The 72089-nt window shown below is 47.0% G+C and overlaps 2 protein-coding genes across 2 annotated transcripts; one reads left to right on the top strand and one right to left on the bottom strand.

The window, feature by feature from the left end:
* The first annotated feature begins 31961 nt into the window (after window positions 1-31961).
* Window positions 31962-33688, top strand: LOC100682489 (acyl transferase 5). The gene is made up of 2 exons (XM_044484604.1): window positions 31962-32479; window positions 32604-33688. The coding sequence occupies exons 1-2, from the start codon at window positions 32054-32056 to the stop codon at window positions 33444-33446; spliced, it is 1269 nt and encodes a 422-aa protein (XP_044340539.1). The 5' UTR covers window positions 31962-32053; the 3' UTR covers window positions 33447-33688.
* A 2269-nt stretch (window positions 33689-35957) lies between these two features.
* Window positions 35958-40891, bottom strand: LOC123061480 (SNF2 domain-containing protein CLASSY 3). The gene is made up of 4 exons (XM_044484603.1): window positions 38772-40891; window positions 38357-38509; window positions 36323-38236; window positions 35958-36235 (listed from the first exon to the last, which is right to left on the bottom strand). Exons 1-3 carry the CDS (start codon window positions 39897-39899, stop codon window positions 36347-36349), a joined length of 3171 nt encoding a protein of 1056 aa, XP_044340538.1. The 5' UTR covers window positions 39900-40891; the 3' UTR covers window positions 35958-36235; window positions 36323-36346.
* Between the last annotated feature and the right edge of the window lie 31198 nt (window positions 40892-72089).

Raw genomic sequence — 72089 nt, 5'->3', positions numbered from 1 at the left:
GAGGGATCAATGTGCAATGGCAAAGGCAACCCTTGTTTCGGTGGCACCGATTGCTTCAACTCGATAGGACCAAAGTGAAGCAATAAGGCAACAAAAAGGTTGGGAAGCCATCTTGGTGGGGCCGATCGCAAAACTCGGTGAGATCGAAATAATTGCAACTGGTTAAGGAAGGTTTGGCAGGCCATCTCGGCGGGACTGATTGCAAAACTCGGTAAGACCGAAATAATTGTGACAAGTTACAGAGAGTTGGGCAAGCCATTCCGATGGGACCGAGAACCATATTGATGGATCTGATTTGTTAGGGTTTGGCTGCGGGAGTGTCCAGATGAACTCGGTGGGTCTGGATGGGGAAGTTTCGGTGGGCCAAGTTGGAGTGTAAGGTTTTGGACAGATTTGGATAGAGAAAGTGGTTGAAGGTTTTGGAGCAATACCAATAAGCACTTGAGCAAATAGATCATTAAACACCACCTCATCCCCTTTTAATAGTATTGGCTTTCCTATGGACTCAATGTGATCTTGGATCACTTAACCAAAAATGTAGAGTCTTGAACTTCTACCAATCCATGTCCTTGGCATTTTGAAGGAGGGTCCACATCCTCTTGTCCTTGCCATGCCAGAGTTGAACTTGTCTGAAATATACTAGGTAGAACTATTAGTCCAACGAAAGATATGTTGACATTAATTACCAAAACCACCAAGGGAGCACTTGTGCTTTTAATCTCCCCCTTTTTGGTAATTGATGAAAACATACATCAAAATTTTAAGTAATGATATGATGAAGAGAATGTTAGAGCTTCGAGGAAGCATGTAACCAGCATAAGCTCCCCCTACATGTGCGCAGTCATGTATTTGATAGAATTTGAAGATATGTGAATGCACAACATGGTAGAATGAGTAATGAGTTACATGTATCTTGGCTATATGCAGCAGAGCAAAGTAAAGATGAAAATGTACCATCATGTTTATGATCCCCTCTTACAAACAATATGTGCAAAAGAAAGATATCATTATGCACATGATTGAGATGCATATACTCACCTTATGGTCCTTGAGCTGGTTCTTGAAGAAATAAGCTTGAGCAAACAAGGTTAGATAACACAAGAGAACTTCGAACGAGAAAGAGGCTTCAAGATCCAAAAGGATACTAGGATGACATGTAATTGATAAGCATCACTGAGTGAGTACTCTATTGAAGACCGAACCTCCCGTGATCAGTGGCATGAATGTTGGAAATATGCCCTAGAGGCAATAATAAAAGCATTATTATTATATTTCCTTGTTCATGATAATTGTCTTTATTCATGCTATAATTGTGTTATCCGGAAATCGTAATACATGTGTGAATAACAGACACCAACATGTCCCTAGTGAGCCTCTAGTTGACTAGCTCGTTGATCAACAGATAGTCATGGTTTCCTGACTATGGACACTGGATGTCATTGATAACGAGATCACATCATTGGGAGAATGATGTGATGGACAAGACCCAATCCTAAACATAGCACAAGATCGTATAGTTCGTTTGCTAGAGTTTTCCAATGTCAAAGTATCTTTTCCTTAGACCATGAGATCGTGTAACTCCCGGATACCGTAGGAGTGCTTTGGGTATGCCAAACGTCACAACATAACTGGGTGACTATAAAGGTAGACTACGGGTATCTCCGAAAGTGTCTGTTGGGTGACATGGATCAAGACTGGGATTTGTCACTCCGTATGACGGAGAGGTATCACTGGGCCCACTCGGTAATGCATCATCAAAATGAGCTCAGAGTGACCAAGTGTCTGGTCACGGGATCATGCATTACGGTACGAGTAAAGTGACTTGCCGGTAACGAGATTGAACGAGGTATTGGGATACCGACGATCGAATCTCGGGCAAGTAACATATCGATAGACAAAGGGAATAGGGTACGGGATTGATTGAATCCTCGACATCGTGGTTCATCCGATGAGATCATCGTGGAGCATGTGGGAGCCAACATGGGTATCCAGATCCCGCTGTTGGTTATTGACCGGAGAGTCGTCTCGGTCATGTCTGCTTGTCTCCCGAACCCGTAGGGTCTACACACTTAAGGTTCGGTGACGCTAGGGTTATGAAGATATGTATATGTGGAAACCCGAATGTTGTTCGGAGTCCCGGATGAGATCCCGGACGTCACGAGGAGTTCCGGAATGGTCCGGAGGTAAATAATTATATATAGGAAGTGCTATTTCGGGCATCGGGACAAGTTTCGGGGTTATCGGTATTGTACCGGGACCACCGGAAGGGTCCCGGGGGTCCACCGGGTGGGGCCACCTGTCCCGGGGGGCCACATGGGCTGTATGGGGTGCGCCTTGGCCTAGATGGGCCAAGGGCACCAGCCCCTATAGGCCCATGCGCCTAGGGTTTCCACCATGGAAGAGTCCATGTGGTGGAAGGCACCCCTAGGTGCCTTGGGGGGGGGAGGGAAACCTCCCCTTGGCCGCCGCCCCCCCTAGTAGATCTCATCTACTAGGGCCGGCGCCCCCCTTGGCACCCCTATATATAGTGGGGGGAGAGGAGGGATTTCAAACCAGCCCCTGGCGCCTCCATCTTTCCCCGTTACGTCTCTCCCTCGTAGTCTCGGCGAAGCCCTGCTGCTGTGACGCCCTGCATCCACCACCACGCCGTCGTGCTGCTGGATCTTCATCAACCTCTCCTTCCCCCTTGCTGGATCAAGAAGGAGGAGACGTCTCCCGTCCCGTACGTGTGTTGAACGCGGAGGTGCCGTCCGTTCGGCGCTGGTCATCGGTGATTTGGATCACGTCGAGTACGACTACATCATCACCGTTCTTTTGAACGCTTCCGTGCGCGATCTACAAAGGTATGTAGATGCATCTAATTACTCGTTGCTAGATGAACTCCTAGATGATCTTGGTGAAACGAGTAGGAAAATTTTTGTTTTCTGCAACGTTCCCCAACAGTGGCATCATGAGCTAGGTCTATGCGTAGTTCTTCTTGCGCGAGTAGAACACAATTTGTTGTGGGCGTAGATTTGTCAACTTTCTTGCCGTTACTAGTCCTTTCTTGCTTCAGCGGTATTGTGGGATGAAGCGGCCCGGACCAACCTTACACGTACGCTTACGTGAGACCGGTTCCACCGACTAACATGCACTAGTTGCATAAGGTGGCTGGCGGGTGTCTGTCTCTCTCACTTTAGTTGGAGCGGAATCGATGAACAGGGTCCTTATGAAGGGTAAATAGAAGTTGACAAATCACGTGGTGGCTTTAACGTAGGTAAGAAAACGTTCTTGCTAGATCCCTAATTCAGCCACGTAAAACTTGCAACAACAATTAGAGGACGTCTAGCTTGTTTTTGCAGCAAGTGGTTTGTGATATGATATGGCCAAAGTTGTGATGAATGATGAATGATCTATATGTGATGTATGAGATGTTCATGCTATTGTAATAGGATTCACGACTTGCATGTCGATGAGTATGACAACCGGCAGGAGCCATAGGAGTTGTCTTTATTCTTTTTATGACCTGCGTGTCATCGAGAAACGCCATGTAAATTACTTTACTTTATTGCTAAACGCGTTAGCCATAGTAGTAGAAGTAATAGTTGGCGAGCAACTTCATGGAGACACGATGATGGAGATCATGATGATGGAGATCATGGTGTCAAGCCGGTGACAAGATGATCATGGAGCCCCAAGATGGAGATCAAAGGAGCTATGTGATATTGGCCATATCATGTCACGTTTATTATTTGATTGCATGTGATGTTTATCATGTTTTGCATCTTGTTTACTTAGAACGCCGGTAGTAAATAAGATGATCCCTCACAATAAATTCAAGAAGTGTTCCCCCTAACTGTGCACCGTTGCGACAGTTCGCTGTTTCAAAACACCACGTGATGATCGGGTGTTTTATTCAGACGTTCACATACAACGGGTGTAAGACAAATTTACACATGCAAACACTTAGGTTAACTTGACGAGCCTAGCATGTACAGACATGGCCTCGGAACACAGAAGACCGAAAGGTCGAGCATGAGTCGTATAGAAGATACGATCAACATGAAGATGTTCACCGACGTTGACTAGTCCGTCTCACGTGATGATCGGACACGGTCTAGTTAAACTCGGATCATGTAATACTTAGATGACTGGAGGGATGTCTAATCTAAGTGGGAGTTCTTTAATAATTTGATTAGTTGAACTTAATTATCATGAACTTAGTCTAAATATTTTACAATATGTCTTGTAGATTAAATGGCCAACGTAGTCCTCAACTTCAACGCGTTCCTAGAGAAAACCAAGCTGAAAGACGATGGCAGCAACTATACGGACTGGGTCTGGAACCTGAGGATCATCCTCATAGCTGCCAAGAAAGATTATGTCCTACAAGCACCGCTTGGTGACGCACCCGTTCTCCCTGCAGAACAAGATGTTATGAACGCTTGGCAGGCACGTTCCGATGACTACTCCCTCGTTCAGTGCGGCATGCTTTACAGCCTAGAGCTGGGGCTCCAAAAGCGTTTTGAGAGACATGGAGCATATGAGATGTTCGAAGAGCTGAAAATGGTTTTCCAAGCTCATGCCCGGGTCGAGAGATATGAAGTCTCTGACAAATTCTTCAGCTGTAAGATGGAGGAAAACAGTTCTGTCAGTGAGCACATACTCACTATGTCTGGGTTGCATAACCGCTTGACTCAGCTGGGAGTTAATCTCCCGGATGATGCGGTCATTGACAGAATCCTCCAGTCGCTTCCACCAAGCTACAAGAGCTTTGTGATGAACTTCAATATGCAGGGGATGGAAAAGACCATTCCTGAAGTATTTGCTATGCTGAAATCAGCAGAGGTAGAAGTCAGGAAGGAACATCAAGTGTTGATGGTCAATAAAACCACTAAGTTCAAGAAAGGCAAGGGTAAAAAGAACTTCAAGAAGGACGGCAAGGAGGTTGCCGCGCCCGGCAAGCAAGCTGCCGGGAAGAAGCCAAAGAATGGACCCAAGCCCGAGACTGAGTGCTTTTATTGCAAGGGAAGCGGTCACTGGAAGCGGAACTGCCCTAAGTACTTAGCGGATAAGAAGGCCGGCAAAACAAAAGGTATATGTGATATACATGTAATTGATGTGTACCTTACTAGTGCCCGTAGTAGCTCCTGTGTATTTGATACCGGTGCAGTTGCTCACATTTGTAACTCAAAGCAGGGGCTGCGGAATAAGCAGAAACTGGCAAAGGACGAGGTGACGATGCGCGTCGGGAATGGTTCCAAGGTCAATGTGGTCGCCGTCGGCACGCTACCTCTGCATCTCCCTTCGGGATTAGTTTTAAACCTTAATAATTGTTATTTAGTGCCAGCTTTGAGCATGAACATTGTATCGGGATCTCGTTTAATTCGAGATGGCTACTCTTTTAAATCTGAGAATAATGGTTGTTCCATTTTTATGAGAGATGTGTTTTATGGTCATGCTCCTATGGTGAATGGTTTATTCTTTATGAATCTCGAACGTGATGCTACACATGTTCATAATGTGAGTACCAAAAGAAGTAAGGTTGATAATGATAGTCCCACAAACCTGTGGCACTGCCGCCTTGGTCACATAGGTGTCAAACGCATGAAGAAGCTCCATGCTGATGGACTTTTAGAGTCTCTTGATTATGAATCATTTGACACATGCGAACCATGCCTTATGGGTAAAATGACCAAGACTCCGTTCTCAGGAACAATGGAGCGAGCAACCGACTTATTGGAAATCATACATACTGATGTGTGCGGTCCAATGAGTGTTGAGGCTCGCGGTGGCTATCGTTATGTTCTCACCCTCACTGATGATTTAAGTAGGTATGGGTATATCTACTTAATGAAACACAAATCTGAAACCTTTGAAAAGTTCAAGGAATTTCAGAGTGAGGTTGAAAATCAACGTGACAGGAAAATCAAGTTTCTACGATCAGATCGTGGAGGAGAATACTTGAGTCACGAGTTTGGCACACACTTAAGAAAATGTGGAATAGTTTCACAACTCACGCCGCCTGGAACACCTCAGCGTAATGGTGTGTCTGAACGTCGTAATCGCACTCTATTAGATATGGTGCGATCTATGATGTCTCTTACTGATTTACCGCTATCCTTTTGGGGCTATGCTTTAGAGACTGCCGCATTCACTTTAAATAGGGCTCCGTCAAAATCCGTTGAGACGACACCGTATGAATTATGGTTTGGGAAGAAACCTAAGCTGTCGTTTCTAAAAGTTTGGGGATGCGATGCTTATGTCAAGAAACTTCAACCTGAAAAGCTCGAACCCAAGTCGGAAAAATGCGTCTTCATAGGATACCCAAAAGAAACTATTGGGTACACCTTCTACCTCAGATCCGAAGGCAAGATCTTTGTTGCCAAGAATGGGTCCTTTCTGGAGAAAGAGTTTCTCTCGAAAGAAGTAAGTGGGAGGAAAGTAGAGCTTGATGAAGTATTACCTCTTGAACCGGAAAATGGCGCAACTCAAGAAAATGTTCCTGAGGTGCCTGCACCGACTAGAGAGGAAGTTAATGACAATGATCAAGATACTTCTGATCAAGCCCCTACTGAAATTCGAAGGTCCACAAGGACACGTTCCGCACCAGAGTGGTACGGCAACCCTGTCTTGGAAATCATGCTGTTAGACAACGGTGAACCTTCGAACTATGAAGAAGCGATGGCGGGCCCGGATTCCGACAAATGGCTAGAAGCCATGAAATCCGAGACAGGATCCATGTATGAAAACAAAGTATGGACTTTGACTGACTTGCCCGTTGAGCGGCGAGCCATAGAAAATAAATGGATCTTTAAGAGGAAGACAGACGCGGATGGTAATGTGACCATCTATAAAGCTCGGCTTGTCGCTAAGGGTTATCGACAAGTTCAAGGGGTTGACTACGATGAGACTTTCTCACCGGTAGCGAAGCTGAAGTCCGTCCGAATCATGTTAGCAATTGCCGCATTCTATGATTATGAAATATGGCAAATGGACGTCAAAACGGCATTCCTTAATGGTTTCCTTAAGGAAGAATTGTATATGATGCAGCCGGAAGGTTTTGTCGATCCTAAGAATACTGACAAAGTGTGCAAGCTCCAACGCTCGATTTATGGGCTGGTGCAAGCATCTCGGAGTTGGAACATTCGCTTTGATGAGATGATCAAAGCGTTTGGGTTTACACAGACTTATGGAGAAGCCTGCATTTACAAGAAAGTGAGTGGGAGCTCTGTAGCATTTCTCATATTATATGTAGATGACATACTTTTGATGGGAAATGATATAGAACTCTTGGACAGCATCAAGGCCTACTTGAATAAAAGTTTTTCAATGAAGGACCTTGGAGAAGCTGCTTATATATTAGGCATCAAAATCTATAGAGATAGATCGAGACGCCTCATAGGTCTTTCACAAAGCACATACCTTGATAAGATATTGAAGAAGTTCAATATGGATCAATCCAAGAAGGGGTTCTTGCCTGTGTTACAAGGTATGAAATTGAGCTCAGCTCAATGTCCGACCACGGCAGAAGATATAGAAGAGATGAGCGTCATCCCCTATGCCTCAGCCATAGGTTCTATTATGTATGCCATGCTGTGTACCAGACCTGATGTTAACCTTGCCGTCAGTTTGGTAGCAAGGTACCAAAGTAATCCCGGCAAGGAACACTGGACAGCGGTCAAGAATGTCCTGAAGTACCTGAAAAGGACTAAGGAAATGTTTCTCGTTTATGGAGGTGATGAAGAGCTCGTCGTAAAGGGTTACGTCGACGCTAGCTTCGACACAGATCTGGATGACTCTAAGTCACAAACCGGATACGTGTATATTTTGAATGGTGGGGCAGTAAGCTGGTGCAGTTGCAAGCAAAGCGTCGTGGCGGGATCTACATGTGAAGCGGAGTACATGGCAGCCTCGGAGGCAGCACATGAAGCAATATGGGTGAAGGAGTTCATCACCGACCTAGGAGTCATACCCAATGCGTCGGGGCCGATCAAGCTCTTCTGTGACAACACTGGAGCTATTGCACTTGCCAAGGAGCCCAGGTTTCACAAGAAGACAAGGCACATCAAGCGTCGCTTCAACTCCATTCGTGAAAATGTTCAAGATGGAGACATAGAGATTTGTAAAGTAGATACGGACCTGAATATAGCAGATCCGTTGACTAAACCTCTCCCTAGAGCAAAACATGATCAACACCAGAATTCCATGGGTGTTCGATTCATCACAATGTAACTAGATTATTGACTCTAGTGCAAGTGGGAGACTGTTGGAAATATGCCCTAGAGGCAATAATAAAAGCATTATTATTATATTTCCTTGTTCATGATAATTGTCTTTATTCATGCTATAATTGTGTTATCCGGAAATCGTAATACGTGTGTGAATAACAGACACCAACATGTCCCTAGTGAGCCTCTAGTTGACTAGCTCGTTGATCAACAGATAGTCATGGTTTCCTGACTATGGACACTGGATGTCATTGATAACGAGATCACATCATTGGGAGAATGATGTGATGGACAAGACCCAATCCTAAACATAGCACAAGATCGTATAGTTCGTTTGCTAGAGTTTTCCAATGTCAAAGTATCTTTTCCTTAGACCATGAGATCGTGTAACTCCCGGATACCGTAGGAGTGCTTTGGGTATGCCAAACATCACAACGTAACTGGGTGACTATAAAGGTAGACTACGGGTATCTCCGAAAGTGTCTGTTGGGTGACATGGATCAAGACTGGGATTTGTCACTCCGTATGATGGAGAGGTATCACTGGGCCCACTCGGTAATGCATCATCAAAATGAGCTCAGAGTGACCAAGTGTCTGGTCACGGGATCATGCATTACGGTACGAGTAAAGTGACTTGCCGGTAACGAGATTGAACGAGGTATTGGGATACCGACGATCGAATCTCGGGCAAGTAACATATCGATAGACAAAGGGAATAGCGTACGGGATTGATTGAATCCTCGACATTGTGGTTCATCCGATGAGATCATCGTGGAGCATGTGGGAGCCAACATGGGTATCCAGATCCCGCTGTTGGTTATTGACCGGAGAGTCATCTCGGTCATGTCTGCTTGTCTCCCGAACCCGTAGGGTCTACACACTTAAGGTTCGGTGACGCTAGGGTTATGAAGATATGTATATGCGGAAACCCGAATGTTGTTCGGAGTCCCGGATGAGATCCCGGACGTCACGAGGAGTTCCGGAATGGTCCGGAGGTAAAGAATTATATATAGGAAGTGCTATTTCGGGCATCGGGACAAGTTTCGGGGTTATCGGTATTGTACCGGGACCACCGGAAGGGTCCCGGGGGTCCACCGGGTGGGGCCACCTGTCCCGGGGGGCCACATGGGCTGTAGGGGGTGCGCCTTGGCCTAGATAGGCCAAGGGCACCAGCCCCTATAGGCCCATGCGCCTAGGGTTTCCACCATGGAAGAGTCCATGTGGTGGAAGGCACCCCTAGGTGCCTTGGGGGGGAGGGAAACCTCCCCTTGGCCGCCGCCCCCCCTAATAGATCTCATCTACTAGGGCCGGCGCCCCCCCTTGGCACCCCTATATATAGTGGGGGGAGAGGAGGGATTTTAAACCAGCCCCTGGCGCCTCCATCTTTCCCCGTTACGTCTCTCCCTCGTAGTCTCGGCGAAGCCTTGCTACTGTGACGCCCTGCATCCACCACCACGCCGTCGTGCTGCTGGATCTTCATCAACCTCTCCTTCCCCCTTGCTGGATCAAGAAGGAGGAGACGTCTCCCGTCCCGTACGTGTGTTGAACGCGGAGGTGCCGTCCGTTCGGCGCTGGTCATCGGTGATTTGGATCACGTCGAGTACGACTACATCATCACCGTTCTTTTGAGCGCTTCCGTGCGCGATCTACAAAGGTATGTAGATGCATCTAATTACTCGTTGCTAGATGAACTCCTAGATGATCTTGGTGAAACGAGTAGGAAATTTTTTGTTTTCTGCAACGTTCCCCAACAATGAAGATCTCACTTAGCATTGACCACAGCTAGTTGGGCGACAGTGTGTTACATTTCTTTAATTCAATATTTTCTACTTGAATAATTTGTTTCATTTGGATGATTTGTTGTATTCGGATGAATTGTTTGTACTAGTTTATAGTTGTTTCCGTCCATACCAAATTAAACTAGCAGGGTAGATAGAAGAAAACTGAAAAAACATCACGAGATATAGTGACTTCATGTTTGCCCACAGGCTCCGCAGCGTTAAGTAAAACTAGATGATGCCCCGCACGTTGTTGCGGGAATGTTCTGCAATATTTTAATGAGGATTTTGTTATATGATACATGAATATTCAAAATAATACTTTTTTAAAGTATATAAGAATTAAATGTAAATAGCATAATAGGGTGGAATTTTACATGCATGCATGTTTGCATGTTAAAGTGGATTTTTAATATGCATAGTTGCATGTTGAGGTGGGCCTTTTCCTATGCATGTTGAATGATGAGGTGACATGCTTGCACGTTGAGAGAAATATATTAGTGGGGCTAGCTATTTAGATATAGAAGATGAAGCATCATTCAAAACCGTTTGGGAGGTTGTAGATATAAATGACGATTACCTTGCTAAAGTTGCCCCAGGGTCATGTGAAATCCTATAAATTCCCTCATCAAAGAAGAAAAAGAACCCAAAACAGTACCAGACCACTCGCACTCAAATCAAAAGAGTCAACCACTCCTGTTTCAGTGCATGGAACACCAACATACACACGCCAGACACAAACATCATGTTCTTAAATTGGTGGCTGGATCAAAGGAGGCGATTCACTGGGAGGACCAAGAGAAGCATAAACTCAATAGTTATTCTCATTGCATGGGCGCTTTGGAAGCAACGCAATGCTCGTGTCTTCAACAACAGGTCAAGACAGAGATCTCCACTGCAGCTTAGAGATGACATTCAAGAGGAGATTGAAGATTGGAGGAAGGCCGGTCTTGTCGGCGTTCTGGGAACGGGGGTCCCCAGACTTGCCTGCCTGCGGCCCGCAGCGTGGCTCCACCAGCGGCCCCGTATGGCCCATCTTCACCAGCAAAACATTCAAGACCCTCGCGAGGGACCAAGCCTCGCGAGGCGGATGACGCAAGACCTCCTCAGGGGCGGCCTCACTAGGGCTGGCTCGCGAGGGGCAGAGAGATCAAGGCAAGGGACACCTCGCGAGGTTCCTGTGACGCAAGCCATGACGACTAGAACCAGGCGGGCGCCAGGCGGGCGCCAGCGCGCGCAGTGTCCTCGTTTCCTATTTGGTGCTAAAGGAGCAAGCGCAGACAAGGAGTCCCGAGGCATCAGGCAAAGGTTTCCATATCGGTGCAACAAGACCAAGACCAGCAGGACGGCAAGATGGAGGTCATCGTGGAGCCCAGGACAACATCACCACCAGAGCCCTTGGTAGGAGAAGACCACTTTTGTCAGGATAGCTTGTACTAGTTGTCTCCCCTTCAAATTTGTCTGTTGTGGGATCCCTTCTCGCTCAATTTTTGGGAAGAGGACCAGGGCATCTATAAGTAGGACTAGCCACCACCATGGGAGGGGGATTCAATATTCAACCACACAAGCACACCAAGCACAAGAACACCTCTCCTCGCGAGGCTGTTCTTCCCTTGTATTGTTCGTTCTCAGCCCAAGAGGCAATCTACCACACCACACTGGAGTAGGGTATTACACCACAACGGTGGCTCGAACCAGTATAAATCTTGTGTGTCATGTTCTTTCGGTTCGTCGAGCTAGGCCATGAGATCATAGAGTGTGTGAGCTAGAGAGGGGGAGAGATCTTCATGCGCACCCCAGTGTTCGAACCTCAAGGGTTTTGCTAGAACCCGAAATCTGACATTTGGCGCGCCGGGTAGGGGTGCGCCGAAGCTTTCCCCTTCGTCGATCCACGCTTCATCGCTTCGCCAAGTTCATGGCCGACGCTCGTCGGGCCCGCGCTGAGCGTCGGGCCGCTCTCGCCACCCGTGTCGCTCAGACCGCCCCTGTCGGCGGACCTCCCCGTCGTTCTCCGTCACCCGCCGCCAACGCCGCCACCGGCCCGCGCGGCAAACAAGCAGCAAGCCTCTTCACTGCACCCCTCTGTGCGGCGAGATGGTCGCACCGCCACCCCGTCGCTGACTCTGGTCGTCTCATCCTCTCACGCTCGCTGCGCCCCCACGGATGCGCAGGCCGAGCTGCTCATGGCATGTGAGTTCCTGCGCTACCGCCCGGTCGACGACCTCTATGAGGACTAGTTGGACCCCATCGCTGAGCTCGTAAGCGCCGCGGGGGCTTCCAGCACCATCCCTCTTGCTACCTCGCCCGCCCCCGGCTGCGGGCGATGTGGCTCACGAAGCGCCTCCACCTCCTCAACACCAAGATGGCGCCCTCGCACCGAGGCGCGCGGCTCAAGGAGCGCCTCAGCCTCCCCCGCGTCAAGACGACGTCCTCACTCCAAGATGTGCGGCCCAGCGGTGTGATCCTCCGCGCTGTGTGCCCGCGCACGAAGAAAGAAGTTGCCAGGAGGTTCCCTGTCCACAAGAAGATGTTCCACCGCTTCTGACACCACCACGTCAGGACCGCTTGCTGCGGCAGGGCCACGTGCCACTTGCCATGGAGGCACAGGGACGCCAAGGTCAAGCCCCGCCTCCACGACGGGCCCCGGTGGCCACGATGGGCTGTCATGCCTTCACTCCTGAGCTGTGTAGCGTCGTCTGGACGGGCAAGTTCAAGCCGGATCTGCCTCCTCGCTACGACGGCACCCCTGACCCTACGGAGTTTCTGCAGCTCTACGAGCTGAGCATCGAAGCGGCCAACGACGACGAAAAGGTCATGGTGAACTGGTTTTCCATGGCTCTCAATGACGACGCCTGCTCATGGCTCCTGAACCTGCCCCCAGGCTTGATTTCCTCCTGGGATGAGATGTGCAGCCACTTCATCGCCAACTTCCATGGCACTCGCGACCGCCCCACGGTCACGGGTGACCTGTGCCGCATCAAGCAACAACCAGGAGAAACCCTGCAGAAGTACATCCAGCACTTCAACAGTGCATGTATCAAGATCCCCAAGGTGACGGATGAGGCCATCATCTCGGCGTTTTCCGACGGCGTCCGCGACGTCAAGATGAAGGAGGAGCTCACCTGTCGATGTCAAAACCGGCGGATCTCGGGTAGGGGGTCCCGAACTGTGCGTCTAAGGTGGATGGTAATAGGAGGCAGGGGACACGATGTTTACCTAGGTTTGGGCCCTCTCAATGGAGGTAATACCCTACGTCCTGCTTGATTGATCTTGATGATATGAGTATTACAAGAGTTGATCTACCACGAGATCGTAGAGGCTAAACCCTAGAAGCTAGCCTATGGTATGACTGTTGTTGTCCTACGGACTAAACCCTCCGGTTTATATAGACACCGGAGGGGGCTAGGGGTTACACAGAGTCGGTTACAAGGGAGGAGATCTACATATCCGTATTGCCAAGCTTGCCTTCCACGTCAAGGAAAGTCCCATCCGGACACGGGGCGAAGTCTTCAATCTTGTATCTTCATAGTCCAACAGTCCGGCCAAAGGATATAGTCCGGCTGTCCGGAGACCCCCTAATCCAGGACTCCCTCATTGCCATCCATGAGAATCTATGCATGACCTTTAAGTTGTTCAACGTAGCAACCAAGTGTGCGAGGGCTGAGGAGGGGCGTCTCTTCCTCCTCGAGCTCCCCACTACGGATCCAGAGAAGAAGAAGGCCAAGGTCAAGGACGTGAAGCGCAAGGGGGTGGCCGTGCTCGCAGCAGAACCGGACACCAAGCGCGGGCGAAATCTTCCCGAGTCGTCAAAGGGCAGCCGTACGTTCTGCGCCTTCCACAACATGCGCACACACAACACCAACGATTGTCAGGAGCTCAGGGTCATTCGAGATGGACGCTTCGGTCGATGCCCCGAGCGCAACGACCAGGGCTACGACCGAGGAGGTGGATGAGGTGGAGGACGTTGGGACAACTATTGGCCCCACCAAGAGTGGCGCGACCAGCCTCGCGAGGATTGTTGGCAGGACCAGCCTCGCGAGAGCGCCTGGAGGTACTAGCCTCGTGAGGATCGTCCTCAAGGCAACCCTGGTCTCCCTCCGCCGCCGCCGCCAAGAAGGAACGATGACCATCAACAGGATGAAGGGGCCGGGGGCTTCCAGGAGCCGCGCGCCATCGCCTGCATCTTTGGTGGCGCTCAGGCCCCAGCCTCCCAGCGCATCTTCAAGCAGTTCTCCCGCGAAGTGAGTGCAGCCCTCCCCAAGCTCGAGGCTACGCACCGGCTCAGGTGGTCCAAGTACGACATGACTTTTAGCTCGGCGGACTGCTACCTCTTGAGCATTGTGTTGGTTTTCCCTTGAAGAGGAAAGGGTGATGCAGCAAAGTAGCATAAGTATTTCCCTCAGTTTTTGAGAACCAAGGTATCAATCCAGTAAGAGGCTACGCGTGAGTCCCTCGCACCTACGCAAAACAAATAAATCCTTGCAACCAACACGATAAGGGGTTGTCAATCCCTACACGGTCACTTACGAGAGTGAGATCTGATAGATATGATAAGATAATTTTTTTGATATTTTTATGATAAAGATGCAAAGTAAAATAAAAGGCAATGAAAATAACTAAGTGTTGGAAGATTAATATGATGGAAGATAGACACGGGGGCCATAGGTTTCACTAGTGGCTTCTCTCAAGAGCATAAGTATTTTACGGTGGGTGAACAAATTACTGTTCAGCAATTGACATAATTGAGCATAGTTATGAGAATATCTAGGTATGATCATGTATATAGGCATCACGTCCGAGACAAGTAGACCGACTCCTGCCTACATCTACTACTATTACTCCACACATCGACCGCTATCCAGCATGCATCTAGAGTATTAAGTTCATAAGAACAGAGTAACGCTTTAAGCAAGATGACATGATGTAGAGGGATAAATTCATGCAATATGATAAAAAAACCATCTTGTTATCCTCGATGGCAACAATACAATACGTGCCTTGCTGCCCCTACTATCACTGGGAAAGGACACCGCAAGATTGAACCCAAAGCTAAGCACTTCTCCCATTGCAAGAAAGATCAATCTAGTAGGCCAAACCAAACTGATAATTCGAAGAGACTTGCAAAGATAACCAATCATACATAAAAGAATTCAGAGAAGATTCAAATATTGTTCATAGATAAACTTGATCATAAACCCACAATTCATCGGTCTCAACAAACACACCGCAAAAGAAAATTACATCGAATAGATCTCCACGAGAGAGGGGGAGAACTTTGTATTGAGATCAAAAAAGAGAGAAGAAGCCATCTAGCTAATAATATGGACCCGAAGGTCTGAAGTAAACTACTCACACATCATCGGAGAGGCTATGGTGTTGATGTAGAATCCCTCCGTGATCGATGCCCCCTTCGGCGGAGCTCTGGAACAGGCTCCCACGATGGGATCTCGTGGATACAGAAAGTTACGGCGATGGAATTAGGGTTTTGGCTCCATTTGTGATCGTTTGGGGTACGTAGGTATATATAGGAGGTAGGAGTACGTCGGTGGAGCAATAGGGGGCCCACGAGGGTGGAGGCGCGTCTGGGGGGTAGGCGCGCCCCCTACCTCATGGCTTCCCTGTTGGTTGCTTGACGTAGGGTCCAAGTCTCCTGGATCATGTTCGTTCCGAAAATCACGTTCCTGAAGGTTTCATTCAGTTTGGACTCTGTTTGATATTCTTTTTCTGAGAAACTCTGAAATAGGCAAAAAACAGCAATTCTGGGTTGGGCCTCCGGTTAATAGGTTAGTCCCAAAAATAATATAAAAGTGAATAATAAATCCCAATAATGTCCAAAACAGAAGATAATATAGCATGGAGCAATCAAAAATTATAGATACGTTGGAGATGTATCACAGACCAGCTCAAATGCGTGGCAACCGCTGGTGTCCTCCTGATGCTTTGTTCACCCATCATCAGCAATGTCCAAGTCACCAAGACCCTCATCGAAGGCGGCGCAGGACTCAGTGTCCTGTCCGTCGAAATGTTCGACAGCCTTCAAGTGTCATACGATCAACTCCAGCCCACCAAGCCTTTCTGAGGAGTGACAGACGGCTCCACCACCCCGATAGGGCAAGTTCGCCTCCTTGTCACCTTCGGTCAGCGCTACAACTACCACACCGAGCTCGCCGACTTCGATGTCGCCCACATCCGCCTGTCGTACAACGCCATCCTCGAGTACCCAGCACTGGCCAAATTCATGGCAGTCACCCACCATGGCTACAATGTCCTCAAGATGCCGGGAAGTGGCAGAATCATCACGGTCCCCTGCGAAGAAAGAGACGCGGTGTGCTCCCTCGAGCGCGCCTTCCAATCTGCATCAACTGAAGACCCTGACAGCGTGGGTGCACAGTACCCTCCTGAGGCCAACCCCAAGAAGAAGAAGAAGAAGCAGCTACTCCACACTAGACCTCAGGGGAGCGGTACCTCCAGCGGCACCACTTCAGGATCCGCACCAGTGCCTGAGGCGCCTCCTTCCCTCGCATAGGGAGCGCGCCCGGCGCCCTCCTCAGGCAGGGCTCGGGGGCTCTCTTCTGGAGGGCCTCGGACCTGGCCAACATCACGAGGGAGGCGCTCGGGCACCACGTGGAGGCGTGCTTCGCGGCACGTTTCCCTCGGGAGGACATCGGACGAGGAGCGCCCGATGCTCAGGAGTTCATCACCAAGGCATCTCAGGAGCTTCAGGAAGCAAGAGCAATATGCGGCGACCGCCACCCACCTAGCGTTGCTCCCCACCCAGGCGAGGGTGGTGAGCTGCACATTTGCATCGACATCCCAGGACTCAACAGGGTCGCATCTCAGTAGCGCTTCTGGCCTTCACGCGCTGGCCGGTGTAAGGGCCCGCCTCACAGCTACGTTCGCATGCCGTTCGGCCTGCCGAGCATGGCCACCGCCTTCTAGCGCAGTCTGCGGAGCATCCTGACAGGTTAGGAGGCCAGGCACCACGCAGTCCTGGCGGAGATGGAGACGGCCTCTGGAGGCCACCTGAGCCCCCAGAGCCTCCCGAGGCTCGGGGTCTCGGCGGCTCGTGAGGAGCAACTTCTTCGCTACATGTCTTCAACTGCCCCAACACTCCTTTGGCACACAAACCAGGTGATATCTTTCCAAGTTCATTCAGCTGGGAGCGCCCCTTGGGCTGCATCATCCCCAGGCCGCGTGGGTCCATCCCCGCGACATGTATCCGCTTACATCTTTTAGTTCACTTTGCTGGGAGAACCCCACGGGCTGCATCAACCCCAGGCCGCTCGGGTCCAACCCAATGGGATGTATCGTTCTCGCATCTGCCTAAGCTAGTTGCTTTTCATGCATAATCTATCTACAGTTATCACCTGCTTGATTTTCACCCACCATGGGATCCGCGCGCCGATCGTCTTTCTTCATGATCCTTCGCATAAGAAGGCTAGGCACGACGTTTGTGCTCAGGCCTATCCCTGTAGCGTCGATAAATCCAACGGCTGAGATTTGTCTGGCGGGCCGGTCCCGTTCACATCACCTCCTGGGGTCGTTGGTGCTTGTCCTTCTCGTGCGATAGCCTCATGAAATCCACTCGGTGCAGGTTGTCTAACCATCTCGCAGGAATGTCGCAGCCATCAAGAACCAAGACCAGGCACAACCTGCCTTGAGGTAGGGCCTCGTGAGTCCCGTGCTGGCTCACGGGTGCCCAGATACACCTCGTCTAGGCCCGTCGTGCAAGCCACGTGTCAGGGCGGGGCTGTACACGCCCCGGGGGCTCTCCGCAGTAGGGAGCCCCCCCCCCCCACGTGCCAGTGGCAGACCAGTGATCACCACGGCGGTTTGCGCCCTCCTCATGCTAACCTGCAAGAACTTACTGAGGACTACAGCAGGCGGTACCACAGACTCTCTCTCTTCTCCCATGCAATTCGCTTGTGCGTTAAAAGGGGGGGCTCCTGAGCATCACGACTCATGAGCTCTTACTGGCTCTCCAGCCCTCACCCCCTGGCCTTGACCACGGCATCGCGACCTGGCATACCAGAGGCCGCTGAGCTCGCTCGAGGGCCGGGACCTGAGGACGTAGAGCACCAGAAAGAGCATGGAGAAGAGGGGGAGGCCCGCACAGGCCTAACCTAACTACCCGACAGCGGCCGACACCCAAGTCTGGTGCAACACGAGAAACCAGCTCCAGAACGCCAAAGATAAGTCCCGTACCCGGACTGACCCAGAGCTACGGCATAAGATTCTCGCCTTGTCACTGCCCTGCTGCGGCAATGTCGCCACCCTTTCCCATCATCAGGTAGCTGCTTGCGCTCTAAAGGGGACCTCTTGACCATCGCACCTCAGGAGCTCTTACTGGACCTCGGGCCGCTCACCTCCTGGCCTTGACCACAGCAGCATGACCTGGCATACCAGCGACGACTGCAGCCTGCCTGGGGACCGAGACCTATCAGCGTAGAGCACCAAGCTGCCGCGGGATTGAAAAGGGGGTGACCGAGCCTCAGCAGGACATGTGCTCGCAAACTTTCACAATAAGGATAATATCAACAAAAGGCATTACAAACGCTTTACACACCCCTGCGGGGTCTGTTTCGATTCCTCGCAGGGAACAAAAGGAAGGGAATTCCTAGGAGATCTATCTACATGTGCCGGACAACGCCGACGCCATCATCAACAGTGGGCCACTGGAGGCCGGCGCCAACCCCATCCGGATCAACGACGGTGGCGATCAGATGTGGAGGCTTTGCTCCGGGCCCGACGAGAGCTCGGGGGCACGTAGCTGTCGTTGCTCGTCTCCGGAGACTCGGCAAGCTCAGCAGAGTCGCTGGACTACCAGGAGTCACCGCTGTCGCTGGAGGAGCTGCGGGCGAGGCTAGTGGCAGGCCCCGCGCCAGCCGCTGCGCCGTCCTGGCGACCCCCTTCAGGGCAGCACTCCAAGCAGCGGCCTTCCTCGTCGAAGACTTTGAAGAACAACGTGGATGCGCCATCATAGTCGAAGTGGATGGCGAGGGCGCCTTCCGCGCGGCAGACTCGGGTGACCTCGCCCCAGCCTCGAGTCATGAAGATCCTCCCGGAGGCGACGACTTCAACCTCCGCTCTAGTCGCCGAGGCGCCGCAGTCGGCATGCTGCAGCCAAAGCTCGAGAGGGCCCCTCGGCGGCATCTCCACGGTGAAGAACTGCGGAAGGCGAATCTAAGTGCTCGGAGGCATCGCCACCCACAGGACGAACTCGCGCGAGGAGTCCGCAGCATGGACCCCCGGGGCGACGGCGTGCGCCTCCGCGCCCCCGGCCCTGGCACGGGCGGCGACACTCGTTGCCCCTCCCTCCAGAACCCTCAACGAGAGTGTACAAGGGCAATGGGTACCCAGGAGGTGGCCTCTCGTACCACGGCTGCGACACTACCGGCCTCACGACCATCTTGCGACGATGGGACCTCCTCTTCTTCGGCGGGAGTAGCTCGGGCTCGCTAAGGGGAGTCTTGCCCTTCTCCACAGCCGAGAACCAGCGAGCAGTGGAGCAAGGAAGGAGAAGAAGTGGGAGAAGCAAGGAAGAGATGGGTGACGGGGGCTCCGCCCCCACTTCCCATTTATAGCCAAGGGGAGGCCAACTGCCGTCCTCCATGATCCAAGGTAATAATGATCTTTTTCTGCATGCAGCAAGGACTCGTCAAGTCGGGCGGTTGCCGAGGCGACGTGGGGAAGCGGAGACGCCCACGTCCAATCAGACGCCACACGCCAACCGTGGCCGTAGGCTGATGGGGCCTGCGGCGCTCCGCGCTGGTCCTTTGGCTTCGCCTCAAAGCCAAACTCGAGCGCGCCTTGGGCCCGGGGGCTACTGGCGGCGTTTTGGGAATGAGGGTCCCCAGACTGGCCTGCCTGCGGCCCGTAGTGTGTGTCACGCCCTCGATGCGGCTATATCTCCTACGTGTCGAAGCACGACTTAGAGGCATAACCGCATTGAAAGCAATGTCGCAAGTAAGGCAATCTTCACAACATCCCATGTAATATAGATAATAAAAGAGGAAGGTAACATAGTTGGCTTACACTCGCCACGTCAAACAAGGTACATAAATAGCATTACATCATCCAATCACTCATGGCCCGACTACGGTGCCAAAATAAAAGATCAACCCAACATGCAACACGGTCCCGATCGCCCCAACTGGGCACCACTACTAATCATCAGGGAAAGACACATAGTAACGGCGTGAGTCTTCGTCGAACTCCCACTTGAGCTCAAGCGCATCATCTGGAACAGAATCATCAAGCCCTGCATCTGGTTTGGAAGTAATCTGTGAGCCACAGGGACTCAGCAATCTCGCACCCTCGCGATCAAGACTATTTAAGCTTAATAGGTAAGGCAAGGTAAATATGTGGAGCTGCAGCAAGCGACTAGCATGTATGGTGGCTATCCTATTCGCAAATGAGAGCGAGAAGAGAAGGCAATGCATGAACAAATAACTAGAGAACAACCTGCGCAAACATTACTCCAACACCGTGTTCACTTCCCGGACTCCGCTGAGAAGAGACCATCACGGTAACACACTCAGTTGATTCATTTTAATTAAGTTAAGGTTCAAGTTATCTACAATCGGACATTAACAAATTCCCATCTGCCCATAACTGCGGGCACGGCTTTCGAAAGTTCAAATCCCTGCAGGGGAGTCCCAACTTAGCCCATGACAAGCTCTCACGGTCAACGAAGGATATACCTTCTAGCGGGAAGACCCGATCAGACTCGGAATCCCGGTTACAAGACATTTCGACAAGGTAAAACTAAACTAGCAACACCGCCCGAATGTGCCGACTAATCCCGATAGGAGCTGCATATATCTCGTTCTCAGGGCACACTCAGATAGGTCAAGCTACGAGTAAAACCAACCCTCAAGTTGCCCCGAGGTGGCCCCGCAGGCTGCCCAGTTCAGACCAACACTCAGAGGAGCACTGGCCCAGGGGGGTTAAATAAGATGACCCTCGGGCTCCGGAAAACCAAGGGAAAAAGAGGCTAGGTGGCGAATGGTAAAACCAAGGTTGGGCATTGCTGGAAGAGTTTTAAAACAAGATGAACTGTCAAGGGGTTCCCATTATTACCCAACCGCGTAAGGAACGCAAAATCCGGGAACATAACACCGATATGACGGAAACTAGGGCGGCAAGAGTGGAACAAGACACTAGGCAAGAGGCCGAGCCTTCCACCCTTTACCAAGTATATAGATGCATTAAGATAACAAGATAATATAGTGATATCCCAACAAGTAAATAATGTTCCAACAAGGAACGATCTCCAATCTTCACCTGCAACTAGCAATGCTATAAGAGGGGCTGAGCAAAGCGGTAACATAGCCAATCAACGGTTTGCTAGGACATGGTGGGTTAGAGGTTTGACATGGCAATTTGGGAGGCATGATAAGCAAGTGGTAGGCATCATAGCATAGGCATAGCAAAAGAGCGAGCATCTAACAAAGCAAAGATAGAAGTGATTTCGAGGGTATGATCATCTTGCCTGCAAAGTTGTCAGAGTTGACTGGATCCTCGAAAGCAAACTCAACGGGCTCCTTGTTAGCGAACTCGTCTCCCGGCTCTACCCAAACAAGATAAACAAGCAAACGGAACACAATCAACCACGTGCAAGCTCAAACAACATGATGCAAACATGATATGCTATGCGGGATGCGATATGTGACGCATATGCAAGAGTTGACAAGTGATGAATGAACCTGGCCTCAACTTGGAAATCCAAATGTGCCACTGGAAAGGTGAGATGATTTCGCATGCACAACTGCCGCCAACTCGAGGTCATGAGTGGGGTAGTTCTTCTCGTTGGGCTTCAACTGCCGAGAGGTATAAGCCACAACTTTCTTCTCTTGCATCAACACTGCACCAAGACCTTGGAGAGAGGCATCGCAGAAGACCTCGAACGGTTTGGATTCATCAGGAGGAGTCAGAACTGGAGTAGTGACCAATTTCTCTTTCAAAGTGTTGAAAGCGATGTCACATTCCGGAGACCAAACGTACTTGACGTGCTTCTGGAGAAGGTTGGAAAGGGGCTTTGCAATCTTTGAAAAGTTCTCAACGAACCTTCGACAGTAGCTTGCGAGACCGAGGAAGCTACGGAGTTGCTTCACGTTCTGAGGTGGTTCCCAATTCACAATTGCAGACACCTTCTCAGGATTCACCGCAATTCCCTTGGCAGAGATGATATGCCCAAGGTAAAGAACCTCATCAAGCCAAAACTCGCACTTTGAGAACTTGGCGTAGAATTGATGTTCCCTGAGCTTATCGAGCACCAAACGCAAGTGCTTGGCATGATCTTCCTTGTTCTTCAAAAAGACCAGAATGTCGTCGAGATAGACCAAAACAAAGTCTTTTGTGTAGGCGTTGAAGATGAAGTTCATCATGCGAGAGAAAGTCGGAGGGGCGTTGACGAGGCCAAAAGACATGACAGTGTATTCATATGAACCATAGCTTGTCCTGAAAGCCGTCTTGGGAATATCTTGCTCACGGATTCGAATCTGATGATAACCCATACGGAGATCAAGCTTGGAGAATACTTGGGCACCTTTGAGTTGTTCGAACAGCTCGTTGATGTTGGGAAGTGGGTACTTGTTCTTGATAGTCTTCTTGTTCAATGGACGGTAGTCAACACAAAGTCGGAGGCGTTGGAATATTATTTCCGGGCACTAGAATGAAACCCCTTCTTACCGCAAGCTTTTAATAATATGGCCGTGATCTGTCATTACGTGCGACTATCTCCACTATAGAAAAAAAAGAGAGGATCAAATTTTCTAGTAAATACTAGAAAAAAAGGGCTTTCTACATAGGGATCGTAAAAACAACGATTTTTCCCTATCAGCTGTAGGAAGGAAGAACACTTCACGAGAATCAAAAAACGAAGAAAGTATGGCCTATACTACTACTCTATGGATAAAGTTTCTCAAATTGACATAGAAAGCACCGTAAAGATCAATTAGTGAGCGACTGGGTCGATACAACTAAAAAAACTGCTTACTTATCCCATGATATGGGGCAAAATTTAGGAATCCGCTTATGTAATAGAGCTGATCCACTAAGGGTCCGTTCCATCCTTCTTCTTCACAAAGAGTACTCCACAACCCCACGGAGAGGAACTAGGTCGGATGAGACCCATTCGCTCTTGAATATCGAGTTGCTTCTTCAGGTCCGAGCTTGTAAGGACGTTTGCACACCGGTTCCGTGCCAGGCTCAAGATCGATGACGAATTCAACTGGCCGGTGCGGAGGCATTCCTGGAAGCTCTTCTGGAAAGACGTCTTGATGTTCGCAAACGACTGGAATTTGCGAGATGGCATCCATTTCACCCTTCTGATTGAGAGAAAACAGACGGATGGTATCATCACGAGCGGCAAAGACAATTACATCCTCAGACGAATGAGTCAATTGAATCTGCCTGGCTGCACAATCAAGTTGAGCCTTGTGCTTAGAAAGCCAATCCATCCCGAGAATAAGATCAATATCTGAGTTACTAAGGACCATTGGGGAAGAAAGGAACTTGTAGTCGCCCAAGGTGATAGTAACATCTGGAACCTCCCGACTTGCACTCAAGCGTTTACCAGGAGAAACGATATCCATTTGTTTGCCCAAATGAGAAGAAATGAATTCATGCTTGGTAAAAATGGCTTTGACATGAAACAATGCGATGCACCAGTGTTAAAAAGAACTCTTGCAGGAATATCGTTAACAGGAAGGTTACCCATGATGACATCTGACGAGTCCTCTGCCTGAGCTGCATTCATCAAATTGACCTTGGCGTGCTTGGGGTTATTCTTGACCACAGCTGTACTTGCCGATCTCACAGGAGGAGGAGGAGGGAGACGCCTCTGATTGAAGCACTTGTTGGCATAGTGACCCTTCTGTTGGTACTTGTTGCACATGACCTCTGAAAGCGGGCGGTGATACGGAGCACTCGATCTTGGAGCTTGAGATGAAGTCTTGTTCTGAAAGCCAGGGTTGGGTGGGTGGGAAGATCCACTGCCACCTTTGCTCTTCTGATACGGCTGACAGAACGGAGGAGGAGGAAGCCAATACTTCTGCTGCTTGGCCACTTGAGTAGAGGAAGAAGGAGTAGCATCTCTGACTCGCTTCTTGGAAGCATCACACTTCAGTTGAGCAGCCTCTTGCTTGAATGCCATGTTGTAGAACTCATCGTACCTCAAGGGCTCAAAGAGAACAAGAGCTAGCTGGATTTTTTCTCTAAGACCACCCCTGAACTGGTATAGCATGCTCTTCTCGTCAGGGACGTCCTGCTTAGCAAAGCGGGCGAGCTTCTGAAACAACTTATTGTAGTCATAGACAGACATAGAGCCTTGCTTTAGGTTGCGGAATTCCTCACGCTTGCTTTCAACCACGCTCTGAGGAATATGATGAGCTTTGAAGTCTTGACGGAATTCATCCCAGGTAATCACACAACCTCCTCTGGAATCCTTGTACTGCTGGAACCATTCTGCAGCTTGGTCTTTGAGTTGGAAGGAAGCGAACTTGACAAAGTCCTCAGGCCTGACGTTACTACACTCGAAATGCTTGCACAAGTCCACGAGCCAATCATCAGCGTCAGTTGCCTCAACACAATTGCTGAAGGTCTTTGGCTGGTTAGCAAGGAACTGGTTGAGTGTAGCAAAGTGATTCTGATTGTTGCCTTGGTTGCCTTGGTTCGCTTGGTTGCACTCTTGAAGAATTTGCATGATGAACTGCGTGTTTGCATTGGTAGAAGCCATCACAGCTTGCCATGCCTCCGGAGGAGGAGGAGGTGGTGGCGGATCCTGATTCTGATTCTGATTGCTGCTCTCAGCGGGAGCCATCCTGAAGAGGGTGACATCCGTTAGCACATTGATAGATAAAATTGAAGCCGAATCAAGCGGGTTGAAATTGCAACATATAGTCTTCACATCCGAACATAAGAATGAATGCATTCTAATTGAAATGGTCACATATGCATAAATTGAGAAGCCACTTAGAATTTAGGTAGAGAAATAAATCAACAAGGTACGGAACAAGAACGAATACTCGGTAAGAAATCCCAATCTCAAACCGAATATCCGTGGAAGAAGAACTAGAGCTACAAGAATTCCCACCTATGAAACTCCCAAACCTTTCCGGTTATGCAATCAGGTGTTGGGGATATAGGGAAGCATAATATATCACCCAAATCTAGCAAATCCTACATCCAGATGTATCCATCCTTCAACACATAACCGAGAAAAACTTCGGAAACCATCTACCTCAACCTTCGAAAAGCATCCGTTATACAAGTTATGGCAATACTCCCGAACTCCCGCCCCAGTACTGGGTGGCGTCGAGGTTATCTCACCAACAACTGCATAAAAGAGATTTTCGATGTCGGCGAACTAAACTCAGGTATTCCAGAACTGCAACGATAAAATTGTGACGACAACACCTCGGAGCTCAACTCCCCGGGACACTGCCACAACCCCTAAATGACAGGAGGCACCAAGAACAATGTTCTCGTCACAAATCGATCGGAACGATTCCAAGATACCCGCGTGATCCTAATTTTTTTAGTGAAATTTGAGAATAGAAGAGTCAAAACTCTACGTCAAGATGCCTTACCAGAGTGATGAGGGGACTGGGGAGTAAAAAGAATTCCTAAACTCTCCGATATATAATTCCTAGATGACTCAAAACATTTTTTAGACTCAACTCGGCTGCTAGTTCGATCAAGCAATGGGGCTCCTAAGGTCGGGGAAGGCTCTGATACCAACTTGTCACGCCCTCGATGCGGCTATATCTCCTACGTGTCGAAGCACGACTTAGAGGCATAACCGCATTGAAAGCAATGTCGCAAGTAAGGCAATCTTCACAACATCCCATGTAATATAGATAATAAAAGGGGAAGGTAACATAGTTGGCTTACACTCGCCATGTCAAACAAGGTACATAAATAGCATTACATCATCCAATCACTCATGGCCCGACTACGGTGCCAAAATAAAAGATCAACCCAACATGCGACACGGTCCCGATCGCCCCAACTGGGCACCACAACTGATCATCAGGGAAAGACACATAGTAACGGCGTGAGTCTTCGTCGAACTCCCACTTGAGCTCAAGCGCATCATCTGGAACGGAATCATCAGGCCCTGCATCTGGTTTGGAAGTAATCTATGAGCCACAGGGACTCAGCAATCTCGCACCCTCGCGATCAAGACTATTTAAGCTTAATAGGTAAGGCAAGGTAAATATGTGGAGCTGCAGCAAGCGACTAGCATGTATGGTGGCTAACCTATTCGCAAATGAGAGCGAGAAGAGAAGGCAATGCACGAACGAATAACTGGAGAACAACCTGCGCAAACATTACTCCAACACCGTGTTCACTTCCCGGACTCCACCGAGAAGAGACCATCACGGTAACACACTCAGTTGATTCATTTTAATTAAGTTAAGGTTCAAGTTACTACAACCGGACATTAACAAATTCTCATCTGCCCATAACCGCGGGCACGGCTTACGAAAGTTCAAATCCCTGCAGGAGAGTCCCAACTTAGCCCATGACAAGCTCTCACGGTCAACGAAGGATATACCTTCTAGCGGGAAGACCCGATCAGACTCGGAATCCCGGTTACAAGACATTTTGACAAGGTAAAACTAAACTAGCAACACCGCCCGAATGTGCCGACAAATCCCGATAGGAGCTGCACATATCTCGTTCTCAAGGCACACTTAGATAGGTCAAGCTACGAGTAAAACCAACCCTCAAGTTGCCCTGAGGTGGCCCCGCAGGCTGCCCAGTTCGGACCAACACTCAGAGGAGCACTGGCCCGGGGGGGTTAAATAAGATGACCCTCGGGTTCCGGAAAACCAAGGGAAAAAGAGGCTAGGTGGCGAATGGTAAAACCAAGGTTGGGCATTGCTGGAAGAGTTTTAAAACAAGACGAACTGTCAAGGGGTTCCCATTATTACCCAACCGCGTAAGGAACGCAAAATCCGGGAACATAACACCGATATGACAGAAACTAGGGCGGCAAGAGTGGAACAAAACACTAGGCAAGAGGCCGAGCCTTCCACCCTTTACCAAGTATATAGATGCATTAAGATAACAACATAATATAGTGATATCCCAACAAGTAAATAATGTTCCAACAAGGAACGATCTCCAATCTTCACCTGCAACTAGCAACGCTATAAGAGGGGCTGAGCAAAGCGGTAACATAGCCAATCAACGGTTTGCTAGTACATGGTGGGTTAGAGGTTTGACATGGCAATTTGGGAGGCATGATAAGCAAGTGGTAGGCATCATAACATAGGCATAGCAAAAGAGCGAGCATCTAGCAAAGCAAAGATAGAAGTGATTTCGAGGGTATGATCATCTTGCCTGCAAAGTTGTCAGAGTTGACTGGATCCTCGAAAGAAAACTCAACGGGCTCCTCGTTAGCGAACTCGTCTCCTGGCTCTACCCAAACAAGACAAACAAGCAAACGGAACACAATCAACCACGTGCAAGCTCAAACAACATGATGCAAACATGATATGATATGCGGGATGCGATATGTGACGCATATGCAAGATTTGACAAGTGATGAATGAACCTGGCCTCAACATGGAAATCCAAGTGTGCCACTGGAAAGGTGAGATGATTTCGCTTGAAAACGATATAAAGAACAACGGAATCGGAGATACGGTTTGGAAATGGCAAACAAAACAAGAATGGCACCGGTCTGCGATAAACAGCAAGTAGCCATCTAAATGCATCAAGATAATTATGCTACAACACCCAAACATGGCAATAAAATACATGGCAGGGATCCATTCATAATGCTTAACAAAAGATGAACACTGAGCTACGGCCAATTCATCCATTAACAGGTTCAAACAAGCATGGCAAAAGTGCAATGGAAAAAAGATTTCAGACTTAGTGAAATTAACACTTGTCTGGAATTTTAGATCATGTAGCACACTTTGGAGCATGAAAACTAGATGCTACAGGAACTTAACATGGCAAAGTAAAGCATGGCATGAAGCTACTCAAAGATATTAACAAAAGTCCCTTAGTGACCTTGAGCCAAAAGGGATCAGAAAATACAATTGCAAGCATGTGAACATGGCAAAAACATAAACAGATTACGGACTTAGAGAAATTCCAGGACATGACAAAAACAGATTCAACATGGCATCTTTACAAGCTTGATTAACTCACCACAAGGCATGTCATGGCATGGAACAAACTCTAGCATGAAGTAGACATGAAAATGAAGCTAACCATGTGCCAAACCACCTCATAGCATGTTTCAAATAAATCAACCAAAAATGCCAAAACAGCAATATGATGTAAAATGACATGTATGCAAACTTGCTTAAATGCAGAAAATAATGCCACCACTGGATTGGTGGGATTTTTCTATCCCAAAAACATATATAATATGTTGGGGTTGCTGTAGAGAAATCATCACAAGTGCAATAAGTTAGAAACTACCCTAAATGGAATATGATAGAAATGACATTTTCCTTATTTGGAAACATCCAGATATGGACTTGCCCGAAATGGAAAATGAGGACTTTCCATAAATGGAAAACGCGGGGATAAGGGAAAAAAGAAAGAGGAGGGCGCTGAGGGGCTGACTGGTGGGACCCTCCTATCATCCTCACGCATAATATGTTGGGGTTGCTGTAGAGAAATCATCACAAGTGCAATAAGTTAGAAACTGCCCTAAATGGAATATGACAGAAATGACATTTTCCTTATTTGGAAACATTCAGATATGGACTTGCCCGAAATGGAAAATGAGGACTTGCCATAAATGGAAAACGCGGGGATAAGGGAAAAAAGAAAGAGGAGGGCGCTGAGAGGCTGACTGGTGGGACCCTCCTGTCATCCTCACGCATATTGCAAAAAGAAAAAAAAGGGGAATCAAACCGCGCCCGCGGGGGATCAAACCCGGGTCTCCCCGGTGTGGGCATACATGGTCAACCACTGCGCTAAGGAGGGCGGGTGTGTATGGAGTGGGCGCCTGGTTCCTTTTGAACCAGAGCCAGAAGGCTGAGCCTTTGCCATGACAACACAGAGAATCACCGGCGCCGGCAGAGACGAGCTAGACAGCGACGGCTTGCAATGCAGAACCAGGGCGGGCGTGCGGAAAGGGGTATGGATGTGTGTGTGTTCATGCGGACCAACTGCGGGGTGTGCGCGCGAGATCTCTCTCGAGGATGAGCTCGTGCTCGTCTCGGGTATGGCGGCGGCAAGGCTGGGCGAGGCTGCTGCTCCTCATGTTCGAGTGCACGCGTGAAGGATGGGGCGTGAGGCGACTGCATCTAGGCGGGAACCGGAGCGCGGGGACGCACGGGCGTGCTGCAGCAAAAACACAACAAAACTACAAACTTCGTCGGAGCATCGGGAGCACATCAAAGACATGGATCTACCGAGTCTCACGGGGCCCTATATGCCATGGAAAGAAAGGGGTAGACGGGAACGAGCCGTAGACGACGCGATGGAGCTCTGAACTTGGCGGGGCTGCTGTCCGCTAAGCAGAGGAAGAAAATGGCTGAGGGAGTCAATCTGGAAGCCTCGTGATCACGTGCGGCATGGAAGCAGACGTAGGGGAACTTGGCGTTCCTCTCCACGGTGGCAGAGGGGGTCGGAGGCACGACGTAGACGGCTACTCCGAGCTCGAGCTCAAGCTCGGCCGGAGCATGGTGGGCAGGGCGACGTCATGGCGTGGCTAGCCTTACCTGGTGGTGGCGAGGGAAGACGAGGGCCTGGATGGACAGAGGAGAGACCGGGGTAGGGTTTGGACATGCTTTAAAGGGGCTAGGGGCGTCGGACGGCCGTCAAATCAACCGGGGCGTCGACGTGGACATGCTGGATGCGTGCCGTACAGGAGGTTGACGACGTCTCTGTACGCGTGGGCTGACTGGGCCGGAAGAGGTAAGTGGGCTGGCTAGCTAGAGGGAAAAAGGCCCAGGTGGCTGCACTAGGGGGGGGGGGGCTCTCCCCTTTTTCTTAACTCTGTAAATTTAAATTCACAGCTGTAGAAAAGGAAAAGTCAAGGGAGGTTTGAGAGGTATATGGTAGAAACAAAAATATCCCCGAGCTCTTGGAAATATGCTCTATTTAATAAAATTGGTTTGGACTATTTTAGTGGTAGAAAAATGAAGCAAGTTTGAATAAAATTCAAACTTGATGCATTTTTGAACCCAACCAAAACAATTCTAAAAGAGGTGAAAATTGACAGAGGGGTTCTGGACATGTAGCAAGATTTATAGGGAGAAGATGAACATTTGTGGAGGAGGGCAAGATGGCACTTGCAAAAAGAAAGATAAAAGAAGGAGAGGTGGTGATGCATGGAGGTGGTAATGCATGGAACACACATAGAACATGCAACAACATATCATGCATGAATGTCATGGAAAAGCAAGTTGGCATAAGCCCAACACAAACATAGATATGCACATGATGCAAACATATGATGAGGGCAAAGTGCAACAATGGATGACAAAAAAGATATGACAAAGCAAAGACAAGAAAAGCAAAGACAAACCAAACAAACCCAAAAAGAAACCCACAAAGAGGAAAACCACTTAGAATAGATGAAGAACAAGATGGATATATTGCCAAAATGGGAAGTTTTACATCTGGGGTGTTACAGCGTGGCTCCACCAGCGGCCCTGTACGACCCATCTTCACCAGCAAACATTCAAGACCCTCGCGAGGCGGACGACACAAGACCTCCTCAGGGGCGGCCTCACCAGGGCTGGCTCGCGAGGGGCGGAGAGATCAAGGCAAGGGACACCTCGCGAGGTTCCTGTGACGCAAGCCATGACGACTGAAACCAGGCGGGCGCCAGGCGGGCGCAGTATCCTTGTTTCCTCTTTGGTGCTAAAGGGGCAAGTGCAGACGAGGAGTCCCGAGGCATCAGACAAAGGTTTCCATATCAGTGCAACACGACCAAGACCAGCAGGACGACAAGACGGAGGTCATCGTGGAGCCCAGGACGGTGTCACCACCAGAGCCCTTGGCAGGCGAAGACCACTTTTGTCCGGATAGCTTGTACTAGTTGTCTCCCTTTAAATTTGGCCGTTGTGGGATCCCTTCCCGCTCAATATTTGGGAAGAGGACCAGGGCCTCTATAAGTAGAACTAGCCACCATCGTAGGAGGGGGATTCCAATCTTCAACCACACAAGCACACCAAGCACAAGAACACCTCTCCTCGCGAGGCTATTCTTCCCTTGTACTTTTGTCCTCAGCCCAAGAGGCAATCCACCACACCACATTGGAGTAGGGTATTACACCATAATGGTGACCCAAACCAGTATAAATCTTGTGTCACATGTTCTTTGGGTTCGTCGAGTTAGGCCCTGAGACCGTAGAGTGCGCGAGCTAGAGTGGGGGAGAGATCTTCGTGCGCACCCGAGTGTTCGAACCTCAAGGGTTTTGTCGGAACCCGAAATCTGACAGGTCTCGACGGTGTCGGAGCTTTAGATCCTTTTACGAAACAGTAGACTAAGTCTTCTAAGATGTAGGAGTGGTGTGTATCCCTCCGATATTTTATTCATATCTTGTTCGGACTTTTGTACATAAACTTCTGCCTTCTATAAAACAACGTATGCCATTGGCGTACTTAAAAAAAAAGAGTTAACCACTTTCAAACCAGAAGTGAGCTCGTGCCAGCCACCGAGGCAAATACTGACGGCAACAACCTCAGGCCTCTTTTGGTTCATAGGATAGGATTATCATAGGAATAGGAATTTTGTAGGAAATGAGATGGCATGTATCTCAAATCCTATGAGTAGGAATAAGAAACAAGATGTCATTTGGTTGACACCAAAGGAATTTTTTCATTGAGTCTAGGCTCATTTTTATTTTCCTATGAAATATGGAAGATAGGAACCAATCCTATGTAGAAATAGGAATCTATTCCTATGAACAAAAAGGCTTTAAAGGAAAAAATTCTATAAAAATCCTATCCTCTAAAATTCCTATGAAATTCCTCCAAACCAAAGGAGTCCTCACCCTCCTCCATTCATCATTCCTAGTGGGGAAGCGCCAAAGCAAACAACCAGCGCGCTCCCCCACCAACCCACGAGACCATGGCCGCGCCCACCGTCGCCAAGTCGCCGCCGGAGCTCGTCCCTCCGGCGGGGCCCACCCCGGGCGGCGTGCTCCCGCTCTCCTCTATCGACAAGACCGCCGCCGTCCGCGTCTCGGTCGACTTCATCCAGGTCTTCCCCCCGTCCTCCGACCGGGGCGGCGACGACCAGGTGGCCTCGATGCGCCAAGGGTTCGCGAGGGCGCTGGTGCCCTACTATCCGGTAGCCGGTCGCATCGCGGAGCCCTCCCCGGGCGACCTCGTGGTGGACTGTACCGGCGAGGGCGTCTGGTTCGTGGAGGCCACGGCGAGCTGCTCGCTCGCCGACGTCAACGGCCTCGAGCGCCCGCTGCTCATCCCCAAGGCGGAGCTTATCCCCCGCCCTCCCCCCGAGGAGAAGCTCGAGGACCTCATCCTCATGGCGCAGGTTCGCACGCGATTACTTACTTACACCTCATCTCGATCCAATCCAACGAAAGAGAAACAAGACCCAGACGAGCGACGAATCTACTTAGATTCCTAACTCGGGCGCTGCCGTATTGTATTTGTAGGTCACGAAATTCACCTGCGGTGGATTCGCCGTGGGGATCTGCTTCAGCCACCTGGTGTTCGACGGGCAGGGCGCCGCGCAGTTCCTGCAAGCGGCAGGCGAGCTGGCCCGGGGGTTCCCGGCGCCATCAGTGGCTCCCGTGTGGGACCGCGAAACGATCCCGGACCCACCCAAGCTGCCGCGCGGTCCGCCGCCGTCATTCACGGCGTTCAGCTTCGTGACACAGGTGGTCGAGATCTCGCCGGAGAGCATCCTGCGAATCAAGGACGAGTTCAAGGCCGCCACGGGGGAGACCTGCTCCACCTTCGACGCGGTGACGGCCGTGGTCTTCAAGTGCCGTGCGCTGGCGGTGGAGCTCGCCGACGCCGCTGAAGTCCGCCTTGGCTTCGCCGCCAGCACGCGGCACCTCCTTCAGGGCGTGCTGCCGTCAGTGGATGGCTACTATGGCAACTGCGTGTACCCGGTCGGGATCACCCGGAGCAGCAAGACCATCCGGGAGGCACCACTGCCCGAAGTGGTCGGCGTAATGCGAGAGGCCAAGGAGGCGCTTAAGGTGAGGTTCACGGACTGGATGCACGGCGGCGCCAAGGATGACCACTACAACGTGCCGCTGGATTACGGCACCGTGACGGTGTCGGACTGGAGCCGCGTTGGCTTCAACGAGGTGGACTACGGCTTCGGCGAGCCTGGATATGTGTTCACGCTCAACGACGACGTCAACATCGTTGCGTCGGTGATCTACCTCAAGCCCCCGGCGCCCAAGCGCGGGATCCGGCTCATGCTCCGCTGTGTGGAGGAGCCACACGCCGCTGTGTTCGCCGACGAGCTTGCCAAGTACGCTTAGCTGGATGCTGCTTCTTGGTCATGGCCGAGTACATGTTCTCATACCTGTAACACCTTCTCACTGTACTTTTTCTTCACATTGGTGTGTATGCAATGTTTTCATTTGTTTAGGTCACATTCTGATGCTTTGTGCAGGTATAAATCACACTAGTATCTCTGCCATGTGTTGATTTCTTTTCAATGTGGAACAATTGTAAGCTGTCAGCCACAAGAATGAATAAAATTCAGTTTATGGTGGGGCAATTCCATTCATGATTTCATATGCTTACCAAATTATTTTAATTTGGAGCCATACTTTGATGGAAGTTATGGAAGTCAGTAGTTTTTCAGGAGTTTCCTGTTTCTGGTCTCATTGCCTATATGTTGATTGATGATTCATAGGTTTTAACATATGAAAACTCAAATCCAATTCTTTTGTGCGTCGCATTCACAAACACAAATAATCCAGAATTTTTTGAGGCTACCTATATGTTTCACACTGGTCAGTTGAGTAAGATTAAATATTTCTCTGAGGGGAGGAGTGCATGGAGAATCCTAGATCAGATGGTGCTGGAGAAAAATTGCAACAGATTCAAGATGGTCCTGTCCAACCAAATTAATCCACCAATGCGTTATGCGTCGTATGAGATGGACTCACGGCTCATCTGCCCAGCTATCTGTCACTATTCACCATCCAGGTATTCACCTTTATCTTCTTCACCGAAGTATTGACATACTCGTTTATAAAAATATATTGATATGAAAGTTTTCAAGGCTAATCTGTTGATAGCATTATCCTGCCAGAGGACATGTTCAGTTTTTAGAATGTTTGACGATGCAGAACGGCAACTGTTGGAACTGGAGTATATAGTAACAAAACAAATATAGGTAGAAATCTTCATTCAAGATACTTATTACTTTTTGCTGCCCTAACTCTGGCACAGTCCGGTGCCTTTCTACACGCCAAATTACAAAGTTGTTACTTCTTCCTCATTTTTGATCAAAAGGCAGCAGTGCAGCTTGTCAATTGTCCTGATTTAAAGCTGGAATAAGAAGTACTCCCTTCGTCCCAAAATAAGTGACTCAAGTTTGTACTAACTTTGTACTAAAACTAGTACAAATTGAGTCACTTATTTTGGGACGGAGGGAGTATATAGACCAGGTAGCTAGCCGGCAGAGTAAACCAGAGCAAACAGAAAACAACCTGAAAATGTACAGTGATAGAAATAATTGTAGTCTTAAGATTGAGTCAATCTACTAAATCTTATGCAACAAAAAGGCAACATTATCACAGCTTTCATGACTGAATTGACATCCTGGAGAGAGGAAATTGACACTAAAATCTTCCTTTACAGAAAATAATACAGAAAATTAAACAATCTTCCATAATATAGTGATAACAAAAAAACATTTAAATTATTTTTGTACTAGTTTAAGTAATTTGTATAAAGCTTTTATTTTTCCAACTGATTGTTGCATGTTACTCAATAGTTATCATGTCAATTAGTTGAGATCCCATGAAATTGCAGTTCAAACCTGAAGACAGGTGACCACGACAAACTTGCATTCTAGCAGTTGAAGTACTGCCTCCTTTCCGGTTTATAGGGTTCAATTCGAAAATCTCACCAACCAAGGTAGATGGTGAGTGGTGAAACAATTTTTGTAGTTTGCAAAACCACTCAATTAATGCGCTTGTTTTCTTAAAAAAATTATGTTTACCAATGCATTAATTGCAATGCATGCATGCATAAAGTACATGCATTGGTCAATTTTCTCTTAATACTTGCATGCAATGATTTATTGCACCTTGAAATCTGAACATGTGATGGGGAACAACCAAATTGAGACTTATAAAATGAGAAAACTAAAATTTTGAGATAAGCCCTATAAACCGGAAAGGAGGGAGTATATCATAAAAAATCGAAATAAACTCCAATACAATTACAGTTCAAATCTGAAGACGGACCACGACAAACTAACATTCCAGCAGTTGAAGTATATTGTACAAATTCAAAATAAACTCAAGTCAATTTAAATCATGCATATGTTTCTTGCTTTCAGGATAGGATTCTCTTGACTTATGGTGCTAACCTGATAACATAGTTGAATGGAAAAGTCACCTGGCATGTTTGGTAGTTTGGCATGGTAGGGCTCTTAAGCTATGTCATAGTAGTATCTAGTAAAAAGGTAGAACTACCTTGGGACCAAAGCAAGCAATGTGGGACAGTAACTAATACAAACTAGTAAACGCGCACGTGCAACGCACGTTAATATTCAGGCAATATATTAATTGCACGTGTTGCACATTAATATTTAAGCAATATATTAATTGCATGTGTATATTATGTATGCTATTATTTGTATGTTAATTCTATGATTAGTGCAATATTTGGTATGATATTAATTACACGTTAAACACGTTGAACGCTCGACATTGGAGCAGTCTAGGTTGTTAGATTGACTTAGTTTGATGGTCGAGATCAGTTGGATCTGCCTCTTTGGATCTTTTTATATTGGTATAGATAAACTTATATAGTTCACTACCAGGCAAATAATATCGGAAATACCAAGTCTTACAGAAAGCAAGAAAGGAGAGAAAGGGAAAGAAACGAGTTCGACACACTAATGGGAAACCCGCTGTTCCTCGTCAATTAAGAGACAAACTAAGGGACGAAAACCCACTGGTACCCTACAATACACCACCACAAGAGTTCTAGGAGCAGCTATTCCACAGGGGCAGCAAGATGCCAGTTATTATTTGGAGACTCTGAAGATTCCGATATCGATGGAATGTAGAATCATCAGACCTCCCTGTCCACACACAACATAAAAAAATAGGTTAGCACCGTTGCATAAAATGTCAATTAGCACATTCTAATCTCAGAAGCTTCCACTTACAAGACTGAGCTGTAATTTCTGCAGTCAATGGGAAGGGAGAATCTGCACAAACATGTCTTTGAGTTCTTCACGTGCAGCCATTTTTTCCAAAATCCTATCATTGGATATCAGTTCCGGTGACAGATTGCTCCCAGTAGGTTGCGGTTCATTTGAAAACAGTAATTTGGACATGTGATCCTTGGTAGCTTGTCTGTCATATTTGACCTTCTCCTTTGTTCCTTCTGCAATCAGGTTGTATGTGTACACAATCTTCTCCTGGCCGATTCTATAGGCTCGGCCAATCGCCTGCCGTCCAACAGAAGGATTCCAGACGACATCAAGGAGAACCACACGCGATGCACCGACCAGTGTTATTCCTTCACAGCAGGCCTTGGTTGATGCAAGCATCACCTTAGCCTCACTGTTCATGTCGTTGAAGGCTTCCATCAAGGCTTCGCGCTGTTTAACACGCACATTTCCACTCATGAGTAGGATCTCCTTGCCTTCTGTCCAGTCTAGCTCTGTGGTAAGCTGGTCCATGATCAGGGCCAGTGGCTCAAGGTACTGACTGAACACCAGCACTCTTTCTTTCAGTGCTTCGCAGAGACGGATGATCTCGAAAACGAACCATGTCTTCACTCCTTTGCATGGGTTCAGCCGCACGCTCTTCATCTTGTCCACAACAGAGGCTTCTGTGTCTGACAGCTTTGTGCTTGTGACGAGGAATGGGTGTATGGACGCAAGAGATATCTTGTATTCTGCGTCAAGAAAACCCTTCCCTGCACTTTCCTCCATCATTGCGATGATTTCCTTCTGACGAGGAAGAGGGTTCAGGATCACAACAGATTCTCTCAATCCTGGAAGAGACTTCTGAAGAATGTCACCATTATGGATGTGCACAAAAGGGCCCAGCTTTTCCCGGATTTCAGTGATGTGTTCATCCGTGATGTTACTTATCCTTAATGAACTCCAGAATTCTTTGCCTTCATCCTCCTCCACATAAGGCGCTGCTCTTGATTGGCTGGTGGAAGCAACTCCTTTCTTGCTGAGTCTTGTACAAGCAAAATCTTTGGCAAACTTGGGCTTAACCAGGCACAAGATGTTGTACAGCTCTAGGAAGTTGTTCTGGAATGGAGTCCCTGACAGGATTATCCGCTTTTCGGTGCTGACCTCTGCGAGAACTTTCCAAATGAGGCTCTTCTTGTTCCTTGGTGTGTGCCCCTCGTCGAGGACCAGCAAGCCGGGCTTCTCAAGAAGCAGGTTCCTCTGCATTTCTCCATCCTTGCCTTCGCCCTTGGCAAGATTCCTGTAGAGCGAATAGCTTAGACCGATGATGCTGCTCCCTTCATACCATGATGCAAGCTTCAGCATCATCTTGGATTTCTGGCTCAGTTTCTTCATGGCCAGCTTCTGGCCCAGACCATGATCCTTGGAGACCAGTTTCTGGATGGTCTTGTCTTGATCCCACTGGATCTCACTGGAACTGAGGACATGGAATGGGAGCTTGACATTCCATTTACTGAACTCCTGCTCCCATGTAGCCAGCATACCCCTGGGGGCAATGATAACTGGCCTGCAGTGCGGGAAGAGCTCCAGGTAAGACTGCACGAATGTGATTGCTAGCCTGGTCTTGCCGGTACCCGGGGCATGAGAGATCACACAACCACTTGTGGTGTCAGTGTTCATGGTGTGCCTCAGCTGCTCAATGTCGATCCCTCCTGCGAGTTTTCTCCACATGAACTCGAACCCTTCCCGCTGGTGTGGGAACATGTCTTCCCGTACCCCAGGAATGAGATCCCAGACGACGCCAGTTTTGTCACTTCCCAGTGCCACGTTGCTTGCCCCTTCATAACCAACTGATTTCAGGATGTCATCAACGAACATGTCAAGCCTATCATGCTCCGCTGCTGGCTCCCTATCCGTCGATTCCTTGGCCTGTTGAATCGAAGAGGTCAGGGAAAAGAGAAACAAGGTGCCTATTGATGCTCTCTATTTCTAGAAAAGTCAATGGAAACACGTACTGACATACACATGCTGAAGCCAAATTGTGCTTACCATGGATGGAAATACGTGTCTAATTTCGATTTCGATGTAATCACATTTTCGGCATCGAATGCCGATTTGATCATCATGAAAGAGATCATGCTTCCCTCGCTTGCAAAAAGTCCCTCCATGTGCAGGAATTTCATGCTCATCGCTCTCTGCGTCCTGAATGAAAAGACAAAGGGATCACTAGCTTGTTTGTAAAACTGAAACGAAAGTGTTATACAGTATCCAGGGAAAAGAAATTTTCATCTTTTTCACATTTGTAGGAACCTAAAACAAGGCCACAAATTGCTAGAAAAATTAAACGTAACTGGTCCAAACCAAAAATTGTAGTAGCACAATTGGACAATTAATTCACAGGAGGAACAGATTATTTAGTTAGTTACCTCCATTTCCAGAAAAATAAATAAAATTAGTTAGTTACCTTGTGGCAAGTGTGAGAAGAAACCTTGTTGGATTCGGCCTCCAAGTCCAAGGCCAAGTCACGTTGTGCCCACAGGTCGTCCAGAGCAGTCTTCTCCGGCACCACCTTATCTACAACCCCGAAGGAGAACACCAGAGGAAACGGATCGCCTCCCTGCTCTGGTGCAGGAACAGGGGCGTCCAGAGGAGCAGAGGCGTTCTGAAGAGTGGTCTCGATTCCCTCGAAAATGGAGTAGAGCAGATCGTCGTAAGTCTCTTGGTCTCGCCCGTCCTGCCGCCTCGGAGGAACCAGGGAGCTCTTCTTGAAGGTGACATCGCCCTGCTGCTCCCATCCCTCTGCGGGGAAGTCCTTGCCCTTGCGGCCGGCCGCCTGCCGGCAGGACGCCGCTCCTTCTTTCTTTGCCCTCCGGGAAGCTCCCTGCTCATCAGCCTCATCGCCGCCGTCAGCAGCAGCATCATCTTCTTCCATGCGCTGCTTCTCCCTTCTCGCGGCAGCCATTCCGCCGGGTTCCTCAAAGTCTTCATCGGTGTGGGCAGCGTTTTGTCCTCGGCGCCGCCTCGTCGCCGATCTGCCGTCTTCGTCAGAGTCATCATCGGCGTTTTGTCCTCGGCGCCGTGGGCGCCTTATCCCCGTCCTGCCATGTCCGCGCCCGCCCTCGTCACTGGACGACCGCGCTGGATGAGGCGGTGGTTTGTCTTTGTCGTCCTCCTCTGCCTCCGAGCTGGACTGCGAGGGCGTGTCGACGCAGTACGGCTTTCTGCGGGTGGCTTGCCGGAGCAGCTTCGCGTCGGGGCATCTCCGCTTTGACCGCAGCCGCGACGCGACGGTGCCGCCGGGAGAGGCGGTGTCCGCCATCTTGGTGATGTACCACCCTTCAAACTTGCGCTTGAGGAAGATCTCGCCGCCCGGCCGCGGCCCCGTGTACCGACCGGCGAGCCTGGCATCGCTAAGCACGCGACGGCCCGGTTCTTCCTCTGCCTCAGGTTCCTCGGAATCTTCTTCCGATTCCTCCGATTCTTCCTCTTCTTCCTGCTCCCATTCATCTTCCTCTTTATCTTCCTCTTCCTCCTCTTTATCTTCTTCCTCATGCGCGTCCTCTGCACCGTCCTTATCCTCTGGATCCGGCATCCCCACCTCCTCCTCCCCCTCCTCCTCGCCATCGTCAGAGGCACCCTCTCGCCGACTCGTCTCAATTCCGTTGCTCGTTCCATCGGGGCCGCCGCTGCTCGTACTCTCGTCAGACCTTCGGGCCTCCTCCTCCTCCTCGCTTGACAAGAGGAGAGAAGGCCAGTCGATGTCATCGACAGGCTCCTTCTTGACAGGTCCCCCGGTCTCGCCGACATCTTTTTCTTCTCCGTCGTCGTCGGAGATCTCGATGATCTCGGCGGGATGGCCGCCGGTGCCCAGTGCATCCGCCCGCTGCGAAGAGGACGAGGGCGCGAGCGGGTTTCGCAACAAATCCCCGGCGCTTTCCGCCTCGACGCGCTGGCTCCCGACCGTGGCGACCTCCGGCACGCGGTCGTCGTCGTCGTCGTCGTCGATCTCGATGATCTCGGCGGGCTTGGCGCCGGTGGCCGGTGCAGCCACCGGCTGCGAAGAGGACGAGGGCGCGAGCGGGTTTGGCACCAAATCCTGGGCGCCTCGACGCGCTGGCTCCCGGCCGCGGCGACCTCCGGCGCGTGGTGGCCGTCGTCGTCGTCGATGATCAGGCGGCGGGGCCTGCGGCCGGGGAGGTCGCCGGGCGACGGCGTGGTCGGCATCTCGTCGCGGCGGTGGAAACGGCAGGGGAGAGGACGAGGGTTTTTGGGAGTGTCCCAGCTAGTGTAGCCGTGCGAGTGTGAGGTGTGGGTCGGTTGGCTGGCTAAAATGAGCTAAAATTGGGCGCGCGAGGGGAAGAGGTGGAAACGTGAAAGGGTTCGGGTGATGGGCGCTGCGTGGGGTCCCGGCGGTCAGCGGAGTAGCCCTTCATTTTGAGGAAAAGAGCCACAGTAGCACGTCGCTGCCTGTTTGCCTCATAGCATGATCTTGTGGCAAGGTAGGCTCATGCCACCCACCAGCCCAGAGCCATCGCTTTGAAATGACCACTCCAGCAATAATGGAACACCCTCCGGTTCCAATTTTACCTGCAACAATGCCAATGCCAATGCAGGCACCTGGTAAAACTTGGCACCTGCGCCCTTGCTTTTACTTTACACACATATAAATCACGATTATGGAAGTTGCCCCGTTAATTTTGGATTTATATCAACATAACGCTCATCCATTAATTTTGGATTTATCGACGTAATATTCCTCCATTATTACTCATAACATATATCTTACCTGTTATCAATGAATATATCGGATTTATCGGCATAACGTTCCTCCATTAATTTTGAATTTATCGACATAGCGTTCCTCCATTATTACTCATAGCAAATATCTTACATGTTGTCGATGAATCATGACTACTCTTATGGTTCATGTGAAATAACAACGAGTCACACAACCAAGAGCTCAACCAATGCAGTTGGCCTAAGCACGAGTTTGCACATGCACATTGTTCTTCAACCTGGCCATACAGCAAGGAGGTGTGAGTATCACACATCTTAGTCATATGTTGGTGTCCTTGTACCTTCAGTAGCATTGTAGGACCAAATTTTCTATACATGTGGTAGGATTGAGATGGACCTACGTAGGTGAATAAGTCTCTACAAAATTTATCTCCCTCTCTTACAAGTTTATGTTTTGTGGAATAAAGGTTTGCCTAAATGTAACTACGATGAGTACAACCTAAACAATGTTTGCAAGGTCAAGGGACTAGAGTAAAACAGAAGTAATCTGGTTTGGATAAGGAAGAACCCAAAGCACCCAGAGACGAGGACGTACCCCGATGTGCATTTCCTTGGAAGCTAACCGGCGTTTGGAGAGATGCGAGAACACTAAGGTCTCTTGGCACCACCAAGGCTCACCTTCTTCTCCTTGAGCCTTCACAATGAAGGCAAAGCCCAACTACTCGTGGTAAACCTTGAGATGGCCTTCAAACCTTTACAAATGACTAGGAAATCCACAAAATTGGATCCTCATCAGTGATTCCTATCGCCTAGGAGTCTCCAACCTCCATGAGTAACAAGATCAAATGGAAAAGCTTGAAACTTGCTCGAACCATGAAAATGGTTGGTCTAAAGAGAGAGGGTGTAACACCCCAATAATTATGCTATAGTGAACCCATGCTAATGATGCCATGTCATCATGCTTTACCAAGCCAAATTGCCACTTGACAAAAATCAAGTCAAATTTAAATTTAAATTGCAAGTGAAATCATTATTTCTTTGAACAGAAAAACTAAAACGTTCACATTATTCTATTAATTCCTCTGATCATTTGTCATGTTGGAACCAACATCATGTGACTCGCCAATTAACCCCTAGGAAATTATAAAGTGGTCTAACAGTAAATAAAATAGCCATTGCAAAACAAACAAATATTATAGTATTTCAAAATGACTTGAAACCTTGTGTGCTAGCTCAAAATGTTGCCTAGTAATTATGTGCCAAATTTCATATTCACAAAAACTCATTTGATAGCTGAAATAAATTAAAAACAATGGAGAAATAAAAGAAACAGAAAGAATAAAGAAAAATAGAAAAATCTACTGTGCACTTGCGGCCTACTGGCAACAGTGCAGCCCGGCCCAGCCGAGCCAGCCTTTCCTTGATACGTCTCCAACGTATCTATAATTTTTGATTGTTCCATGCTATTATATTATCTGTTTTGGATGTTAATGGTCTTATTTATACACTTTTATATTATTTTTGGGACTAAACTACTAACCCAAGGCCCAGTGCAAATTGCTATTTTTTGCCTATTTCAGTGTTTCGCAGAAAAGGAATATCAAACAAAATCCAAACGGAGTAAAACCTTTGGGAGAGTTATTTTTGGAACAAACGTGATTCGGGGGACTTGCAGTGGATGTCAAGCAACCAACGAGGAGGCCACGAGGCAGGGGGCGCGCCTACACCCCTAGGCACGCCCTCCCCCCCTCGTAGCTCCACCGACCTACTTCTTCCTCCTATATATATATATATATATATATATATATATATATATATATATATATATATATATTCATATACCCCGAAAACAGCCAGGAGCACCATGAAACCCTATTTCCACCGCCGCAACCTTCTGTACCCAAGAGAACCCATATTGGGGCCTTTTCCGGAGCTCCACCAGAGGGGGAATCGATCACGGAGGGCCTCTACATCAACTCCATGGCCCCTCCGATGATGTGTGAGTAGTTTACCTCAGACCTCCGGGTCCATAGTTATTAGCTAGATGGCTTCTTCTCTCTCTTTGGATCTCAATACAATGTTCTCCTCGGTCTTCTTGGAGATCTATTTGATGTAACTCTTTTTGCGGTGTGTTTGTCGAGATCCGATGAATTGTGGGTTTATGATCAAGTTTATCTATGAACAATATTTGATTCTTCTCTGAAATCTTTTATGTATGATTGGTTATCTTTGCAAGTCTCTTCGAATTATCAGTTTGGTTTGGCCTACTAGATTTATCTTTCTTGCAATGGGAGAAGTGCTTAGCTTTGGGTTCAATCTTGCAGTGTCCTTTCCTAGTGACAGCAGGGGCAGCAAGGCACGTATTGTATTGTTGCCATCGAGGATAAAAAGATGGGGCTTATATCATATTTCTTGAGTTTATCCCTCTACATCATGTCATCTTGCCTAACGCATTACTCTGTTCTTATGAACTTAATACTCTAGATGCATGCTGGATAGCGGTCGATGTGTGGAGTAATAGTAGTAGATGTAGAATCGTTTCGGTCTACTTGTCGCGGACGTGATGCCTATATACATGATCATGCCTAGATATTTTCATAATTATGCACTTTTCTATCAATTGCTCGGCAGTAATTTTTTCACCCACCGTAATACTTATGCTATCTTGAGAGAAGCCACTAGTGAAACCTATGGCCCCGGGTCTATTCTCCTTTATATTAATCTCCCGTTAACAAGCTGCTTCTGGCACCATTTATTTTGCAATCTTTACTTTCAATCTATATCGTAAAAATACCAAAAATATTTATCTTATTATTATTATCTCTATCAGATCTCACTCGCGTAAGTGACCGTGAAGGGATTGACAACCCCTTTATCGTGTTGGTTGCGAGGTTCTTATTTGTTTGTGTAGGTACGAGGGACTTGCGTGTAGTCTCCTACTGGATTGATACCTTGGTTCTCAAAAAACCGAGGGAAATACTTACGCTACTTTGCTGCATCACCCTTTCCTCTTCAAGGGAAAACCAACGCAGTGCTCAAGAGGTAGCAAGAAGGATTTCTGGCGCTGTTGCCGGGGAGATCTACGCACAAGTCAAGACATACCAAGTACCAATCACAAACTCTTATCCCTCGCATTACATTATTTGCCATTTGCCTCTCGTTTTCCTCTCCCTCACTTCACCCTTGCCGTTTTATTCGCCCTCTCTTTTCCATTCGCCTTCTTTCCGTATGTATCTTTGTTTGTGTTTCCATGTGCCTTCTATTTGCTTGCATCTTTGCTTGCTAAAAATCTATTGATATGGATCCACTTAAAGTGTTCTACTTGGATCATCTTCGATCCTTATGCGCTCGTGCTGAAACCCCAACTAGCCTAGTTGATGGGAAATCTTTAGATGAGCATGCTCATTTTGTGCGTCACCGTTTGTCTGAAAAAGGGACTCTTATGGGATCAAATAAACAGATTGCCGTGTTATGCTTGGAATCTTTGTGAAATTTGTGATTTTACCTGTTGCTCTAAGAACACCAAAAAACACCTCCCCTACCTATGTGAGTTTAATGATAATGAAATCTTATCTTCTTATGCAAAGTGTGTTTATAGTTACTATGATATCGAACAAATTGAAGAATTTGTTGCTTTTAAGGGTGCTTATGAACTTGTTTCTTTGATTGAAAAGTATGATATTACTCTCTACGAATCTGAAAATTTTGACATACTTAAATATTGCTATGAAAACTATGCTCATAATGTCTATGTCATAGAATTTATTGAAAGAATGATCGTTGCTTCGGAAGAAAATAATGATATGCATGAATCTATAGATAATTATGATTCCGATGATTTGATTGAATATCCCTTGATGAACATGATGCTTGCTATTCTTGTGGCCATGATGCCAATATTTATGAAGATGAATTTGCTATAGTTCCTTATGTTAAACATGAGATCGTTGCTATTGCACCCAAACTTAATAGTTCATTCGATGAAAAGCATGATTGCAATGATGTTATTATAAATTATATTAATGTAAATTGTGCTAATAATATGCAAAACCCTAAGCTTGGGGAAGCTAGTTTTGCTATGTCCTCTACTTGTTGCAATGATCATGATTGGGGTGATTCTTCTTATGATCTTGAAAATTTATTTAAGCCCCATGATGAATATGAGATTGATAATAATGTTTGCAATAATATTGAAAGTGGGTTTGGGAGAGTGTCAACTTTAGATCCCACATATTTGTAGAATGTCAATCTTATGAAATTTTTGATAAAAGTGGGTTTGGAGAGGTCATGACTTTAGTTAATGTTAATCCCACTATTTTGGAAGAGTGTCAACTTTGCATACATGTGGATCTTGTTAAAAATAATTTATGTGATAGATATTTTGTTGAATTTTCTTATGATCCCACATGTAATTATTATGAGAGAGGAAAATATGATTTTATAAATTTTCATGTAACTAAATTACCTCTCGTTATGTTGAGATCGCTATTTTTTCTTTCCGCTTCCTTGCATATGCTAGTTTTTGCTTGCTATGATAATTTGTTTGCCTATAAGATGACTATGCATAGGGAGTATGTTAGACTTAGATGTGTTTGTCACATGTTTTATGATGCTCTCTTTGTGCTTCAATTCTTGTCTTTCATGTGAGCATCATTGAAATCTCAATGCCTAGCTAGGGGCGTTAAACGATAACGCTTGTTGGGAGGCAACCCAATTTTATTTTTGTTCCTTGATTTTTGGTTCTGTTTAGTAATAAATAATTCATATAGCCTCTGTTTAGATGTGGTTTTATGCTTTTAATTAGTGTTTGTACCAAGTAGAACCATTGGAAGACTTGGGGAAAGTCTTTGCGATCTTGCTGTAAAAAATAGAAACTTTTGTGCTCACGAGATTTTCTGCCATTTTTTATTGGAGAGTGCGATTAAGTTAATTATTTTTGCAGATCATTAATAGATAAATTACTCAAGTTCAACAATTTATTTTAGAATTTTTGGGGTTACATAAGCATTCGAAACCTACAGATTACTACAAACTGTTCTGTTTTTGACAGATTCTGTTTTTCGTGTGTTGTTTGCTTATTTTGATGAATCTATGGCTAGTTTTGGAGGTTATGAACCATAGAGAAGTTAGAATACAGTAGGTTTAACACCAATATAAATAAATAATGAGTTAATTACAATACCTTAAGTGGTGGTTTGTTTTCCTTTACTAACAGAGCTCATGAGATTTTCTGTTTAAGTTTTGTGTTGTGAAGTTTTCAAGTTTTGGGTAAAGATTTGATGGATTATGGAACAAGGAGTGGCAAGAGCCTAAGATTGGGGATGCCCATGGCACCACAAGGTAAAATTCAAGGACAACCAAAAGCCTAAGCTTGTGGATGCCCCAGAAGGCATCCCCTCTTTCGTTTTCTTCTATCGGTAACTTTACTTGAGGCTATATTTTTATTCACCACATGATATGTGTTTTGCTTGGAGCGTCTTGTATGATTCGAGTCTTTGCTTTTTAGTTTACCACAACCATCCTTGCTGTACACACCTTTTGGGAGATACACACATGAATTGAAATTTATTAGAATACTCTATGTGCTTCACTTATATCTTTTGAGCTAGATAATTTTGCTCTAGTGCTTCACTTATATCTTTTAGAGCACGGTGGTGGTTTTATTTTATAGAAATTATTGATCTCTCATGCTTCACTTGTATTATTTTGAGAGTCCTTTAGAATAGCATGGTAATTTGCTTTGGTTATGAAACTAGTCCTAATATGATAGGCATCCAAGATGGGTATAATAAAAACTATCATAGAAAGTGCATTGAATACTATGAGAAGTTTGATACTTGATAATTGTTATGAGATATAAAGGTGGTGATATTAGAGTTGTGCTAGTTGAGTAGTTGTGAATTTGAGAAATACTTGTGTTGAAGTTTGCAAGTCCCGTAGCATGCACATATGGTAACCGTTGTGTAACAAATCTGAAACATGAGGTGTTCTTAGATTGTCTTCCTTATGAGTGGCGGTCGGGGACGAGCGATGGTCTTTTCCTACCAATCGATCCCCCTAGGAGCATGCACGTAGTGCTTGGTTTTTGATGACTTGTAGATTTTTGCAATAAGTATGTGAGTTCTTTATGACTAATGTTGAGTCCATGGATTATACGCACTCTCACCTTTCCGTCATTGCTAGCCTCTTCGGCACCGTGCATCGCCCTTTCTCACCTTGAGAGTTGGTGCAAACTTCACCGGTGCATCCAAACCCCGTGATATGATACGCTCTATCACACATAAACCTCCTTATATCTTCCTCAAAACAGCCACCATACCTACCTATTATGGCATTTCCATCGCCATTCCGAGATATATTGCCATGCAACTTTCCACCGTTCCGTTTATTATGACACGCTCCATCATTGTCATATTGCTTTGCATGATCATGTAGTTGACATCGTATTTGTGTCAAAGCCACTGAGGGAGTCCTGGATTAGGGGGTCTCCAGACAGCCGGACTATATTCTTTGGCCGGACTGTTAGACTATGAAGATAAAGATTGAAGACTTCGTCTCGTGTCCGGATGGGACTCTACTTGGCGTGGAAGGCAAGCTAGGCAATACGGATATGCATGTCTCCTCCTTTGTAACCGACCTTGTGTAACCCTAGCCCTCTCCGGTGTCTATATAAACCGGAGGTTTTAGTCCGTAGGACAACATACAATCATACCATAGGCTAGCTTCTAGGGTTTAGCCTCTCCGATCTTGTGGTAGATCTACTCTTGTACTACCCATGTCATCAATATTAATCAAGCAGGACGTAGGGTTTTACCTCCATCAAGAGGGCCCGAACCTGGGTAAAACTTCGTGTCCCCTGCCTCCTGTTACCATCCGCCCAGACGCACAGTTCGGGACCCCCTACCCGAGATCCGCCGGTTTTGACACCGACATTGGTGCTTTCATTGAGAGTTCCTCTGTGTCATTGTCGTTAGGCTTGATGGCTCCTTCTATCATCGTTGGCGATGCAGTCCAGGGTGAGACTTTTCTCCCCGGACAGATTTTTGTATTCGGCGGCTTTGCGCTGCAGGCCAATTCGCTTGGCCATCTGGAGCAGATTGAAAGCTACGCCCCTGGCCATCAGGTCAGGTTTGGAAGCTTAAACTACACGACCGATATCCGCGGAGACTTGATCTTCGATGGATTCGAGCCTCTGCCTTGTGCGTCACGCGGTCATGGTGAGTACGATTTAGCTCTGCCATCCGACAGTGTTCAGGAGATCGCACCGGCAGCCGCTCCGGCCCTCAATTCAGAGCCAGTTGCGCCGTCCATGGACGGGTGGATGGACCCCGCCACGGAGGCCTTACCCTCATTGGCGATCGAGCCGAACATCGACCTTACTCTGCACGAGAGCCGTGTTGACAAACTGCCGGATCTCTCTCTGGCCACGGACTCTGAACCGCCTGCGCCCGTTCCTAGCGAATCTGATTGGGCTCCGATCATGGAGTTTACCTCCGCAGATATTTTTCAGCACTCGCCCTTTGGCGACATACTAAACTCGTTAAAGTCTCTCTCCTTGTCAGGAGGATCCTAGCCGAACTATGTCCGACAGGATTGGGATGCGGACGACGAAGAAATTCGCGGCCCGCCCACCACGCACTTAGTAGCCACTATCGATGACTTAACCGACATGCTCGACTTTGACTCCGAAGAAATCGACGGTATGGACGGTGATGCGGGAGACGAATATGAACCACTGCCCACAGGGCACTGGACAACCACCTCATCATACGATATATACATGGTGGACACACCCAAAGAAGGCAATGGCGATGAGACAGCGGCGGATGACCCCTCCAAGAAGCAACCCAAGCGCCAACGTCAGTGGCGCCGCTCTAAGTCCCGCCAAAGCAAAAGTGGTGATACCGGCCCAGGAGATAATAACAGTCCGGATAGTGCCGAAGATAACAACAATCCCCTCCAGCAAGATTTAGAGCAGGAGGATGGAGGAGCCAGCCCTCCTGAGAGAGCGGCCGATGGAGAAGCGGAGGATGATAATTACATGCCCCCCTCCGAAGACGAGGCAAGCCTCGGCGATGAAGAATTTGCCGTGCCAGAGGATCCCGTCGAACAAGAGAGCTTCAAGCGCCGGCTTATAGCCACGGCAAATAGCCTTAAGAAAAAGCAGCAGCAACTTCAAGCTGATCAAGATCTGTTAGATGACAGATGGACTGAAGTCCTCGCGGCCGAGGAATATAAACCCGAGCACCCCTCCAAGAGTTACCCAAAATGCAGGTTGCTACCCCGACTGGAGGAAGAAGCGTATGACGCGGCTGATCGGCCACCTCGTGGCCGCGATAGAGAGGCATTCTAGCCAAAAACTCAGCCTGCACCCCGTCGCCATTCAAATAAAAAGGCATGGGGAAATACGCCAGACCTGCGAGACACATTGGAGGACAAAGCAAAACATGCAAGATCGATCTACGGATCACGAGCGCGCGCCACTATGCGATACGATAAACGTCACGCCGGATACAGTAAAAGTCAATCCGACCGGGCCGAACACAGCGGGCAAGACCCATTCGAGCTGCGTCACGATATAGCCCAATACAGAGGCACTGCATACCCCCTATGCTTCACAGATGAAGTAATGGATCATCAAATCCCAGAGGGTTTCAAACCCGTAAATATTGAATCATACGACGGCACAACAGATCCTACGGTATGGATCAAGGATTTCCTCCTCCACATCCACATGGCCCATGGCGATCACTTACATGCCATCAAATACCTCCCACTAAAGCTCAAAGGACCAGCGCAACATTGGCTTAACAGCTTGCCAGCAGAGTCCATTAGCTGTTGGGAAGATCTGGAAGCCGCATTCCTCGACAACTTTCAGGGCACTTATGTGCGACCACCAGACGCCGATGACTTGAGCCACATAATTCAGCAGCCAGAAGAATCGGCCAGGCATGTCTGGACACGGTTCCTAACAAAGAAAAATCAAATCGTCGACTGTCCGGATGCAGAGGCCCTAGCAGCCTTCAAGCATAACATCCGCGACGAGTGGCTTGCCCGGCACCTTGGACAGGAAAAGGCAAAATCTATGGCAGCCCTCACGACACTCATGACCCGCTTTTGTGCGGGAGAAGACAACTGGCTGGCTCGCATTAACAACATATCAAAAAACCATGGTACTTCGGATACCAAGGACGACAATAGCAGGTCACATCGCAACAAACATAAGCGCCGCATTAACAGCGATAATATTGAGGATACGACAGTCAATGCCGGATTCAAAGGCTCTAAACCCGGTCAGCAGAAAAAGCCATTTAAAAGAAGCACTCCGGGCCCGTCCAGTTTGGACCACATACTCGATCGCTCGTGTCAAATACACGGTACCCCTGACAAGCCAGCCAACCACACCAACAGGGAATGCTGGGTGTTCAAGCAGGTCGGCAAGTTAATTGCCGAAGATAAAGATAAGAGGTCACACAGCGATGACGAAGAGGAGCCCCGGCAGCCAAACACCGGAGGATAGAAGAGGTTCCCCCCACAAGTGCGGACGGTGAACATGATATACGCAACCCACATCCCCAAGAGGGAGCGGAAGCATGCGCTCAGGGACGTATATGCGTTGGAGCCAGTCGCCCCAAAGTTCAACCCATGGTCCTCCTGCCCGATCACCTTCGATTGCAGGGACCACCCCACTAGTATCCGACACGGCGGATTCGCCGCACTGGTCTTAGACCCAATCATTGACGGATTTCACCTTACTCGAGTCCTTATGGATGGCGGCAATAGCCTGAACCTACTTTACCAGGACACAGTGCGCAAAATGGGTATAGACCCCTCAAGGATCAAACCCACAAAAACGACCTTTAAAGGCGTCATTCCAGGTGTAGAGGCCCATTGCACAGGCTCAATTACACTGGAAGTGGTCTTCGGATCCCCGGATAACTTCCGAAGCGAAGAATTAATCTTCGATATAGCCCCGTTCTGCAGTGGCTATCATGCACTGCTTGGGCGAACCGCATTTGCGAGATTCAATGCGGTACTGCATTATGCATACCTCAAGCTCAAGATTCCAGGACCCCGATGGGTCATCACAGTTAACGGAAACACAGAGCACTCTCTCCGCACGGAGGAGCACACTGCGGCCCTCGCAGTAGAAGCGCAAAGCAGCCTCTCAAGGCAATCCACCAGTTCGGCATTTCAAGATCCGGACACCTTCAAACGCACTCAGAGTAATTGGCAACTAGACCTCCTGGCACAGTTTGAGCTTGCGTAGCAATGCGGCCCCCACCCCGTCCCAAGCCAAACGGCAAAATTCATGCCATGCGTACATAATCATGCATTAAAAATACCATGGGCACAAGTGGGGAGGGGGGCACAACTACGGCACGCTCCAAGACGCAGCCTAAACCGCACTAGGGGCTTCCCCCTTTGTTATTTTTCTCTTTCAGGACTTTAATCTTTGGAAACCTTGTCTGGCAACATGATTGCCAAACACATGATGCAGCAACCAAGAGAGGCAGAAAGCTACGTCACACCACGGAACTCCCAGGTGGATTACGATAATGAATGAAATATTTTCTTTAGTACTATTCCTCAGCTTGCCCTTGGAAGGGACATAGTCCTACTTTTTGCTTATCGCACTATCTGTATCATTCTGCTTTAACGCACCTCTTTGAATAAACAACACATAATATTACGACTATTATTGCATTCTTGTTTTATATATATGTGTTCATTAATGACGCCTTGCAACCGTACACTTTGGTACGGCCAACACACCAGGGGCTTAAGTACCCCACAATATGGTGTGAGAAGTCCGAACACTTTCACAAGTGCGGCACCCCGAACTTATAGCATTATATGCATCAGCTCCGAATCATGTCTTTGGTCAAATGTTGGGTTTGCCCGGCTCCTATGTTTTGGTACCTTATGTTCCGCTCTATCGGCTAAGGTAGCGCTAGGAGAACTACTGCGATTGTGCCCCGGTTCTGCTGGGCTAAGCACCTCAGTAGAGAAAGCTAAAACTGACTGTCATGATAAGGCGAGAGACTGGTCACTGTTCGGCGAGGTTTCGAGTCCCTAAAGACTTATGCCGCTTAGAGCAAGGAGCCGGTCCTGTTCGGCTTAAAGGCGTGTATCGCGCCCCGAATTCGGCCTTCTGAATACCAGGGGCTTCGCCGAAATTTAAAATTATAGAATTCTATGGCTAAGTGAGAGTGATAAAGCATTATTAGTCTGGTTGCCTTGTTCGCTGTGCTGAGCACCTCCCTCGAAGGACCCAACAATGGGAACAAGATTGCTCAGGTTTATCCCGAACACCCCAGCACTCACGGCATGGGGGCAGAAGCCGAGGACTAGCCATCTCTCAGATTGGATAAACAGCCAAACAGAGGTAATATTTTAAATTCAAACAAGCGTTGCATAGCGCATATGAAACAAGTTTTCATCATACAGGATCACACGAGCAAGTTTACTCAAATATTACATCTTTTGAACATTCGTCCGCTACAAGACGGGCACCCTTCAGGACACCCTCATAATAAATTTCGGGGGTGCGATGCTCCTTGCCCTGCGGTGGTCCCTCCTTGATCAGCTTCATGGCGTCTAGCTTGGCCCATTGCACCTTCACGCGGGCGAAAGCCCGACGTGCACCTTCGATGCAAACAGACCGCTTGACGACCTCCAGCCGTGGGCAGGCGTCCACAAGCCGCCTCACCAGGCCGAAGTAGCTATTCGGAAGGGCGTCTCCAGGCCACAGTCGGACTATAAAGCCCTTCATGGCCTGTTCGGCGGCTTTGTGTAGCTCGACCAGCTGCTTCAGCTGGTCGCTCATAGGCACCGGGTGTTCGGTCCCAATATACTGAGACCAGAACAACTTCTCCATTGAGCTTCCCTCCTCGGCCTGATAAAACTGTGCGGCATCCGACACGCTGCGGGGCAAATCTGCGAATGCTCCTGGAGAGCTTCGGATTCGGGTAAGTAATAGGTACTTTACTTTCACATGCTTGCTTTGCATATAGAATGCCTTACCCGCCGCTATTTTCTTCATCGCGTCAATCTCCTGGAGGGCCTTTTGGGCTTCGGTCTTGGCACTTTTCACGCTCTCGAGGGCCGTGGCAAGATCAGACTCTCGCGTCTTCGAGTCAAGCTCCAACGCCTCGTGCTTCGTCATGAGAGCTTGGAGCTCTTGCTGCACCTCGCCCACCCGAGCCTCTTGCCTTTCCTGCTCGGTGCGCTCTTTGGCTGCTTTATCTTCGGCCTCGGACAATGCTTGCCTTAAGGTCGCCACTTCGGTCGTGGCCCCTGGCAAATTCATGATGCTCCTATCATTTTGCAATCGCATTCTTTATATATATATATATATATATATATATATATATCCATAAACTAGGTATTACTTACCTTTGTTCTCCTCGAGCTGCCTCTTGGCAAGGCCAAGCTCGTCCTTGGACACTTCAAGGTCCTGCTTCAGTGCGGCGACCTCCGCAGTCAGTGTGGCAGATGCCAGCGGCGAAGCCTGCATATGCATATTGACATACTTATATTAGACTCCTGCGATGTTGTTTGATCCTCTATTCGGCTTTTCATTGTGAACACCGAATAGAGCATCAGGGGCTACTGTCTATGCGGTAATATTTTTCCTATATTTCAAGCACTTACCTCAAAGCTTGTTAGAAGGCTGGCACAGGCTTCAGTCAATCCGCTCTTGGCGGACGGAACCTTCTGGACCACCGCACTCATAATAGTACGGTGCTCCTCATCGATGGAAGCACTGCGAAGCGCTCCTAGCAGATTGTCCGGTGCCTCTAGATGGACAGAGGTCACCGGCACAGGCGTCTCGCCCCTCTTGGAAGGAGGCCGCCTGCCCGAGTTCGGGACCACTGGAGGTTCCGGCGCGGTGTTCCGCTGAGGGCCGAACTCGGAGCCCTCAGGGGCCTTGTCCCCTCGGCTCCCGGAGTCCGGAAGGTCGCCTTGAGGCGCCTCCAAGACTATCTCCTCTCGACCCAGTGCCTCTTGAGACAGCACCTCGGCGTCGTCCGCAGGGCAAGGGGAGGTGGCGGTCGGAAGTGGATCGCTATCCATATCCGACGAGCCCAGGGAGCCATCCGATGATACATCGATACGGGCTCGTGGCGGCCTGCATAATCATATTCGGCGTTAGGGAAAGTAGTGCAACAAAGGAATGCTATGAGTTACTCTGGTATCCAAATACTTACGACCTCCCCAGGGGCTTGGCCCTGGGCAACCACTCATCTTCGCCTTCGACGGCGGCGATGGAACTGTCCGGAAGGAGAGTCCTTCCCTTCTTGGACCCTTCGCCCCCCCCAGTTGGGGCGGCCTTCCTTTTCTTGTCTCCCCCGCCTGGAGGGGGAGCATCTTCTTTTTCCTCCTCGTCCTCGGAGGAGGAGTGTGCCGTAGAGTCATCAGACGGTGAGTCCGATGACGCCTGGCATCGGGAACTCTTTCGGGTTCCCTTGGCCTTCTTGGTCTTCTCTGGCACTGTATAAGGAGCCGGAGTCAGCATCTTCGCCAGGAGAGCGTCCGCTGGGCCTTTGGGCAAAGGAGCCAGACAGTCGATCTGTCCGACCATCTCCTGCCAGTCCTGTCAAAGGTACGGGAGCTTAGATCCCGCATAGAGTCAAACTATGGAAAACAAGTATCCTGTGAGAGGTAAAACAGCGCGCTGGCTTGGCGCTTTGCGCAGAATCCGCGGTCCTCGGTAGTGAGAGGGGGAACCTCGGCGCTCTTGAATAGCACCTTCCAGGCATCTTTGTGAGTTGTATCGAAGAGCCTGTTCAGAGTTCGGTGCTGGGAGGGTCGAACTCCCACAAGTTGAAAGCCCGTTGTTGGCACGGGAGGATCCGGTGGATGAACATGACCTGGACCACGTTGACAAGTTTGAGCTTCTTGTTCACCATGTTTTGAATACATGTTTGGAGTCCAGTCAGCTCTCCTGAACTACCCCAAGACAGGCCCTTCTCTTGCCAGGAGGTGAGCCGCGTGGGGAAGCCAGATCAGAACTCGGGGGCTGCTGCCCATTTAGGGTCGCGCGGCTCGGTGATGTAGAACCACCCCGATTGCCACCCCTTTATGGTATCCACGAAGGAGCGCTCGATCCATGTGACGTTGGGCATCTTGCCCACCATGGCGCCTCCGCACTCCGCCTGGCGGCCGCTCACTACCTTCGGCTTGACGTTGAAGGTCTTCAGCCATAAGCCGAAGTGGGGCTTGATGCGGAGGAAGGCCTCGCAAACGACGATAAACGCCGAGATGTTGAAGATGAAATTTGGGGCCAGATCATGGAAATCCAGGCCGTAGTAGAACATGAGTCCCCGGACGAATGGGTGGAGAGGGAATCCGAGTCCACGGAGGAAGTGGGTAAGGAACACTACCCTCTCATGGGGCCTGGGGGTGGGGTTGAGCTTCCCCTCATCTGGGAGCCGGTGCGCGATGTCGTCGGGCAAGTATCCGGCTCTCCTCAGCTTCTTGATGTGTCCCTCCGTGACGGAGGAGAGCATCCACCTGCCTCCCGCTCCGGACATGATTGGAGAAGGTCGAGGTGGGAAATGCGGACTTGGGCGCTGGAGCTCGAGTGTGCGAAAGTGGATGAGCAAAGGAGGAAGAAGGCGTGGATGAAAAGGTGAATCCTTGTCCCTTTATATGGACGGCCGAAACTATGCGCCCCCACTAGCCTGGTAAAACTCGCTTATCTCCCAAGCGTCGTAATCGATGGTGCGGTTGGGTTACCCATGCCCGTATTGATGAGAATCCCGTGATAAGGGGATACGATCTCTGCTTTGACAAGACGTGTCAAAAAACTGCCTCGCGTTATGTGCGGGGCTAGTTAAAGGAAACGGTTCGAATAATCACCGGGCCATGCCATAATGTCGTGTTGCCAAGATGTGTCAGCAGATTTGATTTGTGGAAGTATTATTCTCTCTACGGTGGTATGTGGAACTTATTTTGCAGGGTCGGGCACTATCCTTGTATTCAAATTCTTCTGTGATGTATTCGGAGGAGGAACCCGCCTTGCAATGCCGAAGACAATACTTCGCGCCGGACTCATCATCATTGAAAGCCTGGTTCAGGGGCTACTGAGGGAGTCCTGGATTAGGGGGTCTCCGGACAGCTGGACTATATTCTTTGGCCGGACTGTTAGACTATGAAGATACAAGATTGAAGACTTCGTCTCGTATTCGGATGGGACTCTACTTGGCGTGGAAGGCAAGCTAGGCAATACGGATATGCATATCTCCTCCTTTGTAACCGACCTTGTGTAACCCTAGCCCTCTCCGATGTCTATATAAACCGGAGGGTTTTAGTCCGTAGGACAACATACAATCATACCATAGGCTAGCTTCTAGGGTTTAGCCTCTCCGATCTCGTGGTAGATCTACTCTTGTACTACCCTTATCATCAATATTAATCAAGCAAGACGTAGGGTTTTACCTCCATCAAGAGGGCCCGAACCTGGGTAAAACTTCGTGTCCCCTACCTCCTATTACCATCCGCCTAGATGCACAGTTCGGGACCCCCTACCCGAGATCCGCCGGTTTTGACACCGACATCCACCATGCATAATGTTTCATACACGCCACTCTTGATTCATTGCCTTTCTCGGTACACCACCGGAGGCATTCATATAGAGTCATATTTTGTTCTAGTATCGAGTTGTAATCATTGAGTTGTAAATAAATAGAAGTGTGATGATCATCATTAATAGAGCATTGTCCCAAATAAAAAAAGAGAAAGGTAAAAAAAGGAAGGCCCAAAAAAAGAAATAAAAAGGGGCAATGCTACTATCCTTTTTTCCACACTTGTGCTTCAAAGTAGCACCATGATATTTATGATAGAGAGTCTCTTGTTTTATCACTTTCATATACTAGTGGGAATTGTTCATTATAGAACTTGGCTTGTATATTCCAACAATGGGCTTCCTCAAATGCCCTAGGTCTTCGTGAGCAAGCAAGTTGGATGCACACTCACTTAGTTTCTTTTGTTGAGCTTTCATACATTTATAGCACTAGTGCATCCGTTGCATGGCAATCCCAAATCCTTGCATATTAATGGGCATATCCCTAGCCCGTTGATTAGCCTCGTCGATGTGAGACTTTCTCCTTTTTTTCTTCTCCACATAACCCCCTATCATTATTCTATTCCACCCATAGTGCTATAACCATGGCTCACGCTCATGTATTGCGTGAAAGTTGAAAAAGTTTGAGATTACTAAAGTATGAAACAATTGCTTGGCTTGTCAATCGGGGTTGTGCAAGATGAGAGAATTCTTGTGTGACAAAAATGGAGCATGACCAAACTATATGATTTTGTAGGGATGAACATTCTTTTGCCATGTTATTTTGAGAATACACGATTGCTTAGTTAGTACGCTTGAAGTATTATTATTTTTATGTCAATATTAAACTTTTGTCTTGAATCTCTCGGATCTGAACATACATACCACAATAAAGAAAATCACATTGAGAATTATGCTAGGTAGCATTCCACACAAAAAATTCTGTTTTTATCATTTACCTACTCGAGGACGAGCAGGAATTAAGCTTGGGGATGCTTGATATGTCTGCAACGTATCTATAATTTTTTATTGTTCCATGCTATTATATTATCTGTTTTGGGTGTTAACGTGCTTATTTATACACTTCTATATTATTTTTAGGACTAATCTACTAACCCAAGGCCCAGTGCAAATTGTTGTTTTTTTGCCTATTTCAGTGTTTCGCAGAGAAGGAATATCAAACGGAATAAAACCTTCGGGAGAGTTATCTTTGGAACAAACGTGATCCAGGGGACTTGGAGTGGACGTCAAGCAACCAACGAGGAGGCCATGAGGCAGGGGGCGTGCCTACCCCCTGGGCACGCCCTCCCCTCGTGGCTCCACCGACCTATTTCTTCTTCCTATCTATATTCATATACCCCGAAAACAGCCAGGAGCACCACGAAACCCTATTTCCACCATCGCAACCTTTTGTACCCAAGAGATCCCATCTTGGGGACTTTTTCGGAGCTCCACCGGAGGGGGAATCAATCACGGAGGGCCTCTACATCAACTCCATGGCCCCTCCGATGATGTGTGAGTAGTTTACCTCAGACCTTCGGGTCCATAGTTATTAGCTACATGGCTTCTTCTCTCTCTTTGGATCTCGATACAATGTTCTCCTCGATCTTCTTGGAGATCTATTTGATGTAACTCTTTTTGTGGTGTGTTTGTCGAGATCCGATGAATTGTGGGTTCATGACCAAGTTTATCTATGAACAATATTTGATTCTTCTCTGAAATCTTTTATGTATGATTGGTTATCTTTTCAAGTCTCTTCAAATTATCAGTTTGGTTTGGCCTACTAGATTGATCTTCAATGGGAGAAGTGCTTAGCTTTGGGTTCAATCTTGCGGTGTCCTTTCCCAGTGACAGCAGGGGCAGCAAGGCACGCATTGTATTGTTTCCATCGAGGATAAAAAGATGGGGTTTACATCATATTGCTTGAGTTTATCCCTCTACATCATGTCATCTTGCCTAATGCATTACTCTGTTCTTATGAACTTAATACTCTAGATGCATGCTGGATAGCGGTCGATGTGTGCAGTAATGGTAGTAGATGCAGAATCGTTTTGGTCTACTTGTCACAGACGTGATGCCTATATACATGATCATGCCTAGATATTCTCATAATTATGCACTTTTCTATCAATTGCTCGATAGTAATTTGTTCACCCACCGTAATACTTATGCTATCTTGAGAGAAGCCACTAGTGAAACCTATGGCCCCCGGGTCTATTCTCCTTTATATTAATCTCCCATCAACAAGCTATTTTTGGCACCGTTTATTTTGCAATCTTTACTTTCAATCTATATCATAAACATACCAAAAATATTTAACTTATTATTATTATCTCTATCAGATCTCACTCTCTTAAGTGACCGTGAGGAATTGACAACCCCTTTATCGCGTTGGTTGCGAGGTTCTTATTTGTTTGTGTAGGTACGAGGGACTTGCGTGTAGTCTCCTACTGGATTGATATCTTGGTTCTCAAAAACTGAGGGAAATACTTACGCTACTTTGCTGCATCACCCTTTCCTCTTAAAGGGAAAACCAACGCAGTGCTCAAGAGGTAGCATTCCTCAACCTTTCACAGAGGAGAGGCAAAGGCACGGCGTGGCGCACATCCACTGCCCGCCATGGCTCAATGGCCGACACGTGCTGTTGCTACAATGTCACGGAGGTGGATAAGGTCGTCCCCGACCCCGTCGACAAACCCTAGACCTCTCATTCGTCCCCCTCGTCTCACCCCCTTTGGTTTAACAGTCACCCAAGCTCGACCATCGTCGCACCATCGTTGTTGGCGTGACCACCGACCTCCTCTCGTCGCCTCGCACTATCCAGGAGCGTCCCCGCGTTCGTCCATGCCGATACCGCCCTCCAGCTTGGCCCCGCAACGCCCCCTCAACCGGATCGACCCCGTCCACGCTCGTCAGCCTTGCCCTGCCTTGCCGAGGTCTCGCTTCTCCGGCATCTCCCCGGCCTCCCCGAGAACGCCAACCACCTCTCGGTGAGCTCCTCCATCCAACCCCCTGCCCCCCTTCTTTTTCTCCGCCATAGATCGCTGCATCGCCTCGCCCGCGCTCACTGGGAGCTCGCGCTCACCCCGTGCCTAGCTGCATGCACCGCTGCTCCTCGACTGTTGCTCTTTGTTGCTGTTGTCACTCCTGTCCGCTGCTCCTATCGCCACGTTGCTTCTGCCGCTTGCCGCCGCTGGCACTGCCTACTGCTTTTGTGCTTGATAACCCACAAGTACAGAGAATCGCAACAGTTTGCGAGGGTAGAGTATTCAACCCAAATTTATAGATTCGACACAAGAGGAGCCAAAGAATATTTAAAGGTATTAGCAGCCGATTTGTCAGTTCAACCACACCTGGAGATTAATTATCTGCAGCAAAGTGATCAGTAGCAAAGTACTCTGATAGTTTTGATAATAGTGATAGCAGCAACGGTAACAATAACAGTCATAGCAGTAGTTTGTAGCAAGTGTAATAGTGATATGATAGCAATAGTAACACAACAAGATCAATAAGGATAAATTCGTAGGCATTGGATCGGTGACTTGTTGGATGATATTCATCATGTGACAGTTATAACCTAGGGCGATACACCACTAGCTCCAATTCATCGATATAATGTAGGCATGTATTCCGTAAATAGTCATACGTGCTTTATTAAAAGAACTTGCATGGCATCTTTTGTCCTACCCTCCCGTGGCAGCGGGGTCCATATTGGAAACTAAGGGATATTAAGGCCTCCTTTTAATAGAGAACCGGAACAAAGCATTAACACATAGTGAATACATGAACTCCTCAAACTACGGTCATCACCGAGAATGGGCCCGGTTGTTGTCACTCCGGGGTTGTTGGATCATAACCGTAGTAGGTGACTATAACTTGCAAGATCGGATCTAAAACTTGGATATAATGATGAATTCATAAACGGTTCAGATCTGAAATCATGGCACCCGAACCCAAACTGACAAGCATTAAGCATAACAAAGTCATAGCAACATCAATCTAAGAACATAGTGGATACTTGGGATCAGGCCCTAACAAAACTAACTCGATTACATGATGAATCTCATCCAACTCCTCACCGACCAGCGAGCCTACAAAGGAATTACTCACTCCTGATGGGGAGCATCATGGAATTGGCGATGGAGAAGGGTTGGTGATTACGAAGAACAAAGATCCCCCTCTCAGGAGCCCCAAACAGACTCCAGATCTGCCCTCCCGAGGAAGAACAGGGCTTGGCGGTGGCTCCATCTCATGGATCGCGATAATTCTTTCTCCCTGATTTTTTTCTGGAATAATGTGATTTTATAGTATCAGGGGGTCATCAGCGGGGCCACCAGGTGGGTACAACCCACCTGGGCGCGCCAGGAGAGGGGGGCGCGCCCTGGTGGGTTGTGCCCACCCAGGGCCCCCTCTCTGGTGGGTCTTGGCTCCAAAAATTCTTATTATTGGTATAAAAAATCCTCGCAAAGTTTCGTTCCATTCTGATAACTTTTATTTCTGCACAAAAACAACACCATGGTAGTTCTGCTGAAAACAACGTCAGTCCAGGGTTAGTTTCATTCAAATCATGCAAATTAGCGTCCAAAACAAGAGGAAAAGCATGAGAAAAAGTAGATACGTTGGAGACGTATCAACTCCTCCAAGCTTAAACCTTTACTTGTCCTCAAGCAATTCAGTTGGGAAACTGAAAGTGAGAAAGAAAAACTTTTACGAACTCTTTTGCTCTTGTTTGCATAAATAAGCTTAAACAACACCCAGGTTTTCAGCCAACATTATAACTAACCATGTCAACAATAACTCTTAAAGATTATAAAGATTCATATCAATGACATAATCAGCTAGCGAGCAATAATAAGATATCTCAAACAACAACACGTTGTTAAAACAACCATGATATAATATGACAATAATGGTATCTCGCTAGCCCTTTTTGAGACCGCAAAACATAAATGCAGAGCACCTCCGAAGTTCAAGCAGTGACTAAACATTGCAATTCATGGTAGAAAAGATCCAGTCATGATGCAACCAACATTAGCTATACACAATGCATAAATCATGACTGTTGTGCTCTACTCAGTTTCTGGCGCTTTTTTATAGAAGGTGATGACACGTCATAGAAGTAAATAGATAGTTCCTTCGCAGAGGGAAGCAGTGATTTGCAGAGGTGCCAAAGCTGAAATTTTAAAATAGAGATAAATGAAATTTTGAGACATGCACCCTTCTCATTCACTTCACGACCATCGGTTATCAACATCTTCCATGCTAAGCACGCTAGTGGCGGTTCCCAAGCGGAGCGTAAAGGTTTTGACTCCATTGGGAGTTTTTGTTTGATTATTCAAGAGATGAACTCTTTCTTTAGTTTGTAGTTTGGGACTGGGCATCCCTATTACCGCCCATTTCCTCGTGCGATGGCGAGTGAATAAACACTCGACCTGAGGATAACATGCTTAGCACGGAAGATAGCAACCACCTCCTGTCGTTCCATGAACGATCCAGGCACACAAAAGGGTAATTTTTTAGAAGTTTTTAGAGGTGGCACATGCAAATTTACTTAGGACGGTAGGGTAATACCGTATATTGGTAGGTATGGTGGACTCATCTGGAATAACTTTGGGTTCAAGGTTTTTGATGTACAAGCAGAATCCCCACTTAGTACAGGCGAAGGCTAGCAATTTAAGATTGGGAAGCGGCCAGCTAGAGAGCAACAACGATCATAACCAGGCATTATGCATAAGTAACATTGGACACTAGCATGAGTAGGATATGATCACCATGAACATAAATATTATAGAGGCTATGTTGGTTTTGATTCAACTACATGCATGAACATGTACCAAGTCAAGCCACTCGAACATTCAGAGGAGGATAAGATATCATCATACTACATCACAATCATTTTAATGCTATGTTGATATCCAAGATAAATCATTATCCACTCCCAGCTACTTATGCATGGCATGAGAAACTATAATCTCTAATTGTCATTGCAAACATGTTTAATCATAATGGGCTGAAGCCTGGATACTAGGTTAAACATATTTACACAAACATAACAACTCGAGTTCATACTAGTTTCTCCTTGCCATGACCAGCTCATCGAATATCGTCATTATTGCCTTTCATTTGCACGACCGAATGATATGAAAATAATAATAGTGCAAGAGTGCCATGGACTAAGCTGGAATCTGCAAAACATTTTATTCAACAGGAGAAGAGAAGGTAAAATGGGCTCTTATTAGTTCAACAGTTATTCATATGAGAGCCACTCAACATTTTCATCGTGGTCTTGTCCTCAGTACAACTCGAATAAAAAGAAAAGAAATTTAGAGAAACACACTAAAATATTTTTGGAGCTTTTGGTTTTCTTCAACAAGCAAATAAAAAGCAAAAATGAGAAAAACTATTTACACGGGAAAGCTCCCAACAAGCAAAAGAATAACACGAAAATCTTTTTGGATTTTCTTTTAGTACTACCTCTAAGCATGCATAGAAAGTAAATTACTACAACTATTTTTTTGTTTTTTTCTAAAGTTTAACAAACACACAAGAAGAAGGCAAGAAAATAAATCTAAGCATGGATGATACAATAAAAAAGTGTGAGCACCGACAGATAGAGTGATATGTGAGCATGAATATAATGCCGGTGAGAAACACATACTCCCCCAAGCTTAGGCTTTTGGCCTAAGTTGGTAATCGATCAGTAGCCTGGAGGGTAGTAGTCGGCATGGTAGCTCACGGAGGCTCTCAGTGCGAAGGCCTCAGCACGCCGTGCCGCCAACACTATTGCGTTGTCAGCTCGGGCCTCGCTCTCAAGAACAAAATATCTTTCCTTGCTGTGATAATCAAAGAGAGCAGGCACAGGCAAATACGTGTCCACAACATGTGATTAGTTAAACAACAAATTGTAAGTGAAGTTATCAGCCCATCCCGAGAGAATCTTATGCTCTTTTAAAGCATCGAAATCTAAATACCGAGTGGGAAGGATATGATCAAAAGGCAAAGGTGAAACACTCAACCCTCGTGCTAAATGCGTGGCATATATTCCACCATAGAACCAACCACTTTTGGCGTTATGCTCAAGTCTACGTGCAACAATCGCTCCAAGGTTATAATCCCTTTCACTAGTGAGAGCGGTGTGAATGAGGCTCAAGTCTGGAGCACAAAGTATGCTACAGTCTTGCTTGCCTACTATGCATTTCCTGTTAAATAATGCAAGGTACTGAATTGCGGGAAACTGAATGCTCTTTATTCTTCCTTGCCTCACTCCCCTATTTTTACCGTAACAAAGGCTAGTCAAGATAGACTCATACTCAGCCTTTGCTGGCTCATCAAGCAAACCCCAAAATGGAAGTTTGCAATGGTAAGCAAAGTTCTCTAGTGAAATAGTATATGGGTTATCATAAAGCATAAACGACACCCTAGACTCACGAGGAAAATATTTAAATTCTTTGACAAATGATTCACTGAGAAGATGGCGCTGTTAACACTTATCTGAGAGGTAGGGACCAAGACCGGCATTATGAACATATTGCTCAAATTCGTCTTTGATGCCCACCTGCATCATATACTCATCGCAAGGCCATAAGCAATTTTTGGTGGCAGCATCTCGCGTGGAACTTTCACTTGGTTCAACGTAAGACCGGCGAGCAGAGCTGTCACTAGAGGATGCCCCCGAGGATCGTCTCCTCGAGGAACTCCTTCCAAACAGTTTCATCATGTCCGCGTACAATTTTCTGAAAATAAAATTTCTGAGATGACAAAAATTTGTCAACAAAACTTCACAAAACTAATAGTAACTACTCATAGGGATACATAGAGGCCATAGCAAGCATTCAAACTACTTAGAACACTAAAAATTGAACATGCAAGCACATCTACAACAGCACCAAGAGTAGCTATTTACTCAAAGTATAAACCACTAAAACAAAAACTAATTGTACAAATGGTGGAGTCACATACCAAACAACAATCCCCTGAAACAGTTTCGAAAACGGAGCTTCGAGCAAAGAGATCGAAATCCATGGGTTTGAGCTCAAGAACATGGGAGAGAGAGCGAGAGTGATTTTTTTTCTGGAGGTAGGTGATAATGTGGGCTAAAGAGATAAGTGAGGGGGCCCACGTGGGGACCACAACACCTAGGGCGCGCCAGGGGGTGCTGGCGTGCCCAGGTGGGTTGTGCCCACCTGGTACACCCCCTCTGGTTATTTTTGCACCAAAAATTCTTAAATATTCAGGAAAAAATCATATAAATTTTTTAGAGCATTCTTAGAACTTTTATTTTTGGGTCATTTTTTTTTATCACACGGGAAATTCAGGAAACGGACAAAACATGGCATTTATTTTATTTAACTAATAAAAACATAGAATAAAAAGTAGGGATAGAAAGTAGTGCTTACTAAATTCATCAACTTCATACCGCTCAAAAATGATTCATTAATAAGGTTGATCAGGTCTTATTAACAACCACTTTCATTAGTATGAAACCGAATAACTTCTGTAAATCACTAAGTTACCTCAATGGAGATATGCATTTCTCCAACTATAAGCATTTCATATTTCTTTTTGACAGTAGGTAGAGGTATTTGAAAACTTCCAATAGTGATTGTCGGAGATTTTTCAATAACATTAATACCATTCACTTGGAATTGTTTCTTCAGAAAGTGCACCGTATGCTCATTACCATTGATATGAAAAGTGACATTGCTTTTATTGCAATCAATAACAGCCCCTGCATTATTCAAGAAGGGTCTACCAAGGATAATCGGCATGTTGTCGTCCTCGGGCATCTCAAGTATAACAAAGTCAGTCAAAATAGTAACATTAGCAACAACAACGGGCACATCCTCACAGATACCGATAGGTATGGCAGTTGATTTGTTAGCCATTTGCAAAGATATTTCAGTAGGTGTGAGTTTATTCAAGTCAAGTCTTTTATATAAAGAGAAAGGCATAACACTAACACTAGCTCCTAAGTCACACAAAGCAGTTTTCACATAATTCTTTTTTATGGGGCAAGGTATAGTTGGTATACCCGGATCTTCAAGTTTTTTAGATACTCCATCTTTGAAAGTATAATTAGCAAGAATAGTGGAGATTTTAGCTTTCAGTATTTTTCTCTTATTTGTGATGATGTCTTTCATATACTTTGTATAAGGAGGCATTTTCAAGATATCAGTCAAGCGAGTACGCAAAAAGACTGGCCTCGACATCTCAGCAAAGCGTTCAAATTCTTCATCATCTTTCTTTTTAGTTGACTTGGGTGGAAAAGGCATAGGTTTTTGAACCCATGGTTCTCTTTCTTTACCGTGTTTTCTAGCAACAAAGTCTCTTTTATCATACCTTTTATTTTTAGGTTGTGGGTTATCAAGATCAACAGGTGGTTCTATCTCAACATCATTATTTGGTTCTTTATCATTTGGTTGAGTGTCTTCATGAACATCGGCATTATCTTTTTCATTATCACTAGGTGAGTGTTCATTACCAGATTGAGTTTCAGCATCAGAGATAGAAGTTTCATTATCATTATGAGGAGGTTTTTCTGTTTTAGGTTCACTAGAAGTGTGCAAAGTCCCATCATTTTTCTTTTTTCCTTTTCTTTCTAGAAGGACTAGGTGCACTAGTGTTGTTTCTTTGTGAATCTTGTTCTATTATTTTTGGGTGTCCCTTAGGATAAAGTGGTTCTTGAGTCATTTTACCTCCTCTAGTTGCACTCAAACAGCAAAGTCATGCCTATTATGATTCATTTCATCAAGTAATTCTCTTTGTGATTTAGCAACTTGTTCTAGTTGGGTTTGAACCGTAGAAGCATGTTTTCCAACACCTCTAACATCATTTGGTATTCTAAATAACAAGTCACTTAAGCGAGCAATCATATCAGAATTATATTTCAATTGTTTCATAACATTTGCATTGAAGTGATCATGTTTCCTAATATAGTTTTCAAACCATAAAGGCATTAACTAGGATGCATCTTGTGAGGATTATCATTTTCATTAAACTTCATAAGAGAATTTGCCTCTACCACCTTAGGCAGTGGTGGTGTATTAAGCCCATGTATTTCTTTAATAGGAGGTAATTTTTACACATACTCAGCTTTAATACCTTTTTCCTTCATGGAATTCTTTGCCTCTTGCATATCTTCAGACTGAGATATAATATACCCCTCTTCTTCGGAGTGGGTTTAGGGAGGTGGTTCAAGAATAGTCCAATCATCATAATTTTTCAATATGTTATTCAATAATTCTTCAGCTTGAGTAATAGTTCGTTCCCTGAAAACATAACCAGCACAACTATCTAGGAAGTCCCTAGAAGTATCGATTAGTCCATTATAGAAGATATCAAGTATTTCATTTTTCTTAAGAGGATCATTAGACAAAGCATTAAGTAACTAGCAAAGCCTCCCCCAAGCTTGTGGGAGACTCTCTTCTTTAGTTTGCACAAAGTTAAATATTTCCTGTAAGGCAGCTTGTTTCATATGAGTAGGAAAATATTTTTCAGAGAAGTAATAAATCATATCCTAGGGACTACACACACAACCAGGAGTAAGAGTATTGTACCATGCTTTAGCATCACCCTTTAATGAGAAACGAAATAATTTAAGAATAAAGTAATAACGAGTTTTCCCATCATGAGTAAAAAGGGTGGCTATATCATTCAACTTAGTAAGATGTGCCACAATAGTTTCAGTTTCATAACCATGGAAAGGATCGGATTCAACCAAAGTAATTAACTCTGGGTCGACAGAGAATTCATAATCCTTATCATCAATACAGATAGGTGAAGTAGCAAACTTAGGATCACATTTTATTCTAGCATTCAGAGATTTTTCTTTATACTTGCATAGTAATTTCTCTAGATCATCTCTATCATTACAAGCAAGAATATCTCTAGTTGCTACTTCACTCATAACATAACCTTCCGGTACCTTAGGCAATTCATATCTTGCAAGGCTAGTTCTAGCAGGTGTTTCAGGAATTTCAGTTAGCTCATCATCAGATTCAACATCATGTTGTATTACTCTAGCAATTTGTTCATCAAGAAAAATCACCAAGTGGCACATCATCATTATCAAGCAAGGTACTAGCATCATCATAAGCATCATTCATAGTAGAAGTACCATCATCAATAACTTGCGACATATTAGGATTAATAGCATGTGGTGGTGTTGCAAGCTTACTCATAGTAGAAGGTGAATCTAAAGAAGAACTGGATGGCAGTTCCTTACCTCCCCTCGTCTTAGAGGGATAAATATTAGTCTTTGGATCCTTCAAATTCTTCATAGTGATAATATGATAATAATCCCAAGTGACTCAACAAATATAGCTATGCTCCCCGGCAATGGCGCCAGAAAAAGGTCTTGATAACCCACAAGTATAGGGGATCGCAATAGTTGTCGAGGGTAGAGTATTCAACCCAAATTTATAGATTCGACACAAGGGGAGCCAAAGATTATTTGAAGGTATTAGCAGATGAGTTTTCAATTCAACCACACCTGGAGATTAATTATCTGCAGCAAATTGATCAGTAGCAAAGTAGTTCAATAGTTTTGATAATAGTGACAGCAGCAACAATAACAGTAACATTGATAGCAGCAGTTGTAGCAAGTGTAACAATGATGATAGCAATAGTAACACAGCAAGACCAATAAGGATAAATTCGTAGGCATTGGATTGGTGACTTGTTGGATGATATTCATCATGTGACAGTTATAACCTAGGGCGATACGGCACTAGCTCTAGTTCATTGATATAATGTAGGCATGTATTCTGTAAATAGTCATACATGCTTTATTAAAAGAACTTGCATGACATCTTTTATCCTACCCCCCCGTGGCAGCGGGGTCCATATTGGAAACTAAGGGATATTAAGGCCTCCTTTTAATAGAGAACTGGAACAAAGCATTAACACATAGTGAATACATGAACTCCTCAAACTACGATCATCACCGAGAGTGGGCCCGGTTGTTGTCACTCCGGGGTTGTTGGATCATAACCGTAGTAGGTAACTATAACTTGCAAGATCACATGGATATAATGATGAATTCATAAATGGTCCAGATCTGAAATCATGGCACCCGGGCCCAAAGTGACAAGCATTAAGCATAGCAAAGTCATAGCAACATCAATATAAGAACATAGTGGATACTAGGGATCAGGCCCTAACACAACTAACTTGATTACATGATGAATCTCATTTAACTCCTTAGCGACTAGCAAGCCTACGAAGGAATTACTCACTCCCGGTGGGGAGCATCATGGAATTGGTGATGGAGAAGGTTTGGTGATGATGAAGAACGAAGATCTCCCTCTCCGGAGCCCCAAACGGACTCTAGATCTACCTTCCCGAGGAAGAACAGGGCTTGGCGGCGGCTCCGTCTCGTGGATCGCGATAATTCTTTCTCCCTAATTTTTTCTGGAATAATGTGATTTTATTGTATCAGGGGGGTCATCAGCGGGGCCACCAGGTGGGTACAACCCACCTGGGCGCGCCAGAAGAGGGGGCGCGCCCTGGTGGCTTGTGTCCACCTAGAGGCCCCTCTCTGGTGGGTCTTGGCTCCAGAAATTCTTATTATTGATATAAAAAATCCTCGCAAAGTTTCGTTCCATTCTGAGAAAAAAAATTTCTGCACAAAAACAACACCATGGTAGTTCTGCTGAAAACAACGTCAATTCGGGGTTAGTTTCATTCAAATCATGCAAATTAGAGTCCAAAACAAGAGGAAAAGCGTGAGAAAAAGTAGATATGTTGGAGATGTATCAGTGCTTGCTGCTGCTGCTACTTCTCGAGCTTGCGTTGATTTTTCCCTTGAAGAGGAAAGGGTGATGCAACAAAGTAGAGATAAGTATTTCCCTCAATTAAGAACCAATGTATCAATCCAGTAGGAGGCACACACAAGTCTCCAATCTATGCACCTCCATAAATTAACAAACACTTGCACACAACGTGAAAAAGGGGTTGTCAGTCCCTTCACGGTCACGAACAAGAGTGTGATCTGATAGAGATAGCACTACTGGAGGATGCTGCTAACGCAACGCTGTGATCAGAGACCCTTCAACAGAACTGTGTGCGATGCAATAATCGCAAATGGTGGTGTAAAAAACCCATCAGAAAAGGTGCAAAACATTTTTAATGGAGGATGCATCAAACACGATTCAGATTTTAGTTGCGTGTGCGATAAAGGGCATACGGTTCAGTTCAATCAACCATTTGCGATGAGGAGGAACAAAATAAATGGGCAGCTAGATGAAGGTGTGTGCGATGTACAACATACGGTTCACTCGGATGAACTGTTTGTGATTAGGTAACACAAAATAAATGGTCAGCCAGATCAAGGTGTGTGCGATGTACGACATGCGGTTCACTTCGATGAACTAATTGTGATTAGGCAGCACAAAAGAAACGGTCAGCCAGATAAGGGTGTGTGTGATATACGACATGCGGGTCACTCGAATGAACTATTTGCGTTGAGATAAGAGAACATAAACGTTCCAATATAACAAATGCCATAAATATTGCAAGGTTCAAATTGAAAGATTACAACGCCCAAATTCAAACATTGCAAGCATCGTCATTTCTGCAAAGGGATCATCCACTGACAAGTCATGTTTGGGTTTGACATAGTGACTTCCAATTGCTCCGGCATATGCTCTTCCAATACGAAGTTTAGCATTTTTGGAGGCTCTTCCATTCCGTAGTACCTGTCGGCTCTGATAATCATACCATTCATCTTTCCTAATTAAATGTGTGTTCAACCTCAGTACCCTCAACACCTTTGCTCTGGTAAGAAAGAACCTGGCGAGTGTAATCTCTGGTAAGGTCCCTCGGTAGGAGTTCAAAGTAATATTTGAGAGATGCAGATCCAGGCATTGGATGTGATTGTCGTTATAAACATTATCCACCTCTGGTCCTATTATTATCTGCAAAAGAAGAGAACATGTTAGTGCCTACATGCAGTTTTGAACACTGCTACACGCCCATTTGGTTTGCAGGATTTGTAAAATGCACCAACGTGCCATCTTCAATTTGACATGATTAACATGGGCATTTGATTACAATCTAGAAACATGTAGCTTTCTTCACAAGAGGTTGGATTGGATGAAAAATTCCCTAAGAAAACTAGTACAGATGAATCCAAAGGAGAAATGCTTATGGATGATTGTAACCATATGAATGAAGCAACCAATATGGGGTGGGGGTGTATGTCCTAAAATCCTCCAAAATTCCTTCAGAAATCGTAGTACGTTGTCATTGTAAACTTGGGAAAAGGTGCAAAAAATTGAACTCCCTTATGGTTAACATTTAATAGGAAAGGAACATCACCTCAATATACAGCTTCTTCAGGCACGGAAAGCATCTCAGGTAACTGACAACTTGGTCCAGATTGGGGCCGACAGATTCTAGTGCCAAGACCTTCACTGTGCCTAGAGTCTGGGTGAAGCTTCGCTGGATGAAAGATGAACATACATCTTCAAAACTAGAAATAACGTTGATATCAAGAAGGAGAGGTATACCTTTCAAAAAAAGGAGAGGTATAAGGCGATTATTGTACATGGAAATTGTAGTATTTGACAGACGAGTAGCCCACCATTTTTAATTTCGACGCAGAAATGACATTGATTCTTGTTGGACCTTGTTGATCAACTACAAGTTATCTCTCAAGTGAAGGTGTGTCCTCAATGACCATATTGTGGTCCACCTTTTGTGATCTCTCATTGCAGCACCAGCAACACACATAAATAGTTCAGAGAGTCCTGGAGGTGATGTGCAAGGTACTCAACCAATTCATCGCCTGAAGACGAAGGAAGTCGAGTGCAGTACAGCCGCGGAGCAGGCGCTCCATGTCATCCTTTGGGATGCGGACGGTGATGAGCTCGAGGTGCTTCGGTCATGGTAGAAAAAGAGCGGGCGCTCATTAAGGGGGGATGGCAGTTCATGAACTTGGCGAGGTGTAGTGTGGGCGCGAAGCGGAGCGCGGACGTTGGCAGGAAGCGCATATGCCCATCATTAAAACTGAGCTTCTCGAGCTGATCTATGGCAGGGGATCAGAACCACTCGTCAAGCTTGGCTCGGTCCTTGCCATTGGAATGGAACTTGCCCGTGATAAGGCCTTTGATTGGGCCATGGTGATTGTCGAGGATTTGGGAGAACGCATCCAAGCTTTGGCGGTAGCCATGGCAGAGCCCACTACAAAAAAATACACTTCCGTGATGATAGTGTTTGTCACAGTAGGTCTCTTTGTTTTGTCATGCATGTACATCCATGACAAATTTATGACAGAATCAAGATAGTCATACCTCTACTGTCGTAGAAGTGTTCCATGACATTACCAAAATTATCATCACGGAAGTGTCCACTTCCATGACGATAAATCGCGCGTCACAGAAGTGCTTTCGTCAAGGGTGACCGACACATGGCATCCACCGTGACGAAATGCCGTTAAGCTATCGGGTCGGGTTTTGGATCTGATAACCCGTT

This window comes from Triticum aestivum, chromosome 3A (genome assembly GCF_018294505.1).
Source record: "Triticum aestivum cultivar Chinese Spring chromosome 3A, IWGSC CS RefSeq v2.1, whole genome shotgun sequence".
NCBI lineage: Eukaryota > Viridiplantae > Streptophyta > Magnoliopsida > Poales > Poaceae > Triticum > Triticum aestivum.
The sequence above is the reverse complement of the archived record's forward strand: the minus strand, read 5'-3'. Positions and strand labels throughout refer to the sequence as shown.

Coding starts and splice junctions, on each gene's coding strand:
- LOC100682489 (XM_044484604.1), top strand. CDS start 32,054: ATGGCCGCGCCCACCGTCGCCAAGTCGCCGCCGGAGCTCGTCCCTCCG. Junction 32,480..32,603: donor ACCTCATCCTCATGGCGCAG/GTTCGCACGCGA, acceptor TTGTATTTGTAG/GTCACGAAATTCACCTGCGG.
- LOC123061480 (XM_044484603.1), bottom strand. CDS start 39,899: ATGCCGGATCCAGAGGATAAGGACGGTGCAGAGGACGCGCATGAGGAA. Junction 38,510..38,771: donor CTTCTCACACTTGCCACAAG/GTAACTAACTAA, acceptor CTTTTCATTCAG/GACGCAGAGAGCGATGAGCA. Junction 38,237..38,356: donor GACACGTATTTCCATCCATG/GTAAGCACAATT, acceptor TCGATTCAACAG/GCCAAGGAATCGACGGATAG.